Source organism: Colletes latitarsis, chromosome 9 (genome assembly GCF_051014445.1).
Source record: "Colletes latitarsis isolate SP2378_abdomen chromosome 9, iyColLati1, whole genome shotgun sequence".
NCBI classification, from domain to species: Eukaryota; Metazoa; Arthropoda; class Insecta; order Hymenoptera; family Colletidae; genus Colletes; species Colletes latitarsis.
The window spans coordinates 4357133-4429221 of NC_135142.1; the positions used below are offsets into that span (position 1 = coordinate 4357133).

The following is a 72089-nucleotide window of genomic DNA, read 5'->3' on the forward strand; positions in this document are numbered from 1 at the left end:
ATATTTTAGAGGATAACGCATGTTAGGTCTGGGTTAGGTCTAGGATTTGCCCTCATCTGGCTCATAATTTCGCATATTTCTCATACTTCATGGCTAGATCCCGGGCTATTTCTGGATTGGGTCACGTTGTAATGTGGTACGACACTGAAACAGTCAATGAAACCTGGTTTCGATCAATATTTTATAGGTTGACGCAAGTTAGGTCTAGGTTAGGCCTGGGATTTGCCCTCATCAGACTCATACTTTCGCATACTTCACATACTTGTTGAACAGATCCTTGGTTTTTTTCTGGTTTCGATCACGTAGTAATGTGGTACCACACTGAAACATACAATTAAACCTGGTCTTGATAAATATTTTAGAGGATAACGCATGTTAGGTCTGGGTTAGGTCAAGGATTTGCCCCCGTGAGGCTCATACTTTCGCATATTTCTCATACTTCATGGCTAGATCCTTGGCTTTTTTTGGATTGGATCACGTAGTAATGTAGTACCACACTGAAACAGTCAATTAAAACTGGTTTCGGTCAATATTTTAGTGGATAACGCAAGTTAGATCTGGGATAGGTCTCGGATATGCCCTCATCAGGCTCGTACTTTCGCGTTTTTCACACACTTGTTGAACAGATCCTAGGTTTTTTCTGGTTTGGATCACGTAGTAATGTGGTACCACACTGAACCAGACCATTAAACCTGGTTTCAATTGTTATTTTAGACGATAACACATGTTAGGTCTAGGTTAGGTCAGGGATTTGCCCTCATCAGGGTCATACATTCGCATTCATCGCATACTTCTTGAAGGGATCCTGGGTTTTTTCTGGTTTCGATAACGTAGTAATGTGGTACCACACTGAAACAGTCCATTAAACCTGGTTTCGATCAATATTTTAGAGGATAATGCATGTTCTGTCTGGGATAGGTCTGGGATTTGCCCTCATCAGGGTCATACTTTCACATTTTTCACATACTTGTTGAACAGATCCTGGTTTTTTTCTGGTATGGATCACGCAGTAATGTGGTACCACACTGAAACAGTCCACTCAACCTTGTTTCGACCAATATTTTATAGGATAACGCATGTTTTGTCTGGGATAGTTCTGGGATTTGCCGTCATCAGGCTCATACTGTCGCGTTTTTCACATACTTGTTGAACAGATCCTGGGTTTTTTCTGGTTTGAATCACGTAGTAATGTGGTACCACACTGAAACAGTCCATTAAACCTGGTTTCGATCAATATTTTAGAGGATAACGTATGTTAGGTCTAGGTTAGGCCTGGGATTTGCCCTCATCAGGGTCATACTTTCGCAGTTTTAACATACATGTTGACCTGATCGAGGGTTTTTTCTGGTTTGGATCACGTAGTAATGTGGTACCACAGTGAAACAGTCCATTAAACCTGGTTTCGATCAATATTTTAGAGGATAACGCACGTACAGTCTGGGATAGGTCTGGGATTTGCCCTCATCAGGGTCATACTTTCGCATTTTTCACATACTTGTTGAACAGATCCTGGGTTTTTTCTGGTTTGGATCACGCAGTAATGTAGTACCACACTGAAACAGTCTACTCAACCTTGTTTCGATCAATATTTTATAGAATAACGCATGTTATGTCTGGGATAGTTCTGGGATTTGCCCTCATCAGGCTCATACTGTCGCGTTTTTCACATACTTGTTGAACAGATCCTGGGTTTTTTCTGGTTTGGATCACGTAGTAATGTGGTACCACACTGAAACAGTCCATTAAACCTGGTTTCGATCTATATTTTAGAGGATAACGCATGTTTGGTCAAGATTAGGCCTGGGATTTGCCCCCATTAGGGTCATACTTTCGCAGTTTTAACATACATGTTGACCTGATCGATGGTTTTTTCTGGATTGGATCACGTAGTAATGTGGTACCATACCGAAACAGTCCATTAAACTGGTTTCGATCAATATTTTAGAGGATAACGCAAGTTATGTCTGGGATAGATCCGGGATTTTCCCTCATCGGACTAATACCTTCGCATTCTTCACATACTTGTTAAACAGATCCTGGGTTATTTCTGGTTTAGATCAGGTAGTAATGTGGTACCACACTGAAACATTCAATTAAACCCGGTCTTGATAAATATTTTAGAGTATAACGCATGTTAGGTCTGGGTAATGTCTAGGGTTTGCCCTCATCGGGCTCATATTTTCGCATATTTCTAATACTTCATGGCTAGATCGTGGATTATTTCTGGATTCGATCACGTTGTAATGTGGTACCACACTGAAACAGTCAATTAAACCTGGTTTCGATCAATATTTTAGAGGATAACGCATGTTCTGTCTGGGATAGGTCTGGGATTTGCCCTCATCGGGCACATGCTTACGCGTTTTTCACATACTTGTTGAACACATCCTGGGTTTTTTCTGGTTTAGATCACGCAGTAATGTGGTACCAGACTGAAGCAGTCCATTAAACCTGGTTTCGATCAATATTTTAGAGGATAAGGCCTGTTATGTCTAGGTTAGGTCTAGGATTTGCCCTCATCAGTCTCATACATTCGCATTCATCGCATACTTCTTGAAGAGATCCTGGGTTTTTTCTGGTTTCGATAACGTAGTAATGTGGTACCACACTGAAACAGTCCATTAAACCTGGTTTCGATCAATATTTTAGAGGATAATGCATGTTCCGTCTGGGATAGGTCTGGGATTTGCCCTCATCAGGGTCATACTTTCACATTTTTCACATACTTGTTGAACAGATCCTCGTTTTTTTCTGGTTTGGATCACGCAGTAATGTGGTACCACACTGAAACAGTCCACTCAACCTTGTTTCGACCAATATTTTATAGGATAACGCATGTTTTGTCTGGGATAGTTCTGGGATTTGCCCTCATCAGGCTCATACTGTCGCGTTTTTCACATACTTGTTGAACAGATCCTGGGTTTTTTCTGGTTTGAAGCACGTAGTAATGTGGTACCACACTGAAACAGTCCATTAAACCTGGTTTCGATCAATATTTTAGAGGATAACGTATGTTAGGTCTAGGTTAGGCCTGGGATTTGCCCTCATCAGGGTCATACTTTCGCAGTTTTAACATACATGTTGACCTGATCGAGGGTTTTTTCTGGTTTGGATCACGTAGTAATGTGGTACCACAGTGAAACAGTCCATTAAACCTGGTTTCGATCAATATTTTAGAGGATAACGCACGTTCAGTCTGGGATAGGTCAGGGATTTGCCCTCATCAGGGTCATACTTTCGCATTTTTCACATACTTGTTGAACAGATCCTGGGTTTTTTCTGGTTTGGATCACGCAGTAATGTGGTACCACACTGAAACAGTCTACTCAACCTTGTTTCGATCAATATTTTATAGGATAACGCATGTTATGTCTGGGATAGTTCTGGGATTTGCCCTCATCAGGCTCATACTGTCGCGTTTTTCACATACTTGTTGAACAGATCCTGGGTTTTTTCTGGTTTGAAGCACGTAGTAATGTGGTACCACAGTGAAACAGTCAATTAAACCTGGTTACGATCAATATTTTAGAGGATAGCGCAAGATAGGTCTGGGATAGGTCTGGGATTTGCCCTCATCAGGCTCATAGTTTCGCGTTTTTCACATACTTGTTGAACAGATCCTGGGTTTTTTCTGGTTTGGATCACGTAGTAATGTGGTACCACACTGAAACAGTCCATTAAACCTGGTTTCGATCTATATTTTAGAGGATAACGCTGTTTGGTCAAGATTAGGCCTGGGATTTGCCCGCATTAGGGCCATACTTTCGCAGTTTTAACATACATGTTGACCTGATCGATGGTTTTTTCTGGATTGCATCACGTAGTAATGTGGTACCATACCGAAACAGTCTATTAAACTGGTTTCGATCAATATTTTAGAGGATAACGCAAGTAATGTCTGGGATAGATCCGGGATTTTCCCTCATCGGACTAATACCTTCGCATTCTTCACATACTTGTTAAACAGATCCTGGGTTATTTCTGTTTTAGATCAGGTAGTAATGTGGTACCACACTGAAACATTCAATTAAACCTGGTCTTGATAAATATTTTAGAGGATAACGCATGTTAGGTCTGGGTAAGGTCTAGGGTTTGCCCTCATCAGGCTCATACTTTCGCATATTTCTAATACTTCATGGCTAGATCCTGGGTTATTTCTGGATTCGATCACGTTGTAATGTGGTACCACACTGAAACAGTCCATTAAACCTGGTTTCGATCAATATTTTAGAGGATAACGCAAGTTATGTCTGGGATAGATCCGGGATTTTCCCTCATCGGACTAATACTTTCGCATTCTTCACATACTTGTTAAACAGATCCAGGGTTTTTTCTGGTTTGGATCACGTAGTAATGTGGTACCACACTGAAACATTCAATTAAACCTGGTCTTGATAAATATTTTAGAGGATAACGCATGTTAGGTCTGGGTTAGGCCTAGGATTTGCCCTCATCAGTCTCATACATTCGCGTTTTTCACATACTTGTTGAACAGATCCTGGGTTTCTTCTGGTTAGGATCACGTAGTAATGTGGTACCACAGTGAGACAGTCAATTAAACCTGGTTACGATCAATATTTTAGAGGATAGCGCAAGATAGGTCTGGGATAGGTCTGGGATTTGCCCTCATCAGGCTCATAGTTTCGCGTTTTTCACATACTTGTTGAACAGATCCTGGGTTTTTTCTGGTTTGGATCACGTAGTAATGTGGTACCACACTGAAACAGTCCATTAAACCTGGTTTCGATCTATATTTTAGAGGATAACGCTGTTTGGTCAAGATTAGGCCTGGGATTTGCCCCCATTAGGGCCATACTTTCGCAGTTTTAACATACATGTTGACCTGATCGATGGTTTTTTCTGGATTGCATCACGTAGTAATGTGGTACCATACCGAAACAGTCTATTAAACTGGTTTCGATCAATATTTTAGAGGATAACGCAAGTTATGTCAGGGATAGATCCGGGATTTTCCCTCATCGGACTAATACCTTCGCATTCTTCACATACTTGTTAAACAGATCCTGGGTTATTTCTGGTTTAGATCAGGTAGTAATGTGGTACCACTCTGAAACATTCAATTAAACCCGGTCTTGATAAATATTTTAGAGGATAACGCATGTTAGGTCTGGGTATTGTCTAGGGTTTGCCCTCATCGGGCTCATATTTTCGCATATTTCTAATACTTCATGGCTAGATCGTGGATTATTTCTGGATTCGATCACGTTGTAATGTGGTACCACACTGAAACAGTCCATTAAACCTGGTTTCGATCAATATTTTTGAGGATAACGCACGTTAGGCCTGGGAGTTTCACTCATCAGTCTCATACTTTCGCATACTTCACATACTAGTTGAACAGTTCCTGGGTTATTTCTGGTTTGGATCACGTAGTAATGTGCTACCACACTGAAACAGTCAATTAAACCTGGTTTCCTTCAATATTTTAGAGGACAACGGAAGTTAAGTCTGGGATAGGTCTGGGATTTGCCCTCATCAGGGTCATACTTTCGCATTTTTCACATACTTGATGGACAGATCCTGGGTTTTTTCTGGTTTGGATCACGCAGTAATGTGGTACCACACTGAAACAGGCCACTAAACCTGGTTTCGATCAATATTTTAGAGGATAACGCATGTTATGTCTAGTTTAGGCCTGGGATTTTCACTGATCAGACTCATACTTTAGCATTCTTCACATTCTTGTTGAACGGTTCCTGGGTTTTTTCGGGTTTCGATCACGTAGTAATGTGGTACCACACTGAAGCAGACCATTAAACCTGGTTTCAATTATTATTTTAGAGGATAACACATGTTAGGTCTAGGTTAGGTCTGGGATTTGCCCCCATCAGGTTCATACTTTCGCAGCTTTAACATACATGTTGACCTGATCGAGGGTTGTTTCTGCTTTGGATCACGTAATAAAGTGGTACCACACTGAAACAGTCAATTAAACCTGGTTTCGATCAATATTTTAGAGGATAACGCATGTTCTGTCTGGGATAGGTCTGGGATTTGCCCTCATCGGGCACATGCTTACGCGTTTTTCACATACTTGTTGAACACATCCTGGGTTTTTTCTGGTTTGGATCACGCAGTAATGTGGTACCAGACTGAAGCAGTCCATTAAACCTGGTTTCGATCAATATTTTAGAGGATAAGGCCTGTTATGTCTAGGTTAGGTCTAGGATTTGCCCTCATCAGTCTCATACATTCGCATTCATCGCATACTTCTTGAAGAGATCCTGGGTTTTTTCTGGTTTCGATAACGTAGTAATGTGGTACCACACTGAAACAGTCCATTAAACCTGGTTTCGATCAATATTTTAGAGGATAATGCATGTTCCGTCTGGGATAGGTCTGGGATTTGCCCTCATCAGGGTCATACTTTCACATTTTTCACATACTTGTTGAACAGATCCTCGTTTTTTTCTGGTTTGGATCACGCAGTAATGTGGTACCACACTGAAACAGTCCACTCAACCTTGTTTCGACCAATATTTTATAGGATAACGCATGTTTTGTCTGGGATAGTTCTGGGATTTGCCCTCATCAGGCTCATACTGTCGCGTTTTTCACATACTTGTTGAACAGATCCTGGGTTTTTTCTGGTTTGAAGCACGTAGTAATGTGGTACCACACTGAAACAGTCCATTAAACCTGGTTTCGATCAATATTTTAGAGGATAACGTATGTTAGGTCTAGGTTAGGCCTGGGATTTGCCCTCATCAGGGTCATACTTTCGCAGTTTTAACATACATGTTGACCTGATCGAGGGTTTTTTCTGGTTTGGATCACGTAGTAATGTGGTACCACAGTGAAACAGTCCATTAAACCTGGTTTCGATCAATATTTTAGAGGATAACGCACGTTCAGTCTGGGATAGGTCAGGGATTTGCCCTCATCAGGGTCATACTTTCGCATTTTTCACATACTTGTTGAACAGATCCTGGGTTTTTTCTGGTTTGGATCACGCAGTAATGTGGTACCACACTGAAACAGTCTACTCAACCTTGTTTCGATCAATATTTTATAGGATAACGCATGTTATGTCTGGGATAGTTCTGGGATTTGCCCTCATCAGGCTCATACTGTCGCGTTTTTCACATACTTGTTGAACAGATCCTGGGTTTTTTCTGGTTTGAAACACGTAGTAAAGTGGTACCACAGTGAAACAGTCAATTAAACCTGGTTACGATCAATATTTTAGAGGATAGCGCAAGATAGGTCTGGGATAGGTCTGGGATTTGCCCTCATCAGGCTCATAGTTTCGCGTTTTTCACATACTTGTTGAACAGATCCTGGGTTTTTTCTGGTTTGGATCACGTAGTAATGTGGTACCACACTGAAACAGTCCATTAAACCTGGTTTCGATCTATATTTTAGAGGATAACGCTGTTTGGTCAAGATTAGGCCTGGGATTTGCCCCCATTAGGGCCATACTTTCGCAGTTTTAACATACATGTTGACCTGATCGATGGTTTTTTCTGGATTGCATCACGTAGTAATGTGGTACCATACCGAAACAGTCTATTAAACTGGTTTCGATCAATATTTTAGAGGATAACGCAAGTTATGTCTGGGATAGATCCGGGATTTTCCCTCATCGGACTAATACCTTCGCATTCTTCACATACTTGTTAAACAGATCCTGGGTTATTTCTGGTTTAGATCAGGTAGTAATGTGGTACCACACTGAAACATACAATTAAACCTGGTCTTGATAAATATTTTAGAGGATAACGCATGTTAGGTCTGGGTAAGGTCTAGGGTTTGCCCTCATCAGGCTCATACTTTCGCATATTTCTAATACTTCATGGCTAGATCCTGGGTTATTTCTGGATTCGATCACGTTGTAATGTGGTACCACACTGAAACAGTCCATTAAACCTGGTTTCGATCAATATTTTTGAGGATAACGCACGTTAGGCCTGGGAGTTTCACTCATCAGTCTCATACTTTCGCATACTTCACATACTAGTTGAACAGTTCCTGGGTTATTTCTGGTTTGGATCACGTAGTAATGTGCTACCACACTGAAACAGTCAATTAAACCTGGTTTCCTTCAATATTTTAGAGGACAACGCAAGTTAAGTCTGGGATAGGTCTGGGATTTGCCCTCATCAGGGTCATACTTTCGCATTTTTCACATACTTGATGGACAGATCCTGGGTTTTTTCTGGTTTGGATCACGCAGTAATGTGGTACCACACTGAAACAGGCCACTAAACCTGGTTTCGATCAATATTTTAGAGGATAACGCATGTTATGTCTAGTTTAGGCCTGGGATTTTCACTGATCAGACTCATACTTTAGCATTCTTCACATTCTTGTTGAACGGTTCCTGGGTTTTTTCGGGTTTCGATCACGTAGTAATGTGGTACCACACTGAAGCAGACCATTAAACCTGGTTTCAATTATTATTTTAGAGGATAACACATGTTAGGTCTAGGTTAGGTCTGGGATTTGCCCCCATCAGGTTCATACTTTCGCAGCTTTAACATACATGTTGACCTGATCGAGGGTTGTTTCTGCTTTGGATCACGTAATAAAGTGGTACCACACTGAAACAGTCAATTAAACCTGGTTTCGATCAATATTTTGGAGGATAACGCATGTTCTGTCTGGGATAGGTCTGGGATTTGCCCTCATCGGGCACATGCTTACGCGTTTTTCACATACTTGTTGAACACATCCTGGGTTTTTTCTGGTTTGGATCACGCAGTAATGTGGTACCAGACTGAAGCAGCCCATTAAACCTGGTTTCGATCAATATTTTAGAGGATAAGGCCTGTTATGTCTAGGTTAGGTCTAGGATTTGCCCTCATCAGTCTCATACATTCGCATTCATCGCATACTTCTTGAAGAGATCCTGGGTTTTTTCTGGTTTCGATAACGTAGTAATGTGGTACCACACTGAAACAGTCCATTAAACCTGGTTTCGATCAATATTTTAGAGGATAATGCATGTTCCGTCTGGGATAGGTCTGGGATTTGCCCTCATCAGGGTCATACTTTCACATTTTTCACATACTAGTTGAACAGATCCTCGTTTTTTTCTGGTTTGGATCACGCAGTAATGTGGTACCACACTGAAACAGTCCACTCAACCTTGTTTCGACCAATATTTTATAGGATAACGCATGTTTTGTCTGGGATAGTTCTGGGATTTGCCCTCATCAGGCTCATACTGTCGCGTTTTTCACATACTTGTTGAACAGATCCTGGGTTTTTTCTGGTTTGAAGCACGTAGTAATGTGGTACCACACTGAAACAGTCCAATAAACCTGGTTTCGATCAATATTTTAGAGGATAACGTATGTTAGGTCTAGGTTAGGCCTGGGATTTGCCCTCATCAGGGTCATACTTTCGCAGTTTTAACATACATGTTGACCTGATCGAGGGTTTTTTCTGGTTTGGATCACGTAGTAATGTGGTACCACAGTGAAACAGTCCATTAAACCTGGTTTCGATCAATATTTTAGAGGATAACGCACGTTCAGTCTGGGATAGGTCAGGGATTTGCCCTCATCAGGGTCATACTTTCGCATTTTTCACATACTTGTTGAACAGATCCTGGGTTTTTTCTGGTTTGGATCACGCAGTAATGTGGTACCACACTGAAACAGTCTACTCAACCTTGTTTCGATCAATATTTTATAGGATAACGCATGTTATGTCTGGGATAGTTCTGGGATTTGCCCTCATCAGGCTCATACTGTCGCGTTTTTCACATACTTGTTGAACAGATCCTGGGTTTTTTCTGGTTTGAAGCACGTAGTAATGTGGTACCACAGTGAAACAGTCAATTAAACCTGGTTACGATCAATATTTTAGAGGATAGCGCAAGATAGGTCTGGGATAGGTCTGGGATTTGCCCTCATCAGGCTCATAGTTTCGCGTTTTTCACATACTTGTTGAACAGATCCTGGGTTTTTTCTGGTTTGGATCACGTAGTAATGTGGTACCACACTGAAACAGTCCATTAAACCTGGTTTCGATCTATATTTTAGAGGATAACGCTGTTTGGTCAAGATTAGGCCTGGGATTTGCCCCCATTAGGGCCATACTTTCGCAGTTTTAACATACATGTTGACCTGATCGATGGTTTTTTCTGGATTGCATCACGTAGTAATGTGGTACCATACCGAAACAGTCTATTAAACTGGTTTCGATCAATATTTTAGAGGATAACGCAAGTTATGTCTGGGATAGATCCGGGATTTTCCCTCATCGGACTAATACCTTCGCATTCTTCACATACTTGTTAAACAGATCCTGGGTTATTTCTGGTTTAGATCAGGTAGTATTGTGGTACCACACTGAAACATTCAATTAAACCTGGTCTTGATAAATATTTTAGAGGATAACGCATGTTAGGTCTGGGTAAGGTCTAGGGTTTGCCCTCATCAGGCTCATACTTTCGCATATTTCTAATACTTCATGGCTAGATCCTGGGTTATTTCTGGATTCGATCACGTTGTAATGTGGTACCACACTGAAACAGTCCATTAAACCTGGTTTCGATCAATATTTTAGAGGATAACGCAAGTTATGTCTGGGATAGATCCGGGATTTTCCCTCATCGGACTAATACCTTCGCATACTTCACATACTAGTTGAACAGTTCCTGGGTTATTTCTGGTTTGGATCACGTAGTAATGTGCTACCACACTGAAACAGTCAATTAAACCTGGTCTTGATAAATATTTTAGAGGATAACGCATGTTAGGTCTGGGTAAGGTCTAGGATTTGCCCTCATCAGGCTCATACTTTCGCATATTTCTAATACTTCATTGCTAGATCCTGGGTTATTTCTGGTTTGGATCACGTACTAATGTGCTACCACACTGAAACAGTCAATTAAACCTGGTTTCCATCAATATTTTAGAGGACAACGCAAGTTAGGTCTGGGATTGGTCTGGGATTTGCCCTCATCAGGGTCTTACTTTCGCATTTTTCGCATACTTGTTGAACAGATCCTGGGTTTTTTCTGGTTGGGATCACGCAGTAATGTGGTTCCACACTGAAACAGACCACTAAACCTGGTTTCGATCAATATTTTAGAGGATAATGCATGTTATGTCTAGTTTAGGCCTGGGATTTTCACTCATCAGACTCATAGCTTCGCATTCTTCACATTCTTGTTGAACGGTTCCTGGGTTTTTTCGGGATTCGATCACGTAGTAATGTGGTACCACACTGAAACAGTCCATTAAACCTGGTTTCGACCAATATTTTTGAGGATAACGCATGTTAGGTCTAGGTTAGGCCTGGGATTTTCACTCATCAGACCCATACTTTCGCATTCATCACATATTTGTTAAACAGATCCCGGGTTATTTCTGCTTTGGATCAGGTAGTAATGTGGTACCACACTGAAACAGTCGATTAAACCTGGTCACGATCAATATTTCAGAGAATAACGCATGTTAGGTCTAGGTTAGGTCTGGGATTTGCTCTCATCAGGCTCGTACTTTCGCATATTTATCATACTTGATGGCCAGATTCTGGGTTTTTTTCGGGATTCGATCACGTAGTAATGTGGTACCACACTGAAGCAGACTATTAAACCTGGTTTCAATTATTATTTTAGAGGATAACATATGTTACGTCTAGGTTAGGTCAGGGATTTGCTCTCATCAGGCTCGTACTTTCGCATATTTCTCATACTTGATGGCCAGATTCTGGGCTTTTTCTGGTTTGGATCAAGTAGTAATGTGGGTCCACACTGAAACAGTCGATTAAACCCGGTTTCGATCAATATTTTAGAGGATAACGCAAGTTAGGTCTGGGATAGGTCTGGGATTTGCCCTCATCAGGGTCATATTTTCGTATTTTTCGCATGCTTCTTGAACGGTTCCTGGGTTCTTTCGGGATTGGATCACGTAGTAATGTGGTACCACACTGAAACAGTCCATTAAACCTGGTTTCGATCAATATTTTAGGGAATAACGCATGTTAGGTCTAGGTTAGGTCTGGGATTTGCTCTCATCAGGCTCATACTTTCGCATTCTTCACATTCTTGTTGAACGGTTCCTGGGTTTTTTCGGGTTTCGATCACGTATTAATGTGGTACCACACTGAAGCAGACCATTAAACCTGGTTTCAATTATTATTTTAGAGGATAACACATGTTAGGTCTAGGTTCGGTCTGGGATTTGCCCTCATCAGGTTCATACTTTCGCAGTTTCAACATACATGTTGATCTGATCGAGGGTCTTTTTTACTTTGGATCACGTAGTTATGTGGTACCACACTGAAACAGTCGATTAATCCTGGTCACGATCAATATTTTATTGGATAACGCAAGTTAGGTCTGGGATTTGTCTGGGATCTGCCCTCATCAGACTCATACTTTCGCATTCTTCACATACTTGTTGAACAGATCCTGGGTTTTTTCTGGTTTGGATCAGGTAGTAATGTGGTTCCACACTGAAACAGTCGATTAAACCTGGTCACGATCAATATTTCAGAGAATAACGCATGTTAGGTCTAGGTTAGGTCTGGGATTTGCTCTCATCCGGCTCGTACTTTCGCATATTTATTATACTTGATGGCCAGATTCTGGGTTTTTTTCGGGATTCGATCACGTTGTAATGTGGTACCACACTGAAGCAGACCATTAAACCTGGTTTCAATTATTATTTTGGAGGATAACACATGGTACGTCTAGGTTAGGTCAGGGATTTGCTCTCATCAGGCTCGTACTTTCGCATATTTCTCATACTTGATGGCCAGATTCTGGGCTTTTTCTGGTTTGGATCAAGTAGTAATGTGGTACCACACTGAAACAGTCGATTAAACCCGGTATCGATCAATATTTTAGAGGATAACGCATGTTCTGTCTGGGATAGGTCTGGGATTTGCCCTCATCAGGGTCATACTTTCGCATTTTTCACATACTTTTTGGACAGATCCTGAGTTTTTTCTGGTTTGGATCAGGTAGTAATGTGGTACCACACTGAAACGGTCGATTAAACCTGGTCACGATCAATATTTTGGAGAATAACGCATGTTAGGTCTAGGTTAGGTCAGGGATTTGCTCTCATCAGGTTCATACTTTCGCAGTTTCAACATACATGTTGATCTGATCGAGGGTTTTTTTTACTTTGGATCACGTAGTTATGTGGTACCACACTGAAACAGTCGATTAATCCTGGTCACGATCAATATTTTATTGGATAACGCAAGTTAGGTCTGGGATTTGTCTGGGATCTGCCCTCATCAGACTCATACTTTCGCATTCTTCACATACTTGTTGAACAGATCCTGGGTTTTTTCTGGTTTGGATCAGGTAGTAATGTGGTTCCACACTGAAACAGTCGATTAAACCTGGTCACGATCAATATTTTAGAGAATAACGCATGTTAGGTCTAGGTTAGGTCTGGGATTTGCTCTCATCCGGCTCGTACTTTCGCATATTTATTATACTTGATGGCCAGATTCTGGGTTTTTTTCGGGTTTCGATCACGTAGTAATGTGGTACCACACTGAAGCAGACCATTAAACCTGGTTTCAATTATTATTTTGGAGGATAACACATGGTACGTCTAGGTTAGGTCAGGGTTTGCTCTCATCAGGCTCGTACTTTCGCATATTTCTCATACTTGATGGCCAGATTCTGGGCTTTTTGTGGTTTGGATCAAGTAGTAATGTGGTACCACACTGAAACAGTCGATTAAACCCGGTTTCGATCAATATTTTAGAGGATAACGCATGTTCTGTCTGGGATAGGTCTGGGATTTGCCCTCATCAGGGTCATACTTTCGCATTTTTCACATACTTTTTAGACAGATCCTGAGTTTTTTCTGGTTTGGATCAGGTAGTAATGTGGTACCACACTGAAACAGTCGATTAAACCTGGTCACGATCAATATTTTAGAGAATAACGCATGTTAGGTCTAGGTTAGGTCAGGGATTTGCTCTCATCAGGCTCGTAGTTTCGCATATTTATTATACTTGATGGCCAGATTCTGGGTATTTTCTGGTTTGGATCAGGTAGTAATGTGGTACCACACTGAAACAGTCCAATAAACCTGGTCTCGATCAATATTTTAGGGAATAATGCATGTTAGGTCTAGGTTAGGTCTGGGATCATCAGGCTCGTACTTTAACATTCTCCACATACTTGTTGAACAGATCCTGGGCTTCTTCTGGTTTGGATCACGTAGTAATGTGCTACCACACTGAAACAGTCAATTAAACCTGGTTTCCTTCAATATTTTAGAGGACAACGCAAATTAAGTCTGTGATAGGTCTGGGATTTGCCCTCATCAGGGTCATACTTTCGCATTTTTCACATACTTTTTGGACAGATCCTGGGTTTTTTCTGGTTTGGATCACGCAGTAATGTGGTACCACACTGAAACAGACCATTAAACCTGGTTTCAATTATTATTTTGGAGGATAACCCATGTTATGTCTAGTTTAGGCCTGGGATTTTCACTCATCAGACTCATACTTTCGCAGTTTTAACATACATGTTGACCTGATCGAGGGTTTTTTCTGCTTTGGATCACGTAGTAAAGTGGTACCACATTGAAACAGTCAATTAAACCTGGTTTCGATCAATATTTTAGAGGATAACGCATGTTCTGTCTGGGATAGGTCTGGGATTTGCCCTCATCAGGCACATGCTTACGCGTTTTTCACATACTTGTTGAACAGATCATGGGTTGTTTCTGGTTTGGATCACGTAGTAATGTGGTACCACTCTGAAACAGTCCATTAAACCTGGTTTCGATCAATATTTTAGAGGACAACGCAAGTTAAGTCTGGGTTAGGTCAGGGATTTGCCCTCATCAGGGTCATACATTCGCATTCATCGCATACTTCTTGAAGAGATCCTGGGTTTTTTCTGGTTTCGATAACGTAGTAATGTGGTACCACACTGAAACAGTCCATTAAACCTGGTTTCGATCAATATTTTAGAGGATAATGCATGTTCTGTCTGGGATAGGTCTGGGATTTTCCCTCATCGGACTAATACTTTCGCATTCTTCACATACTTGTTAAACAGATCCTCGGTTTTTTCTGGTTTGGATCACGTAGTAATGTGGTACCACACTGAAACATTCAATTAAACCTGGTCTTGATAAATATTTTAGAGGATAACGCATGTTAGGTCTGGGTTAGGCCTAGGATTTGCCCTCATCAGGCTCATACAATCGCGTTTTTCACATACTTGTTGAACAGATCCTGGGTTTTTTCTGGTTTGGATCACGTAGTAATGTGGCACCAGACTGAAAAAGTCCATTAAACCTGGTTTCGATCAATATCTTAGAGGATAACGCATGATTGATCAAGGTTAGGCGTGGGATTTGCCCCCATTAGTGTCATACATTCGCAGTTTTATCATGCATGTTGATCTGATGGAGGGTTTTTTCTACTTTGGTTCTCGGAGTAATGTGGTACCACACTAGCACAGTCCACTAAACCTGGTTTCGATCAATATTTTAGAGGATAACGCGTGTCATGTCTAGGTTTGGCCTGGGACTTGCCCTCATCAGAGTCATACTTTCGCATACCTCACATACTTGTTGAACAGTTCCTGGGTTTTTTTCTGGTTTGGATCACGTAGTAATGTGGTACCACACTGAAACAGTCGATTAAACCTGGTTTCGATCAATATTTTTGAGGATAACGCATGTTAGGTCTAGGTTAGGCCTGGGAGTTTCACTCATCAGTCTCATACTTTCGCATACTTCACATACTAGTTGAACAGTTCCTGGGTTATTTCTTGTTTGGATCACGTAGTAATGTGCTACCACACTGAAACAGTCAATTAAACCTGGTCTTGATAAATATTTTAGAGGATAACGCATGTTAGGTCTGCGTAAGGTCTAGGATTTGCCCTCATCAGGCTCATACTTTCGCATATTTCTAATACTTCATGGCTAGATCCTGGGCTATTTCTGGATTGGATCACGTTGTAATGTGGTACCACACTGAAACAGTCGATTAAACCTGGTTTCGATGAATATTTTTGAGGATAACGCATGTTAGGTCTAGGTTAGGCCTGGGAGTTTCACTCATCAGTCTCATACTTTCGCATACTTCACATACTAGTTGAACAGTTCCTGGGTTATTTCTTGTTTGGATCACGTAGTAATGTGCTACCACACTGAAACAGTCAATTAAACCTGGTCTTGATAAATATTTTAGAGGATAACGCATGTTAGGTCTGCGTAAGGTCTAGGATTTGCCCTCATCAGGCTCATACTTTCGCATATTTCTAATACTTCATGGCTAGATCCTGGGCTATTTCTGGATTGGATCACGTTGTAATGTGGTACCACACTGAAACAGTCCATTAAACCAGGTTTCGATGAATATTTTTGAGGATAACGCATGTTAGGTCTAGGTTAGGCCTGGGAGTTTCACTCATCAGTCTCATACTTTCGCATACTTCACATACTTGGTGAACGGTTCCTGGGTTTTTTCGGGATTCGATCACGTTGTAATGTGGTACCACACTGAAACAGTCCATTAAACCTGGTTTCGATCAATATTTTAGGGAATAACGCATGTTAGGTCTAGGTTAGGTCTGGGATTTGCTCTCATCAGGCTCGTACTTTCGCATTCTTCACATTCTTGTTGAACGGTTCCTGGGTTTTTTCGGGTTTCGATCACGTATTAATGTGGTACCACACTGAAGCAGTAAATTAAACCTGGTTTCGATCAATATTTTAGATGATAACGCAAGTTAGGTCTGGGATTGGTCTGGGATTTGGCCCCATCAGGGTCATTTTTTCGCAATTTTCACATATTTGTTGAACAGATCCCTGGCTTTTTCTGGTTTGGATCACGTAGTAATGTGGTACCACACTGAAACAGTCAACTCAACCTGGTTTCGATTAATATCTTTGAGGATAACGCACGTTAGGTCTATGTTAGGCCAGGGATTTGCCCTAATCAGGGTCATACTTTCGCAGTTTTAACATACATGAGTAGGTGAGTAAGGGGAGTTCTGGACAGGGGGCTCCGAGGGGGGTGCGGGGAGGGGGATGGTGGGGTGGGAGGGGGGGCCTGTGCGCCGGAGTGGGGGGGCCCGTGGTGGGTCCGTCGGGGGGGGGCAGTCGGAGTGGGAGGTCGGTAACTATTACCGACAGCCGATAATTGGTATCTACGGTCGGTAATTAGTATCTATGGTTGGTAATTAGTATTTATGGTCGGTAATTAGCTTCAGCGATCGATAATTGACATTAACGGCTGGTAATTTGCAGAGGTTAGAAAATGAAAGAGGGTAATTGCCTGGTATCGATAAAAAGGGAAGGGGGGATTAAAGAGATGCATTTGGTAAGAAGAAGTGGTAATTATCAAAGGTAATTATCAGAAGTCGATAGAGAGGGGGTGGGGAAAGAAATTAGACGTGTTTTGTCTATTTCGAAATTTTATTCCACAAAAATTAGATACAGTTTTTATTTTTAATTATTAATAGCATCATATAAAATGTTATCCAGCGCATATGCCAACAGCAAGCAATCTACAGGCGAATTTTTATCGTAATATTCACGAAGGATTTTGTCTGCATCACGTTTACGCATAATACTATTGCGTTTTAAAATATTTGTAAATTCTTGGTATTTCTCACCAACATAGTGCGCATTTTGGCATAGCCACGAATATGCATGCTCGATGCACTGTTCCAGTTCGAATAAAAACAATAGAGTTGTCGGTTTCATATACATGCAAGCATCATGCAATTTCACTTGTACAATGTTCGTATCCTGATAGCACATGTTGTTTGATGTCCTCGCGTTTCTGAATAAACACCATCCATGTTGAGTAAGACAGCAACAATTTATTTCCTCGAGTATCGCCAAGTATAATTTCCACGGCGGATACAGGTCCTACACCGATTGCAATATCCAAATACTTGTATGCTGTGGATGTGAGGGCAAACCTCCTTCCCAGTATATGAGGCGTTGGATGCTGTTTCTTGCTACTGTTACATGTAGAAAAGTAAATAAAGAATAAAAGGTAAGTAATGACAATAAGTAATAACAATAAGAAAAAATGGATAAGAAAAAAATTGTGGTAATAATACTTACTCATTACTTGTGCATGCTGTATCGCAAGGAATGCAATAATTCATTTTTTCAGAAAAAATTTGAACGTAGAATTCAATAGATAATGTTTCACGACGATACTATCAAACGAGTGTGAATATTGTGCAGCACTTAAATGCAACGTTGCATCATATGTATCAGGGAAGCGGGTGGCGCGTAGTGGGGGGACGAATTTCAGGGAAGCGAGTGGCGCCTAGTGGGGGAAGGAATTTTTTATATCACATGTTCTTCTTCTGCGAAAAGTGCAACTTTTGCAGAAATGTCTTTTAGATTACCTTGAACACGTCTAAACATGCAACTTCTGCAAAGCGTATAACATTACATTCGCAGGATGATGCAAACAAATAATATTCTTCGCGACATAGATCATTTGTGGGGAAGGAGGAATTTTTTATATCACGTGTTCTTCTTCTGTGAAAAGTGCAACTTTTTGCAAAAATTGTTTTTTAGATTACCTTGAACATGTCTAAACATGCAACTTCTGCAAAGCGTATAACATTACACACGAATTGTGCGAGCTATTGGGGTCCTAATCATTTTACGTACACGCTATTCATATTCTTATTTTATGTCGCATGTTCTTCTTTTGCGAAGAGCGCAACGTTTTTTTTTGCAAGACGTTTTAGATTACACTGAACACGTGCAAAAACGCAACTTCTGCAAACGTATACATTGCATTCACAGGCAAAGAATTCTGTAACATATATGTTAGAAACTAAGGGTTCTAACCGGGGTCCGGACGAGGGAAATACTAGGGAGAGTGATTGATAAGTTTTTATTTTGTAATTTTCACTTGTCGCGAAGCGACAAGCCGTTTATTTAAATTTAACAAAAAAAAAGTGAAAAAAAAATAAAAAAAATATAAATTACAAAAAAAAGAATTATTTTTTAATCCAGCCAGGGGTGTGGCTTCACCGGCGTTGCCCCGGTTGGGATGGACCTTGGTTGCTGTAACAAAGGTTTGTTCAGATTAAATACGTGCGTACACGTATCGTAAACACGCTCGTCAGCTGCTCGCCTCGCTCTCCTAGCGACCAGCGGTGCGCAGGGAGGGGGGAATCAGCTGTCGTTTAACGTGAATCAGTGGACTGTAAATTTGTACTTGTACGCTGATAATTATTTATTGAAATTATCAGCGATACTTTTGCCCTGAACAGAAGAGAATTCACTCGTATCTGTCGGGGGCGACTTAGCCACGGACGGGTCACCAAATGGAGGTCGTAAAGCTCCAAATGGGTGGATCCCGTGAGCACGCTCTCCGTGCGGGTGACGTAGGAACGTCGTGCGAGGTGATTTCCTGCGACACTGTAAAATTACTGCACGGCGACCGTTTCTACCGGGGACCGTGACAGTAAAGTGTCCTTTGCAAAAAATCCCTCGCGGGTCCAACCGCACTATAAAGCCTACCCGGCGACCGTGTTGCACGGGGACCGTATTTGGTAGGCGGCGTGACGGAAGGTGAGGCGACCTTGAACCCGAACTCCTCCGTAGGGTGTACGGTCGACTCGTACACCGACGGGTTTTTGGAGAGGGTTTTTTGGCGACCTTTGCACGAAGAGCACTCCACGAGGCGGTACCGATTCAACGGTATGACCTTTGGGAGGCTCCAAAGCCGTATAGCTTTAAAGGGATTCTGGGTGAGTGCACCCTGAGTCCCTTACGTCGCGGTCGCGGCAACGACTGCAACGTACAATCCTTCCTAGCGAAGGCGGTCGCGCCACGCGCAGCGTGTATGACGACCTCCCTTTTCTCGCAGGTAGATTGTTCTAGGAAACTCTAACCGCAGCAACGGAGAGAATTCTTTGTTAAACAAGTCCAAATGTTATATGCGAGTCCGTACTTGAGGAGCGAGATCTTCTGGGATCCGCTCTCGTTGGCAGTCGGCTCGTGAATAATTACGAATATCGTCGCGGATCGACAGACGAAGACTCGGTCGCACCTTGTCGTCGCGACGCGGCGCTGCCGAATTCAGCTGTCGATCTCTTTTCAATATATCATACGGTTCTCTCTCTCGACGCTGACGTCACGATACCGTTTAAACCGGTGTGAAGCGAATCTTCGCGTGAGGTCGGCGTACAAAAACACGTAAACGGCCGCGGTTTTAAATCGTCCGAACGTTCAACGAACCTGACGAACGCTTAACCTTCCGCAGTGTCACGTACACAAACGGATACGGGAATCGCAGCCGAGAATTTAATATTTTCAGACTAACGCGATTTTAAATAATTTTTTAACATATTTAAACAATATATATATGGAGACCGTTACCATGGGAAAGAAATTAGATACCATGTTTTGATGATTTAAAAATATGATATATTTATTGAAGCAATGAATAATTATGTTACAAAACATTACTTTTGTGGATCCACGAGTTGTGCGAGTTATTGAGCCCCAACCATTTTACGTACACGTTGTTCCCCTTCTTACGCAATACTTTTTCAACTAGATACACGTCGGAATTTGCAACTCGTTGCAACTCGTGTTCGTAGAATCCTCCAGCAATTGGTTTTTCATAAATATCTTTCAGCAGATACGTTGCAGGATTAGTTTTCTGTACCTCGGCGATTGTAAATATTTCAGTGCTCCAATTCGGTGTGTAACTTTTTTCAAAAATTGTCTTGAATTTGCTCACGCGTACTGCATCTCCCACTTTGAATCGTGCAGGAGCGGCAATTTTTATATGATTATACGCCATTGTTAAGAGCTTAGCAGCGTTTGTTGGTGTAACATCAATTGGTCGCATAGCGATAGTTCGATACTTTCGCGCGTTGTAATTTGATATGAGATGCTGCAGCGAATCAATCCATTTATAATTTCCATTAAGTGTAAACAGTTTCCACATATCGTTTTTGTGTGTACGATTGAACCGCTCGACGACTGACGCCTTCATCACCGAATACGTTGAATAATGATTTATGGTGTATTTTGACAAAAGTTTTTGCATATTTGCGTTGTAAAATTCCTTTCCTTTGTCGGTCTGCAAATTTTTCGGATACCTCCCACTGTCTCGGATTATCTTCCCGATCGCTGTAGAAACTTCATTTCCATTCTTGGTTTTGAGGGGTATAGCCCACGCATGCTTACTCAGCACATCGATAACAGTGAGTATGTAATGGAAGCCTCTGTTATATCGCGTGTAAGGTCGCATCTCGACCACGTCCGCTTGCCATAGGTCGTCGTATCCATGTACTATGACGCGTCTTCGAGGAAAATGTCTTCTCGCTGGAGCATGCAATTCTTCCACAAGACATCGTTTCTCGATACTGGAGGTTTTCTTCTCGGCCATGTATGACTCGCCACTAACGCGAAGACCTAACGCACACGTCTTATCAATCAATGTTCAACGTCTCAACACCCCAACGTCCTCAACACCCCAACACCTCAACGCTCCAACATCTCAATGTCCCAACATCCCAACGCCCCAACGTCCCAACGTCTCAACACCCCAACGTCCCCAACACCCCAACACCTCAACGCTCCAACATCTCAATGTCCCAACATCCCAACGCCCCAACGTCCCAACATCCAGCTATTGATGCATTTGATTTCGGAATTCGATAATATCCCTCTCCAAGTGATTCAGTTGATCTTTCAAATTCTGAACGTAATCTTGAAACATGATCATCTTCTTGTCGAATTCATCTTGTCGATTTTTTATAAATGTCATGTTTTCTTGCAAGTATAGTTTGTTGATAGCGTCACCATCCTCTACAGGTGGTGCTACTCGACGAATCTTGCGCGCCTTTGCATCATAATCGGCACCGACAATACATAGAGCGTTGTTGCGCACATAATTTCTCACTACTCCATTCCAGCGATAGTATGATTCCATTGTTCCAAACGATGACCCAAACTTGTTGATTGGCATTTTGATAATGGTTGATTCTATCGTCAAAGTGCAGCTTAATTTATAATGAGCTCTGCCTCGCGAAGTTCCTCGATAATCGATAACATCTCATTATCGTGAGCATTGTGACCAGCTTGACGCGAAGCCTCGAGCAATCGAAGCCGATCTACGAGTTCGTTAGGATCATTCCAATGAACGTATTCAATCTTGATGCTGGTTAATCTCATCGAGCTTGGTACACCCTTTCCAACTTTTCTATCTTTCAATAAGGGCTTGATTACATAGTTATACTTGTATCCTTTGTTGCCTAATGTTTTACCATACGAATCATGCTTGTACTTATGTGCACTCGTTGTCAGTAGTATGTCCCTATATTTGCATTCATCAGCCTCAGTATAAATGTCGTTATCTGGAATTTTCTTAAATATCAATTCATAAAGACCGGGTGTACCAGAATATCGTATGCCATCGATAATTATGTTATCAGCATTGTCCACATCAACATGTTTATTACCGAGCATCGGTCCATCATTACCGAGATAAACACCATACACATGATCCATACCAACCTCTATGTCTCCACGTAATACAGGCGCGATGTATTTTTGACTCAGCGGACCTAGGTGATTCCGCAACGTTTTTTCACCTTCCGACGTTTGCAACCGACTTCGAACAGATGTTGAGAAACTGCTTTTTGGGCTTTCAAAAACATCTTCGTTTGCTAAGCTTTTTGGACTTTCAAAAGTATCTTCGTTTCCTAAGCTTTTTGTTGCGGGTGTTGTTTTAATCGGTATAGAGGTCATCGTATTCATACCAGGTAAACTGCTTAATCTTGCTGAGGTTTTTATTGTTGGTACTATCTTAATCGGTGTAGAGGCCATCAGATTCGTATCGGGTAGACTTGCTGAGCTTTTTATTGTTGGCATCGTCTTAATCGATGTAGAGGCCGGTGTAGAAATCATGGGATTCATATCGAGTAAACTGCTTAATCTTGGTTTTTTTATTTTTAGTGGTTTCGAAAGATTTAGCCAGTAATTTGATTGTGTTTAATCCAATTCTTTGATATTCGGAGTGGCTAATGGTTCGCTTCCGATATCTGTATTATTGTATAGATCATAATTTTTTGTCGCGTTATCAACAATTGCTTTCAACGGTTCAGTAACAGGCTTAAAGTGTTTTTCCAGCGCAATCTCTTCCTCAATTTTACCAGTTTTCAATTCACGATACTTTTTGCGAATCAAATCACTCGTTCTCGCAATCTGTTTCGTTATCCTCTCACAATCTTCAATATTGTTGCTCATGTTGGAACACTGCTTTGTCAACGTATCGGAAATAACTGAACATGTTATGATATTGCAAAGTCATTAAATCCCTTTCTATAGCGACCATTCCATAATGCGCTGTCTTTATCAATCACTACAAATCCATATTTTTCTTGCCAACAAGCGGTACACAATTTGCAGAAATTCTCAAATGACATGTCAGTGTTAACATGATCGTTGTATACATGTTTTAGATTTGTACCATCTTGTTTGAACATGATCAGCAGGTTCGCGTTGTCGCGTATCAGATGCTTCGGTATCTTTGCATATGTCTGACAAAGATAGAAACAGTCAACGTCCGAGTGCCTACCCATTGCAAAGTATTCTCTTACCACGTTTTGCTTATCACATGCCACATCATCAAAGATAAAAATGGAATTCGGAAGTGCATCGCTCGGCGGAACGACATCGCTGTTATTCGAAAATGTAAAATAACCAATTTCGTCTATCGATGAGAATATATTTTCTAGATATCGATATTTCGGTTGGTGCAACGATTTCGAGTACACGTATACGTTTTCGAAACGAACACCGTGCGGACTTTCTAACAAACTAATCAACACGTTCGTTTTGCCGCAATTCGATGGACCGCAGATGATACCACGTATAGAGGCCGGCAGCATATTTCCATGTTTGCGTAAGTCTTTCTCAGACTGCATCTTTTTGTCTAAATTAGACACTTTGATCATAGGTGATTGGCGTATAAACTGCATATTTTATCAGCATTATACAAATGAAGATACTTTCGAAAGAATGCTGGTCTATTTATAGCGATGCATAGAGCCGAAACAATCAGTATTCAAATATAACCTGTCGAGTCAGCAGAACACACATTGACTGTCTACCACCACCATCGATAAACAACTGTGACGAATGTCAGCAAAAATTGGGAAAGGCCTATTAAATCGCGTTATAAACACACTTCCGATTGAATTACATATTCCAGGTTATCAGTTTTGTGGCCCCGGAACACATTTAGAGAAACGTTTGGCGCGAGGCAATCAAGGTATCAATCCGCTGGATGCTGCATGTCGCGAGCATGATATAGCGTATTCACAAAATAACGATCTCGTAAAACGACACGCAGCTGACAACATCCTAGCAGCAAAAGCACGAGAACGCATTACTGCGAGAGATTCCAGTCTCGGGGAAAAGGCTGCTGCTACAACCGTTTGGGCGGCTATGAAGGCCAAAACAAAATTCGGCATGGGTTTGAAAAAGAAAAAAAAGAGTGCTGTGAAGAAGCGAATACTTCCAACGGCGAAACGTGGCGGTATCCTACCGATTTTACCATTATTGGGGGTTCTTGGCTCATTGGTTGGAGGGGCGGCAGGAGTCGCAAAGGCTGTGAACGATAAGAAGGCAATGCATCGCCAGCTAGAAGAAATGAAACGTCATAATCTCGCCATGGAAGGTCGCGGACTTTATCTCGCGCCATACAAACGCGGGCGAGGAGTCTCAAAGAGGAAAAAAAAAAAGTCAAAATTAAAATGCCTGAAGGCGTAACCACAAACATACAACTGCAGCAACTGGCAAAACGTATGCGTATTCCATATTTCAGAGGTATTTTTATGCGCAATACTTTACCAACAGATGGGGTACGCAGGAATGAGAACGGGATCGTAAATTTGGATACTGTTGAGGGACCAGGTACTCATTGGGTGGCATACGCAAAACGGGGAACATGCGCCATATATTTTGATAGTTTTGGCAATCTTCAACCACCGAGGGAACTGATACAATATTTGAAGAATAGTGTAATTGAGTATAATCACATGCCTTATCAGCGCTATAATCAAAGCAATTGTGGACAGCTGTGTTTGCAGTTTCTGCTGACAGTTGACAATCAATTTAAGGATAATCATTGTACGCTTTAACTCCAGTATCCGTTGGAACATGTCGCTGACGCTAACGCTCACCGGGCAAAGTAGTATTCTCGCAGTAAGCTATTTTCCAGCCATCGATTTGAGCAATGGTGATTACGAACTCGGTCTTATGGACTTTGAAACATATTACACAATACCGAATGTAAATTTGTCAAATAATAAATTTTACTATGATAATGATGATAAGGAAATCATTATTCCCGAGGGATCTTATGAGCTGAACGACATTCACATGTATTTGCAACGATCGCTTTCATGGGATAATGAAGGGAACCCGCCCTTGATGCTTAGAGCTAACAACAATACGATGAAGAGCGAAATTAGGTGTAATTATAGCATAAATTTTACCAAACCCAATACTATTGGCTCGTTACTGGGGTTTTCAACGAATCGGGTGCTACAACCACGAAAATGGCACGAATCGGATACATCAATCAATATAATGAATGTAAATATCATTCGCATTGAATGCAACGTGACAGCTGGCGCTTACAGCAATAACAAGTGTGCGCACACGATACATGAGTTTTCGCCTACCGTTCCACCAGGATATAAGATATCGGAAAGACCAACACAGATCATTTACCTTCCGATTACTGCACGAAGCATTTCGGATTTGACGATTCGCGTTGTGAATCAAGACGATCAATTGCTCGATTTTCGAGGGGAACAGATCACCGTTCGATTGCATGTGCGGAGACAGCGACTGTAGTAGGAGGTGCTTGTGCTGAACGAAGGGGAGCAAGTGAAACAGACGACGCATGAAAATAAAGAGAAGACAATTCAATCGCTTGCACACCACACTGTATCGAATATTGACTGTCTAAAACCATCAGGCGAGAGGACAATTCGATTACCCACAAAACTTACTGCATCGAATGTTGAATTTCTGAAATCGTTGGGTTTTGTTGTACGAAATGACTAATATCTTAAACATTGGAAGCGAACCGATCTTTGATGATCGCATTGTCAAGATTGAGACTCACACATACAACCCATACGCCAACACAACGTTTGGACACAACGATGAGATACGAATACCTATACAACAGCAGGATTTACACACGCTACCATGTGAGAGCTTTCTATACGTTGAAGGAAGATTCATAGTAAAGAAGCCAAACAATGAGTTGGATGCATTCCTCGGAAATAATTGTGTTGCGTTTATGTTTGATGAAATTCGATATGTACTCAATGGTGTGGAGATCGATCGTAACAGAAACGTTGGGATAACAAGTACCATCAAAACATTTGTGTCCTCAACATATGACAAATCGTTAATTTTACGGAATGCTGGATGGGCCGCATAATCAAACATACCGACAGGTTATTTTAACTTTTGTGTACCGCTCAATATGCTGTTGGGGTTTTGCGAAGATTACAGGCGTATAGTAGTCAACGCTCAACATGAACTCATTCTTATACGCGCTCGCAATGATAACAACTGCATCATTGCAAATTCCGCGCTGGAGCCGGAGATCGAATTACTAAAGATACAGTGGCGAATGCCGCGCATTATACTGAATGATACGAATAAACTATCGATGTTGCGGATTTTGGAAAGCGGACAATACCTAAGCATGAGTTTTCGTTCGTGGGACCTGTATGAGTACCCATTATTGCAAAGTACAACAAAACATTCGTGGGCTGTTAAAACTGCAACTCAGCTGGAGAAGCCGCGATACGTCATTTTTGCGCTGCAGACTGGTCGGAAGAACAACATGTCTAAAGATGCAAGCAATTTCGATGAATGTAACTTGACCAATGTGAAACTGTATCTAAACTCTGACTTTTATCCATATGATGACTTGAATCTTGATTTTGATAAAAACAGATATGCTATTCTTTTTGATATGTATGCACGTTTTCGTAAAGCTTATTATGGATACGACTGTTACGAAACGCTTTGCAACAGGGAGAACTTTTCGTTGTATGGACCGTTTGTAGTCATCGATTGTTCGAGACAGAACGAATCAATCAAGAGCGCTACCATAGATGTGCGAATAGAATTTGATTGTAAAGAAAACGTGCCAGCAAATACTACCGCCTATTGTCTTATTTTACATGATCGTGTTGTCGAATACTGTCCCCTGTCCAACGTTGTGCGCAAGATTACATAAACTGTAACATCAGCAATGTTTGTAATATATATAACAGGCGGACACGCCGCATTGCAGCATAGTTTCAAAGATATTTTCATGATGGTACCAACATTTGTCGACATACAAGAATTCGTTAGCGACACAGAGTTTGTTGTAAAGGAAGTGGCAGTGTTGAAAAAAGGAAGCACTCTAGCGCATTATATCTTCCAAAGTCCATATCCATGGTGTTTATTATCTGCGCCCGATAAATGACGAGCTACTTGGGTGACGAAGAATCATCACGGACTGTCGTGGGACGACGGTTTTATACCCTACAGCATGAGCAAAATGCTTATTACATCGGCAATAATAGATGAGTCAAACCCAATCGTCTATGTTAAAGGGCTTCAAAAACGTGATTGGTTAACAAACACGGTGGCTGAACATATTAATGCAGAGAACATCGATGCTGATTATGGTGATATTGAATGCTTAAAAAATCTTGATTGTGCAAACACATGGCGATGTGGTAACCATAAAAAGACATGCGCTATGCAAAATGTATTTAAATTATACAATTGGTGGTTAAAATATCAAAAATAAATGTACCTTTTTTGATTTGTAAAATGTATTTAAATTATGCAATTGGTGGTTAAAATATTGGAAATAAATGTATCTTTTTGAATCAATTTATGTCATTTAAAAAATACATCTAATTTCCCCATCCTCCTCCTTCCTAGCAATTTTTATAAAATTATGAACTTTCAGAATATGTCTAAAAATCTTTTAATGTTTTTGCAAGCTTCTGAAAAACATGTACTTATTAGTGATGGTTGAAATATTGGATATAAATGTATCTTTTTATAAAATTATGAACTTTAGAATAAATCTAAAACCATTGATGCCGATTATGAAGATATCAAGTGTTTGAAAAATCTCGATCGTGCTAATACATTGTAATCCAACAACCATGAAAAGACTTGTGTTTTACAAAAATGTATTTAAATTATACAGCGAGTGGTTGAAATATCAGAAATAATAATTTTTTTTTTTTTTACTGTGAACTTTTCCTAATGTAAAATTAATAACAAATTGGGGTGAGGGAGATGTGTAGAGATACCATGTATATATAAATTGTTTTATTACATACTATAATTACATACATAAAAAATATATACAGGGTGTCCCGTAAATAGTGTAAGAGCCGGAAATGTGGGGTAGCTGAGACGATTCTGAACAACAATTTCCTTTGCAAAAATGTCGGATGGAGCTTCGTTTTTGAATTATTAACGAAAAACACTGACGAATCACGGCGCGCGCCTGCCGCGCGCTCAGGGCCGTCCGAACTAAGAGAGCCACCGTGTCGGGTAGGTAGCAAGATGTGCATCGGAGATACGTCGAGGAACGAATACAAATAATTAAAAATACTACCACTGCAACTGTTACCTCTGCGGATTGGATAAATCAGCCAGCTAAATCGAATTTATTCATTATTTGTATTCGCTGTTTCCAAGGAAGAAGGAATAAAATGTGGGAAGATGCTCTCGGAATTTTTAGGAAATTAATTCTTCGCACCTGAATGACGCTTCTCGCCAGTGTGTGTTAAAATTAAAATAAGAATTATTTTCAGAAAATTAAAATAAATACGGTAAGAACCATTTGTAATCGTTTGTTATTAAAAACTGTACTGGAAAAGCAGGCTGGATTTGTGCGTACCGAAACATTCTTCGCATGCAAGGGGTTAATAGAGAATTAATTGAAATTCGCCTTACCCATTTACTTGCAAGTTGCAATAGGGCCGGTTAGTGCACCCCTGTCAATCATGGAAAGGTCGAAGACCCCAATAAAAATCAGCTGATGGGACAGCCCGGTCACTGTACTCGCTTCTTACCCCGAAAACACTTCACAGCACGGTCACTAGCACTTTTCACTTTTACATTTTCGGGGTAAGAAGCGGGTGCAGTGACCGGGCCGTCCCATCAGCTGATTTTTATTGGGGTCTTCGACCTTTCCGTGATCGACAGGAGTGCACTAACCAGGCCTTATTGTCAGCGCAGCAGAGCAACTTGCTAGTAAATGGGTAAGTCGAATTTCAATTATTTCTCTATTAAAGCCTTTGCATTCGAGGAATGTTTCGGCATGCACAAATTCAGTCTGCTTTTCCAGTCAGTTTTTAATAACAAACGATTACAAATGGTTCTTACCGTATTTATTTTAATTTTCTGAAAATAATTCTTATTTTAATTTTAACACACACTGGCGAGAAGCGTCATTCAGGTGTGAAGAATTAATTTCCTAAAAATTCCGAGAGCATCTTCCCACATTTTATTCCTTCTTGCTTGGAAACAGCGAATACAAATAATTAATAAATTCGATTTAGCTGGCTGATTTATCCAATCCGCAGAGGTAACAGTTGCAGTGGTAGTATTTTTAATTATTTGTATTCGTTTCTCGACGTATCTTCGATGCACATCTTGCTACCTACCCGACACGGTGGCTCTCTTAGTTCGGACGGCCCTGAGCGCGCGGCAGGCAAGCGCCGTGATTCGTCAGTGTTTTTCGTTAATAATTCAAAAACGAAGCTCCATCCGACATTTTTGCAAAGGAAATTGTTGTTCAGAATCGTCTCAGCTACCCCACATTTCCGGCTCTTACACTATTTACGGGACACCCTGTATATAACGAAATGAATAAAAAATATAAAAATTACATGAAAATATAAATAAAAAATATATATATTGAAAAATGAATAAGAAATATAATTGGTATGTCTAAAGCGGTATTTTATAATGCCCCCACGGCAGCGTCTTGGTTGAATATGGTACAATATATCGTTTGTCATCGTATGGACTCAAAGCAATTTTTGTTTCTGATACCGTGTACACTTCATGCAACATGGATCTTATACACGATTAGTGACAAATCTTTTCAACCTCACCCATCAAACATTGCACATAATCATCAAATGTTATAGTTCGCGCTACAACATTACTCTTGACACCTTTCACCTTTTTCGTATCTTTCTTACCATCGACTTGTATGGCATACATTTTCGCTCTCAATCCAACAAGTTCCGTCATAATCGCACCATTATTTTCATCTTTCATTAAACCTGGTACCTTCTTATTAGCAAGCGGAATACCATATCGATTATCTGTGGGATAATCGCTCGTGTCAAAGCGGGTAATATCGCGTATCATAAGTTCATAAATATCGTCACACTCGATGTGGTAGATTAGACTGTCTGTATCGGTGTACATAATTTTACATTTATTCCTATGTGTGGGTAACATGTAATCGTAATGGAATTCATACAAACAAATCTTAGATATATCTAGTATACACATGCCCACATAGATTGGTTTGTTAAATTTTACGAACAATTTATGCAGTCCGATCGCAACTAGGTTTTCCGAAAATATGCTGCGACTGTGGAAATTTGGTTTAGCGATTAGTGCCTCTGCACCGTATCTCCCTCCCCATTTCGTTACTAATTTGACATCTACATGATTGCGCACATACTCCATGGTTTTACCAAACACTGCATTATTCATTAACTTATATAAATTTTTCTCAAAATCGTTTGTAGTAAGAGTTCTGAACTTTGTATTTAGTTCGATGTAATCGCGAAGCCATGGGGATTGGGAAAACTGTAATACGCGGTGAACTTCAGTTACGCGAAGGCCGTGACGAATACATTGTTGCAGATTGCGATAGTGTATTACGTAACGCTTCTTATCGTATAGAGTTGCGAGGAGCTTCTCCTGGCGCTTGCCAGGTGGTTTATCATGTGTTGGGCAGAGCGGTAGGTCAGTGTGCGAATCATGCAGATGTTGCGGATACTCTAGATCGACTTCCAAAATATACCCCGTCGATGAGTCTAACGCTGCGGTCATTACATCTACATCTTTGTTGTTGACCCACTGAAAATTGGCATATGGTAATGGTTGACACATTGCCCAGCCGTACAAATTATTTACATCGAAATACATTAAATATGACGACGGTTGCGATGGATCGTGCGATTGCGTGTATTTGTTGTTGGCTCGTGCGCGTCTGTTGGAACATTGACTCAAACCACCACGTATACCACGTTCGATAAATAGGACCATGTCGATATCGGTAAGAAGTTCGAAATTGATACGTGTATGCTTCAGCATGGCATCCCACGTAAAACCAGGCAAAGTATAATAGTGCGCGGGGTCGAGTCCATAACTTGCGATGCAACTATTGCGAAAATTTTCAAAAATATCAGCCAACAGCAAGACATCCGTCTTCAGATACAAATCGCTATACTCGCCGAGCGTTTCAATGGAGAACCGCTTCCACACGTTGACAGCGTGTGCGTAGTCGTTTTCGGGTACTGTATCGCCAGTTAAGGAACTGTAAAATGAATTGCGTGATGGTAAACATGATTGGTCCAACTTTTCAATACAGTCAATGTACTCGTATGGAAACACCCCTTTTCGCGTCAATAAATCAAAATCTTCCGCAGATAATTTCTGAAACTCGGCCCGTGTAATTTCAAGTTTATCTTTTCTAAGAAAAGATACCAATTTCTCGAGACTTGTATTTAAAAATTTAAATGAATCGATGAATTGCAATTTTATGCGCTTGCGCGAGTTTGATTCTTCATTCGCGTTTTCAACGTATTTTGTAAATGAAATGTACTTCTCTTTTGTTATCGGCAATACAGTGACATCACCCTCAAATGCTGTGGCTATCTCCTTGATAATAAAATGTGAATCATAACCGGATAAATTGTGAAAGACTATAGGGATGGCAAATGCGTCTTTATAATTTAGATTGTGATTTGAATGTGCAGGACCTCTGTACCGACCGGTTAAGTGGCAATGATCGCGTACTCGCATATCATCTCGCGTAAACGGTGTTTTGCATATATGGCAGTGTGTTGCCGTATTAAAATTTCGTAATTGTTCAGCTGATAAATTTTCCATGGGTACATTGATCGATAAGATGGACTTTACACGATGTGATAAATCTTGAAGTTGTATCACAAACCATGATACGCACTCAGGATCGCGACGACATTGAAACGTAGATAACGAGTCGTCGTACGAGCACCACACATAATATCCCACGCTAAATACTCGATGATGCTGGTACGTGTATCTTGACGCTTCTCGATCAGTATCCGTTTTCTCCAGGATGCATTCCAGATCGGCATACACGATAAACGGAACACGCTCTTTCCTGTTGTAGTTGCTGAAGCTGAGCCACTTACTGCAATCATCATTTGGCAATATGATTGCGCAATCGTTCATCTTCTCACAATCCATGGTGTGAGCTTCCAGCTTCTCATTCGAACTAAAGTAGTGTAAGCATCTGCAATAAGAGGCATAATTTTTATCTAACATAAAATATTTAAAAGATTTATTATATACATACCTATCACAAAAGTATTTCCTGCCATTGTGTTTACTCAATTGTGTGCATACGAGGCGAGATAAGTTCTTAATCCATGTGAAATGTCCCACGTCGTTTGCTCCTTCTAAATACAACAAATTGACATGTCTTTCCATCTTCTTATCGGTGACTCGTATTGGTAACACCTTCTTATTCTCAATGGTATAGACATTGATGGAGATGTTGTTGATATGTTCAAACTTTTTAATTTGGTTCAATGTCATTGGAAATTCAATATCCTGGATATTCAACACTGTTGTATAATGAGGATATGACGATGCGAGAGATACGTGACTTTCGGCTGGATACAGAGCGGCCACCACCGACCACGCAAAACATGCATTGTCCGTCGAGCATACATTGATTACTGCTTTCTTTAGTCGTACCTCTCGCGGTAATTGTATGGCACATCCTGCATGCATTGGCATATATTTATTTACATTAACAATTAAATTCAGTATCCGCGACAGCGCCCACCCACTATCACGTTCCTGAAATTCGTCTAAGGATGCTAGAATGGGTTCGATGACACGTAAATCATACCATTCGCGTAGGTCAGACAAGCGAAAAAGTTCACAATTTTTCGTGTTAACACTTTTGTTTGCACATTTGTTACCAACAACAAATTCACCATTAAGTATAGTATTTATTTTTACAGTATCATGTTTCAGCAGAATGTTTCGCACATGATCGACTACAATATCCCTCGCATCTTCCAGAAAATTGCGAGGTTCTATGTGGTTAGAATTTATCACTGCACCGGTCAATATACGGTTAACGAAAGCCGTATCAATTTCACGCCATCTGAGTCTTGCACTATGTCCAGCACCCGCATGTACAAATCGATTGCGTGTCGAATCTTTTAGACTTTCTAATCTAGCGATACGAGCAATCAATGATTGTTTTTCACCGATTGAGAGTCGCAGTGTTGATTCGGCTTCGTTCCTCCAACGAATCGAGATAATCGCCAAATCGATGTTCCCATAAATTGTATTCTTCCATCGACCTTAATTGAGCGGCTTGCTCGTACAGCTCCTGCTCTTGATGATCCATACTGTCGTCTTTTGTGTTAATGTGTATAGTGATGCATACGATATATTACAAAAAATCACTGTTCCTGATGATGCTTTCGGTGATGCTCGCGATATATTACAGAAATCTGTGTCCGCGAATGCGCTGTTATAGGTTTTGCAGAGGTTGTGTTTTTTGCGCGTGTTCATCCACAAATGTATTGTATACGTTTTTTGCACATGTTCAGTGTAATCTAAAACACCTTGCAAAAAAGTTGCGCTTTTCGCAGAAGAACATGTAACATAAAATAGTAAGAAGGGGGAACAACGTGTACGTAAATATGGTTGGGGTTCAATAACTCGCACAATTCATGGACCGAACACGAGTTGCAACGCGTTGAAAATTCCGACGTGTATCTAGTTGAAAAAGTATTGCATAAGAAGAGGAACAACGTGTACGTAAAATGGTTGGGGCTCAATAACTCGCACAATTCGTGGATCCACAAAAGTAATGTTTTGTAACATAATTATTCATTGCTTTAATAAATATATCATATTTTTAAATCATCAAAACATGGTATCTAATTTCTTTCCCATGGTAAGGGTCTCCATATATATATATTACAGAATTCTTTGCCTGTGAATGCAATGTATACGTTTGCAGAAGTTGCGTTTTTGCACGTGTTCAGTGTAATCTAAAACGTCTTGCAAAAAAAAAAAACGTTGCGCTCTTCGCAGAAGAAGAACATGCGACATAAAATAAGAATATGAATAGCGTGTACGTAAAATGATTAGGACCCCAATAGCTCGCACAATTCGTGTGTAATGTTATACGCTTTGCAGAAGTTGCATGTTTAGACATGTTCAAGGTAATCTAAAAAACAATTTTTGCAAAAAGTTGCACTTTTCACAGAAGAAGAACACGTGATATAAAAAATTCCTCCTTCCCCACAAATGATCTATGTCGCGAAGAATATTATTTGTTTGCATCATCCTGCGAATGTAATGTTATACGCTTTGCAGAAGTTGCATGTTTAGACGTGTTCAAGGTAATCTAAAAGACATTTCTGCAAAAGTTGCACTTTTCGCAGAAGAAGAACATGTGATATAAAAAATTCCTTCCCCCACTAGGCGCCACTCGCTTCCCTGAAATTCGTCCCCCCACTACGCGCCACCCGCTTCCCTGATACATATGATGCAACGTTGCATTTAAGTGCTGCACAATATTCACACTCGTTTGATAGTATCGTCGTGAAACATTATCTATTGAATTCTACGTTCAAATTTTTTCTGAAAAAATGAATTATTGCATTCCTTGCGATACAGCATGCACAAGTAATGAGTAAGTATTATTACCACAATTTTTTTCTTATCCATTTTTTCTTATTGTTATTACTTATTGTCATTACTTACCTTTTATTCTTTATTTACTTTTCTACATGTAACAGTAGCAAGAAACAGCATCCAACGCCTCATATACTGGGAAGGAGGTTTGCCCTCACATCCACAGCATACAAGTATTTGGATATTGCAATCGGTGTAGGACCTGTATCCGCCGTGGAAATTATACTTGGCGATACTCGAGGAAATAAATTGTTGCTGTCTTACTCAACATGGATGGTGTTTATTCAGAAACGCGAGGACATCAAACAACATGTGCTATCAGGATACGAACATTGTACAAGTGAAATTGCATGATGCTTGCATGTATATGAAACCGACAACTCTATTGTTTTTATTCGAACTGGAACAGTGCATCGAGCATGCATATTCGTGGCTATGCCAAAATGCGCACTATGTTGGTGAGAAATACCAAGAATTCACAAATACTTTGAAACGCAATAGAATTATGCGTAAACGTGATGCAGACAAAATCCTTCGTGAATATTACGATAAAAATTCGCCTGTAGATTGCGAGCTGCTGGCATATGCGCTGGATAACATTTTATATGATGCTATTAATAATTAAAAATAAAAACTGTATCTAATTTTTGTGGAATAAAATTTCGAAATAGTCAAAACACGTCTAATTTCTTTCCCCACCCCCTCTTTATCGACCTCTGATAATTACCTTTGATAATTACCACTTCTTCTTACCAAATGCATCTCTTTAATCCCACCTTCCCTTTTTATCGATACCAGGCAATTACCCTCTATCATTTTCTAACCTCTGCTAAGTACCAGCTGTTAATGTCAATTATCGATCTTTGATACTAATTACCGACCATAAATACTAATTACCAACCATAGATACAAATTACCGACCGTAGATACCAATTATCGGCTGTCGGTAATAGTTACCGACCTCTCACTCCGACTGCCCCCCCCCCCACGGACCCACCACGGGCCCCCCCACTCCGGCGCACAGGCCCCCACCCCCCTCATCACCATCCCCCTCCCCGCACCCCCCTCGGAGCCCCCTGTCCAGAACTCCCCTTACTCACCTACTTACATGTTTACCTGATCGAGGGTCTTTTCTGCTTTGGATCACGTAGTAAAGTGGTACCACACTGAAACAGTCAATTAAACCTGGTTTCGATCAATATTTTTGAGGGTAACGCATGTTAGGTCTGGGATAGTTCTGGGATTTGCCCTCATCAGGCTCATATTTTCGCGATTTTCACATACATGTTGAACAGATCGTGGGTTTTTTCTGGTTTGGATCACGTAGTAATGTGGTACCACACTGAATCATTCAATTAAACCTGGTTTCGATCAATAATCTAGAGAATAACGCATGTTAGGTCTTGGTTAGGTCTGGGATATGCTCTCATCAGGGTCATACTTTCGCATTTTTCACATACTTGTTGAACAGATCCTGGGTTTTTTCTGGTTTGGGTCACGCAGTAATGTGGTACCACACTGAAACAGTCCACTAATCCTGGTTTCGATCAATATTTTAGAGGATAACGCATGTTAGGTCTAGGGCAGGCCTGCGATTTGCCATCATCAGACTCATACTTTCGCATACTTCACATACTTGTTGAACAGATCCTGGGTTTTTTTCCGGTTTGGATCACGTAGTAATGTGGTACCACACTGCAACATTCAATTAAACCTGGTCTTGATAAATATTTTAGAGGATAACGCATGTTAGGTCTGGGTTAGGTCTAGGATTTGCCCTCGTGAGGCTCATACTTTCGCATATTTCTCATACTTCATGGCTAGATCCTGGGCTTTTTCTGGATTGGATCCCCTAGTGACGTAGTACCACACTGGAACAGTCAATTAAACCTGGTTTCGATCAATATTTTAGAGCATAACGCAAGTTAGGTCTGGGATAGGTCTGGGATTTGCCCTCATCAGGCTCGTACTTTCGCGTTTTTCACACACTTGTTGAACATGTCCTGGGTTTTTTCTGGTTTGGATCACGTAGTAATGTGGTACCACACTGAAGCCGGCCACTAAACCTGGTTTCAATTATTATTTTAGAGGATAACACATGTTAGGTCTAGGTTAGTTCTGGGATTTGCCCTCATCAGGGTCATACTTTTTTTTTTTTTTTTTTTTTTTTTTTTTTGTCGTGGGGAAAATCTTCGAAAGACTCCCTCCCAACTCCTTGGGGAGAGGTGGGAGGCGTGTGTGGGATTCCCCGCGCCCGTACAACGACAGGCGCGGGACCTACCCACTAAAAACCCCACGGTGACCCTTCCGCACGCTTTGGGAGGATACCGGGAATCGCTCGAAGCATTCTTCCGGTATCCTCCCCGTGCCCGCGCTTTCGCGCCCATCCCCCGGGGGGACAATCGGTCCCCCCAGTAGACACACTGCCTCATAGCGGCGGGACGGGGCCACTCCATCCCGCCGCTATCCGTCCCGGGGCCGCGTTTAATGGCGGCTGCGAGCCCGAACTCGCAACCGCCCGCGACCCCGTTTCCACCCCTCGGCGGCCGGGCGTTCATGGCCGCACCAGACCGCCGAGGGTGCCTCCCCTTGCGTCGGACCGGTAGGGGAAGGCACTCCTACCCCCAACCGGTCCGACCCGGCGCCGCCTGGCGGGAGGAGGGCCCCTCAGGACCCCCCTCCCAGCCTAGGTCATCCGCCACGCCGAGGCGGCCGCCCGCGACGCCTCGCGACCGGGCGACGACCTCGGGCCACCGCACGAGCGCGCGCTTCAGCACGCCGCTGAAGCTCGCGCTCCCTCCCCGCGGCCTCCTTCTGCAACATTACGTTCTCGCAGAAGGAGGCCACGGCCCTCCACTTCTCCTCGCTGCCGAGCATGGCGCGCACCACGCCCGGCAGCGAGACATCCCGCCCGACGACGCCGACCAGGACACGGCGCTCCCCCTCCCACGCGGGGCATACCTCCAGGGTATGATCCGCCGTGTCCTGCTCAGCGTCGCAGTGGCAGCAACGCGCCGTCGGCTCCTTCCCTATCCGGCACAGGTATCTTCCGAAGCTGCCATGCCCGGAAAATACCTGTGCCAGCCGGTAGGTGAGGCTGCCATGGGCTCTGTCCAGCCACTCCTTCAGGAGTGGCCGAACAGCCCCGACAGTCCGGTGCCCCGCGGTTGGCAGAGTCAGCCGCTCCTGCCACGCGAGCAACACGGACTGCCGGGCCTGGCGCTTCAAATCGCCCCAAGCAGGTTCCTGCCCGCCCGGGACCGCCCCCACCCCCGCGCGACGGTCGACGCGGTGCCGGTACATCACCGCGTGCGACCGCGCGAGCAGGTCCATGGGCGGCATCCCCGCTAGAACCGTCGCCGCCTCATGTGACATGGTCCGATACCCGCGGACGACCCTGAGCGCCATGCGCCTCTGCACCCGACGCAGCACAGTCATGCTGCGCCGGGAGGCAGCCAGGTCGTCCGCCCAGACGGGGGCCCCGTATAGGGCCACCGACTGGACCATTGCCACATAGAGGCGACGAACTCGGCCCGCCGGGCCCCCCAGGTTGGGCAGGATCCGGCCCAGAGCCGCAACCATCCTTTCCAACCGGGGGACCAGGCAGCGGAAATGCTTCTCGAAACGCCAGTGGCTATCGAGGATCAGCCCTAGATACCTGATCTGGGGCTTCACCTCGATGTCAGCCCCACCCACCCGAATCAGAGGGGGTGGCGGATCCTGTCGAGGTGGATGACACGCAATCACCTCGGTCTTATGGACCGCCACCGTCATCCCCATCCCCCTGATCCGGTCGACGACGCGTTGCGACCCCTCCTCCGCGCGACGCATGGCCCTCCCCCAGTGCGCCCCGACGGCCAGCACCAGTGTGTCATCTGCATAACACACCGTGCTGACGCCGTCGGGGTGGCCGGCCCGCAACACCGAGTCGTACGCGATGTTCCACAGGAGTGGCCCGAGGACCGACCCCTGCGGAACACCGCAGTACACCTCCCTCCGCATATCACCAGCCCGGCCCGGATACTCGATCCACCTGCCGCGGAGATAATCCCCGACGACCGCCCTGAGACAAGGGGGGACTCGATGATATTCGAGTCCCCTCCTTATCTCTTCCCAGGGGAGGGTGTTAAAGGCATTGGCAATATCCAAGGATATTGCCAATGCCACCCCTCCCCGGGAGACGGCCGCCTCCGAGAGGGCCCTCACACGACCTATCGCGTCGATAGTCGATCGGCCCCCCCGGAAACCGAACTGGCAGTCGGCCAGACCGGGATCACCCCGCGACAGGTGCTCGACGAGGCGGGCAGCAATCACACGCTCGAAGAGCTTGCCCACCTCGTCGAGGAGACAAATGGGCCGGTATGCGGAGGGAGACTCCGCGGGCCGACCCTCCTTCCGGAGAAGGACCATCCTCGCCACCTTCCAACTGGGGGGGAATCGCCCGTCCCTCAGGCAGCGGTCGAACAACCGCCTGAGGTCGGCCCCAAGGACGCCCTGGGTCAAGACCCAAACCCGGCCGGGCACACCATCCGGACCCGGGGCCGTGTTACGAACCCCGAGCCGTCTGATGGCCGCTGCCAGCTCCTCCTGCGTGACCCCCAGCTCGGCCGTCCACTCCACTGGGACAGCCGCCGCCGCCGGAGGACGCGGTCCCCTCTCCCCAATTGGGAAGAGTGTATTGACCACGTCCTCCAGCAGCCGGGGGTCAAGACCCACGGTGACGGGGGGCGCCCACGGGCGGAGCTTATTCAGCACCACCTTATATGGGCGCCCCCATGGATCGTCATCAAGGGTCTGGAGGAGCTCCTTCCATGCCTGGGTCTTGGCCCGTTTGATGGCGACCTGCAGAGCAACCCGCGCCACGCGGTATGCTCCATACAGGTCATCAGCTGCCCTCGCTCGCGCCACGCCGTCGCCTGTACGTTGACGACGGCGCGCGCGGGTGTACTGGCGTCGGGCGCGGACAGTCGCGACTCGCAACTCCGCGATCGCGTCCGACCACCAGTACACCGCCCGGCGAGGAGAAGCCCGCCCGACCCGAGGCATCGCCGCGTCGCAAATACCCGCGACCAATGCTCCGAGCCGGGCGACCTCCTCCTCTATGCTCGGCAACTCGGCCGCTCCCTGCGGCCAAGTTGCAGCGAGGGCAGCTGCCATCAGGGCGTCCTTGTCCAGGCGCCGAAGCGCCCAGCGGCGTGGTGGGGTGCCACGCAGGCGGCCGTGTCGGGATGCACTCGCGGCGGCAGAGACCTCCATCCGGATGTACCGGTGATCGGAGAGTGTCTCTGCCCCCGCGACCACGTGCCAACCCGACACCATGCGCACGGCGTTGGGGGTCGCGAATCCAACATCCACGATGGACCCCCCATATCGCCGCACGCATGTGTGCTCCGACCCCCGGTTCAATACCCGGAGGTCGAGCCCCGCCGCCCAATCGCCCAGGATCCCGCCGCGAACGGAGGACCTGGGGGATCCCCAAGCCACAGACTTGGCATTAAAATCCCCCAGGACCAGCACCGGCCGGGCCGCGTAGCGCTGCACGCATGCCGCGACCTCGGCCAAGTACAGCTCGAACGCAGCGTGACCGCTACGGGGCGAAATGTAGCACCCCACCACAGCGACTCCCCCCCAGTCCACGGCGACGAATCCCCGACCGCGCTCCAACAAGGAGAACGGTGGGGACCCGTCGCCCCCTCCCCTTACCGTCGCCACCAAGCCGTCCGCGTCGCCCACCCAATGAGGGTGATCAGGGACGCGGTACGGCTCGGCGGCAACCGCCAGGCCAACCCCCCACTCCGCGACGACTTGGGACATCAAGTCCTGTGCCGCGCGGCAGTGGTTGAGGTTGGCCTGGAGGAGGAGGCGGGGCGGCATTAATTAATGGCCGCGCCAGCCTCCTCCCGGCCGTCCGTCCCCGTAGCACCGTCCACCTCCATGGAGGACGATGCCACCGCCCTCGGCACCGGAGCCGGTGCAGCCCGCCTCTTCCTCTCCTTCCGGGAGGGGGGGGGGTGCACTTCTTGCTCCCCACCCTGTGATCGGCTGGCCTCCCCATGTCCGCACACAGCGGGCAGTGGGGGGCCGCCGAGCACTGGCTCGCACGGTGCTCTTTGGCACCGCAGCGGTAACACTGACCGCTGCGGTCCACCGGCGAGGTACACCACTGCCTCACGTGCCCCAATTCGAGGCAGCGGTGACACCGGAGCGGGCGCGGCGCGAGGATTTCCACTCGCGCCGAAACCCACCCCACCAACACCCTCCCGGATTCCGCCACCTTACGGGCGGCGGAGAGGGGGCACCGGGCCCACACCGACCCGAGGCCGGAGGGCGACCTGCGGATCTCTCCGATCCGCAGGTCCTCCACAGGACAGTCCCCCGCCCTCGCAAGGGCACGGGACACATCCTGTGCGCTGACCGAGTCGTCCAGCCCACAAACGCGCATCTCCGTGCGCTTCGTGGGCCGGGCGACCCGGACACCTCGCTCGCCCAGCTGCTCCCGGAGCCTCTGGGCGAGACGATCCGCCTTCGCGCCGCCTTCTGCACCGGGGATCTCCAGCAAGAGACCCCCGGTCACGGCCCTCTTCGCCCTCACGGAGGCGATGCCCAGCTCTTCCAGGGAGATATTCTCCCTGGCGAGCCGCATCGCCTCCGCGAGGGTCAGGTCGCCCCCCTGCGCAACGGTCAGCATCACCGCTGCCGTTTTTGGGGGACGACCTGGTCGTGCCTTCCCGACCTTCGCGGCCTTTACCTTGGCCGCCGGCGGCGGAGGCGGAGGCTGCGGTTGCGAGGCCTTCCTCGCCGCCCGCTTCGCTTTCCGGCCCACCACCTCACTCCACGCCACCCCCCCTTGGGAGGGTGCTGTGGAGGACGCGACCACCGCGATCACGGGTACACCACCCCCCTTGGGGGTCGCGACCCGGGGCCCTGGTGCCGCAACGCTGGGCGGAGCCTTCACTCCGCCCTTCTTTGCTTTCCCCGACTGTACCGGAACAGGTCGGGGAGGCACCGCCTTCCTGCTGACCGCTCTTCCGGCGAGGAGCTCCTCCCGGAAGGCGGCCAGCTTGCCATCAATCATGTCCCCAATCCTCCTCAGAAGATCGTCTTCTGAGGAGGACGGGGACTTCTTCACGGGCGGAGTGCGGTTGGAGGGGCCCGCGGTGCCCCGCACCACTGCCGCCGCACCCCGCTTATTTACCTCCGCCGAGGGACGCGGCGGTGGAGGAGGAGGGAGGATGGGAGGGAGGGCCGCGCTGTTCCACAGCGCCTCTGCCCTCCTCCACCCCTGTCGCTCCTCCTCCAACAGGAGCTGCAGACGGGCGTTCCGCCCTCTGAGCTCCCGCGCCGCCTCCCTCATTTCCTCCGCCGCGGCCTTCATGGCCTCCGCGCCACCGCTTTTCTGCCCCTTAAAGGCGCAGGCAGCGGCGACTTTCTCCACCCGCCTCAGGGACGAGGAGATCCTCTCCGATATCTCCTCGGTCACCTCGTCCCTGAGGCAACTCAGCCTCACCGACGGGCTCATCGCCCCGCCCACCTCGACGACGGCCTGCCCCGTCCTCTTCCTCTTAGAGCCTATGTGGCTCGTGCTGGAGGAGAAGGACGAGACCGACGCCGTCTCGTCGTCCTCCTCCACCCTCCACGAAGCCGGACCTGGCGCTGAGTGGGGCGCGAGCGCCGCCACCCTAACTCCAACCCCGTCTCCGTCCTCCCCAACCGACAAAACCCGCCCCATCCCCATTTTATTTTCTGTGTCCATAATAGTCCCACGCGATGGTCGGAAATAAAGGTCCACCCGGGCAGAGCCGCCTTACCCGGGTAAGCCTAATACTCCGGGGGTTCGGCAGGTTCCCCGGAGGTGGTCGCTTGGGATTGGGCCTTCTCCCCCAACCATGCATCCCATCGCCGCGCACCATAGCTTAGGATTGGAGGGCGATTTTATAGAGTCGCCATACTCGTGGCCCAGGCGGTTAAGCCAAGACCCCCGTTCCTCCTGCCGTCACGTACCATTCACAAAACCAATAGGGAATTGTGAATGGGTCGTTGTGACGACCAACAGGAGGCTTACGGTGTGTCTATGACTCGGGTACCCCGGGTTCGTTAAGCCCGTACTGCAGCTGAAAGGCTGGCAGTCCCTGAGGGAATCAGGGTCATACTTTCGCAGTTTTAACATACATGTTGTCCTGATCCATGGTTTTTTCTGCTTTGGATAACGTAGTAATGTGGTACCACACTAAAACATTCAATTAAACCTGGTCTTGATAAATATTTTAGAGGATAACGCATGTTATGTCTAGGTTAGGCCTGGGATTTGCCCACATCAGTGTCATAGTTTCGCAGTTTTAACATACATGTTGATCTGATCGATGGTTTTCTCTGGATTGGATCACGTAGTAATGTGGTACCACACTGAAACAGTCAATTAAACCTGGTTTCGATCAATATTTTAGAGGATAACGCAAGTTATGTTTGGGATAGGTCTGGGGATTTGCGCTCATCCGGCTCATACTTTCGCGTTTTTCACATACTTGTTGAATAGATCCTGGGATTTTTCTGGTTTGAATCACGTAGTAATGTGGTACCACACTGAAACAGTCCATTAAACCTGGTTTCGATCAATATTTTAGAGAATAATTCATGTTAGGTCTAGGTTAGGTCTGGGATTTGCTCTCATCAGGCTCATACTTTCGCGTTTTTCACATTCTTGTTGAACAGATCCTGGGTTTTTTCTGGTTTGGATCACGTAGTAATGTGGCACCAGACTGAAACAATTCATTAAACCTGGTTTCGATCAATATATTAGAGGATAACGCATGTTAGGTCTAGGTTAGGCCTGGGATTTGCCCCCATTAGGGTCATACTTTCGCAGTTTTAACATACATGTTGACCTGATCGGGGGTTTTTTCTACTTTGTATCACGTAGCAATGTGGTACCACACGGAAACAGTCCACTAAACCTGGTTTCGATCATTATTTTAGAGGATAACGCATGTTATGTCTAGGTTAGGCCTGGGACTTGCCCCCATTAGGGTCATACTTTCGCAGTTTTAACATACATGTTGACCTGATCGGGGGTTTTTTCTACTTTGTATCACGTAGCAATGTGGTACCACACGGAAACAGTCCACTAAACCTGGTTTCGATCATTATTTTAGAGGATAACGCATGTTATGTCTAGGTTAGGCCTGGGACTTGCCCTCCTCAGTCTCATACTTTCGAATACCTCACATACTTGTTGAACAGATCCTGGGTTTTTTCTGGTTTGGATCACGTAGTAATGTGGTACCAGACTGAAACAGTCGATTAAACGCGGTTTCGATCAATATTTTAGAGAATAATTCATGTTAGGTCTAGGTTAGGTCTGTGATTTGCTCTCATCAGGCTCGTACATTCGCATACTTCACATACTTGTTGAACAGACCCTGGGTTTTTTCTGGTTTGGGTCACGCAGTAATGTGATACCACACTGAAACAGTCCACTAATCCTGGTTTCGATCAATATTTTAGAGAATAATTCATGTTAGGTCTAGGTTAGGTCTGGGATTTGCTCTCATCAGGCTCGTACATTCGCATACTTCACATACTTGTTGAACAGATCCTGGGTTTTTTCTGGTTTGGGTCACGCAGTAATGTGGTACCACACTGAAACAGTCCACTAATCCTGGTTTCGATCAATATTTTAGTGGATAACGCATGTTAGGTCTAGGTTAGGTCTGGGATTTGCTCCCATCAGGCTCGTACATTCGCATACTTCACATACTTGTTGAACGGATCCAGGGTTTTTTCCGGTTTGGATCACGTAGTAATGTGGTACCACACTGAAACATTCAATTAAACCTGGTCTTGATAAATATTTTAGAGGATAACGCATGTTAGGTCTGGGTTAGGCCTGGGATTTGCCCTCATCGGGCTCATACTTTCGCGTTTTTCACATACTCGTTGAACAGATCCTGGGGTTTTTCTGGTTTGGATCACGTAGTAATGTGGTACCACAGTGAAACATTCAATTAAACCTGGTCTTGATAAATATTTTAGAGGATAACGCATGTTAGGTCTGGGTTAGGTCTAGGATTTGCCCTCGTGAGGCTCATACTTTCGCATATTTCTCATACTTCATGGCTAGATCCTGGGCTTTTTCTGGATTGGATCCCGTAGTAACGTAGTACCACACTGGAACTGTCAATTAAACCTGGTTTCGATCAATATTTTAGAGAATAATTCATGTTAGGTCTAGGTTAGGTCTGGGATTTGCTCTCATCAGGCTCGTACATTCGCATACTTCACATACTTGTTGAACAGATCCTGGGTTTTTTTCCGGTTTGGATCACGTAGTAATGTGGTACCACACTGAAACATTCAATTAAACCTGGTCTTGATAAATATTTTAGAGGATAACGCATGTTAGGTCTGGGTTAGGTCTAGGATTTGCCCTCGTGAGGCTCATACTTTCGCATATTTCTCATACTTCATGGCTAGATCCTGGGCTTTTTCTGGAATGGATCCCGTAGTAACGTAGTACCACACTGGAACTGTCAATTAAACCTGGTTTCGATCAATATTTTAGAGGATAACCCAAGTTAGGTCTGGGATAGGTCTGGGATTTGCCCTCATCAGGCTCGTACTTTCGCGTTTTTCACACACTTGTTGAACAGATCCTGGGTTTTTTCTGGTTTGGATCACGTAGTAATGTGGTACCGCACTGACGCCGGCCACTAAACCTGGTTTGAATTATTATTTTAGAGGATAACACATGTTAGGTCTAGGTTAGTTCTGGGATTTGCCCTCATCAGGGTCATACTTTCGCAGTTTTAACATACATGTCCTGATCGATGGTTTTTTCTGCTTTGGATAACGTGGCAAACTGGTACCACACTAAAACAGTCAATTACACCTGGTTTTGATCAATATTTTAGAGGATAACGCAAGTTATGTCTGGGGTAGGTCTGGGGATTTGCCCTCATCAGCCTCATACTTTCCCGTTTTTCACATACTTGTTGAACAGGTCCTGGGTTTTTTCTGGTTTGGATCACGTAGTAGTGTGGTACCACATTGAAACAGTCCATTAAATCAGGTTTCGATCAATATTTTAGAGAATAACGCATGTTAGGTCTAGGTTAGGTCTGAGATTTGCTCTCATCAGGCTCGTACTTTCGCATATTTCTCATACTTGATGGCCAGATTCTGGGATTTTTCTGGTTTGGCTCAAGTAGTAATGTGGTACCACACTGAAATAGTCGATTAAACCCGGTTTCGATCAATATTTTAGAGGATAACGCAAGTTAGGTCTGGGATAGGTCTGGGATTTGCCCTCAGTAGGGTCATATTTTCGTATTTTTCACATATTTGTTGAACAGATCCTGGGTTTTTTCTGGTTTGCAACACGTAGTAATGTGGTACCACACAAAAACATTCAATTAAACCTGGTCTTGATAAATATTTTAGAGGATAACGCATGTTAGGTCTGGGTTAGGCCTGGGATTTGCCCTTATCAGGCTCATACTTTCGCGTTTTTCACATACTCGTTGAACAGATCCTGGGTTTTTTCTGGTTTGGATCACGCAGTAATGTGGCACCAGACAGAAACAGTCCATTAAACCTGGTTTCGATCAATATTTTAGAGAATAACGCATGTTAGGTCTAGGTTAGGTCTGAGATTTGCTCTCATCAGGCTCGTACTTTCGCATATTTCTCATACTTGATGGCCAGATTCTGGGATTTTTCTGGTTTGGCTCAAGTAGTAATGTGGTACCACACTGAAATAGTCGATTAAACCCGGGTTCGATCAATATTTTAGAGGATAACGCAAGTTAGGTCTGGGATAGGTCTGGGATTTGCCCTCAGCAGGGTCATAGTTTCGCAGTTTTAACATACATGTTGACCTGATCGATGGTTTTCTCTGGATTGGGTCACGTAGTAATGTGGTACCACACAAAAACATTCAATTAAACCTGGTCTTGATAAATATTTTAGAGGATAACGCATGTTAGGTCTGGGTTAGGCCTGGGATTTGCCCCCATCAGGCTCATACTTTCGCGTTTTTCACATACTCGTTGAACAGATCCTGGGTTTTTTCTGGTTTGGATCACGCAGTAATGTGGTACCACACAGAAACAGTCCACTAAACCTGGTTTCGATCAATATTTTTGAGGATAACGCATGTTATGTCTAGGTTAGGCCTGGGATTTGCCCTCATCAGTGTCATAGTTTCGCAGTTTTAACATACATGTTGACCTGATCGATGGTTTTCTCTGGATTGGGTCACGTAGTAATGTGGTACCACACTGAAACAGTCAATTTAACTTGGTTTCGATCAATATTTTAGAGGATAACGCAAGTTAGGTCTGTGATAGGTCTGGGATTTGCCCTTATCAGGCTCATACTTTCGCGTTTTTCACATACTTGTTGAACAGATCCTGGGTTTTTTCTGGTTTGGATCACGTAGTAATGTGGCACCAGACAGAAACAGTCCATTAAACCTGGTTTCGATCAATATTTTAGAGAATAATTCATGTTAGGTCTAGGTTAGGTCTGGGATTTGCTCTCATCAGGCTCGTACTTTCGCATTTTTCTCATACTTGATGGCCAGGTTCTGGGCTTTATCTGGTTTGGATCACGTAGTAAAGTGGTACCAGACTGAAACAATTCATTAAACCTGGTTACGATCAATATTTTAGAGAATAATTCATGTTAGGTCTAGGTTAGGCCGGGGATTTGCCCCCATTAGGGTCATACTTTCGCAGTTTTAACATACATGTTGACCTGATCGGAGGTTTTCTCTACTTTGTATCACGTAGCAATGTGGTACCACACGGAAACAGTCCACTAAAGCTGGTTTCGTTCAATATTTTAGAGGATAACGCATGTTATGTCTAGGTTAGGCCTGAGACTTGCCCTCCTTAGACTCATACTTTCGAATACCTCACATACTTGTTGAACAGATCCTGGGTTTTTTCTGGTTTGGATCACGTAGTAATGTGGTACCAGACTGAAACAGTCGATTAGACGTGGTTTTGATCAATATTTTTGAGGATAACGCATGTTAGGTCTAGGTTAGGCCTGGGATTTGCCCGCATCAGGATCATACTTTCGTGTTTTTCACTTACTTGTTGAACAGATCCTGGGTTTTTTCTGGTTTGGATCACGCCGTAATGTGGTACCACACTGAAACAGTCCATTAAACCTGGTTTCGATCAATATTTTAGAGAATAATTCATGTTAGGTCTAGGTTAGGTCTGGGATTTGCTCTCATCAGGCTCGTACATTCGCATACTTCACATACTTGTTGAACAGATCCTGGGTTTTTTCTGGTTTGGATCACGTAGTAATGTGGTACCACACTGAAGCCGGCCACTAAACCTGGTTTCAATTATTATTTTAGAGGATAACACATGTTAGGTCTAGGTTAGTTCTGGGATTTGCCCTCATCAGGGTCATACTTTCGCAGTTTTAAAATACATGTTGTCCTGATCGATGGTTTTTTCTGCTTTGGATAACGTAGCAAAATGGTACCACACTAAAACAGTCAATTACACCTGGTTTTGATCAATATTTTAGAGGATAACACAAGTTATGTCTGGGGTAGGTCTGGGGATTTGACCTCATCAGCCTCATACTTTCTCGTTTTTCACATACTTGTTGAACAGATCCTGGGTTTTCTCTGGTTTGGATCACGTAGTAGTGTGGTACCACATTGAAACAGTCCATTAAATCAGGTTTCGATCAATATTTTAGAGAATAACGCAAGTTAGGTCTGGGATAGGTCTGGGATTTGCCCTTATCAGGCTCATACTTTCGCGTTTTTCACATACTCGTTGAACAGATCCTGGGGTTTTTCTGGTTTGGATCACGTAGTAATGTGGTACCACACTGAAACATTCAATTAAACCTGGTCTTGATAAATATTTTAGAGGATAACGCATGTTAGGTCTGGGTTAGGTCTAGGATTTGCCCTCGTGAGGCTCATACTTTCGCATATTTCTCATACTTCATGGCTAGATCCTGGGCTTTTTCTGGATTGGATCCCGTAGTAACGTAGTACCACACTGGAACTGTCAATTAAACCTGGTTTCGATCAATATTTTAGAGAATAATTCATGTTAGGTCTAGGTTAGGTCTGGGATTTGCTCTCATCAGGCTCGTACATTCGCATACTTCACATACTTGTTGAACAGATCCTGGGTTTTTTTCTGCTTTGGATAACGTGGCAAACTGGTACCACACTAAAACAGTCAATTACACCTGGTTTTGATCAATATTTTAGAGGATAACGCAAGTTATGTCTGGGGTAAGTCTGGGGATTTGCCCTCATCAGCCTCATACTTTCCCGTTTTTCACATACTTGTTGAACAGGTCCTGGGTTTTTTCTGGTTTGGATCACGTAGTAGTGTGGTACCACATTGAAACAGTCCATTAAATCAGGTTTCGATCAATATTTTAGAGAATAACGCATGTTAGGTCTAGGTTAGGTCTGAGATTTGCTCTCATCAGGCTCGTACTTTCGCATATTTCTCATACTTGAAGGCCAGATTCTGGGATTTTTCTGGTTTGGCTCAAGTAGTAATGTGGTACCACACTGAAATAGTCGATTAAACCCGGTTTCGATCAATATTTTAGAGGATAACGCAAGTTAGGTCTGGGATAGGTCTGGGATTTGCCCTCAGCAGGGTCATATTTTCGTATTTTTCACATATTTGTTGAACAGATCCTGGGTTTTTTCTGGTTTGGATCACGTAGTAATGTGGTACCACACAAAAACATTCAATTAAACCTGGTCTTGATAAATATTTTAGAGGATAACGCATGTTAGGTCTGGGTTAGGCCTGGGATTTGCCCCCATCAGGCTCATACTTTCGCGTTTTTCACATACTCGTTGAACAGATCCTGGGTTTTTTCTGGTTTGGATCACGCAGTAATGTGGTACCACACTGAAACAGTCCACTAAACCTGGTTTCGATCAATATTTTTGAGGATAACGCATGTTAAGTCTAGGTTAGGCCTGGGATTTGCCCTCATCGGTGTCATAGTTTCGCAGTTTTAACATACATGTTGACCTGATCGATGGTTTTCTCTGGATTGGGTCACGTAGTAATGTGGTACCACACTGAAACAGTCAATTTAACCTGGTTTCGATCAATATTTTAGAGGATAACGCAAGTTAGGTCTGGGATAGGTCTGGGATTTGCCCCAATCAGGCTCATACTTTCGCGTTTTTCACATACTTGTTGAACAGATCCTGGGTTTTTTCTGGTTTGGATCGCGTAGTAATGTGGCAACAGACTGAAACAATTGATTAAACCTGGTTTCGATCAATATATTAGAGGATAACGCATGTTAGGTCTAGGTTAGGCCTGGGATTTGCCCCCATTAGGGTCATACTTTCGCAGTTTTAACATACACGTTAACCAGATCGAGGGTTCTTTCTACTTTGGATCACGTAGTAAAGTGGTACCACGCTAAAGCAGTCAACTAAACCTGGTATCGATCAATACTTTAGAGGATAACGCAAGTTATGTTTGGGATAGGTCTGGGGATTTTCCCTCATCGGACTCATACTTTCGCATTCTTCACATTCTTGTTGAACAGATCCTGGGTTTTTTGTAGTTTGGATCACGTAGTAATGTGGTACCACACTGAAACATTCAATTAAACCTGGTCTTGATAAATATTTTAGAGGATAACGCATGTTAGGTCTGGGTTAGGCCTGGGATTTGCCCTCATCACCCTCATACTTTCGCGTTTTTCACATACTTGTTGAACAGATCCTGGGTTTTTTCTGGTTTGGATCACGTAGTAATGTGGCACCAGACTGAAACAATTCATTAAACCTGGTAACGATCAATATTTTAGAGAATAATTCATGTTAGGTCTAGGTTTGGCCTGGGATTTGCCCCCATTAGGGTCATACTTTCGCAGTTTTAACATACATGTTGTCCTGATCGATGGTTTTTTCTGCTTTGGATAACGTAGCAAGATGGTACCACACTAAAACAGTCAATTACACCTGGTTATGATCAATATTTTAGAGGATAACACAAGTTATGTCTGGGGTAGGTCTGGGGATTTGCACTGATCAGCCTCATACTTTCCCGTTTTTCACATACTTGTTGAACAGATCCTGGGTTTTTTCTGGTTTGGATCACGTAGTAATGTGGTACCACACTGAAGCCGGCCACTAAACCTGGTTTCAATTATTATTTTAGAGGATAACACATGTTAGGTCTAGGTTAGTTCTGGGATTTGCCCTCATCAGGGTCATACTTTCGCAGTTTTAACATACATGTTGTCCTGATCGATGGTTTTTTCTGCTTTGGATAACGTAGCAAAATGGTACCACACTAAAACAGTCAATTACACCTGGTTTTGATCAATATTTTAGAGGATAACACAAGTTATGTCTGGGGTAGGTCTGGGGATTTGACCTCATCAGCCTCATACTTTCCCGTTTTTCACATACTTGTTGAACAGATCCTGGGTCTTCTCTGGTTTGGATCACGTAGTAGTGTGGTACCACATTGAAACAGTCCATTAAATCAGGTTTCGATCAATATTTTAGAGAATAACGCAAGTTATGTTTGGGATAGGTCTGGGGATTTTCGCTCACCGGACTAATACTTTCGCATTCTTCACATACTTGTTCAACAGATCCTGGGTTTTTTCTGGTATGGAACACGTAGTAATGTGGTACCACACTGAAACATTTAATTAAACCTGGTATTGATAAATATTTTTGAGGATAACGCATGTTAGGTCTAGGTTAGGCCTGGGATTTGCCCGCATCAGGCTCATACTTTCGTGTTTTTCACATACTTGTTGAACAGATCCTGGGTTTTTTCTGCTTTGGATCACGCAGTAATGTGGTACCACACTGAAACAGTCCATTAAACCTGGTTTCGATCAATATTTTAGAGAATAATTCATGTTAGGTCTAGGTTAGGTCTGGGATTTGCTCTCATCAGGCTCGTACATTCGCATACTTCACATACTTGTTGAACAGATCCTGGGTTTTTATCCGGTTTGGATCACGTAATAATGTGGTACCACACTGAAACATTCAATTAAACCTGGTCTTGATAATTATTTGAGAGGATAACGCATGTTAGGTCTGGGATAGGTCTGGGATTTGCCCTCATCAGGGTCATATTTTCGTATTTTTCACATACTTGTTGAACTGATCCTGGGTTTTTTCTGGTTTGGATCACGTAGTAATGTGGTATCACACTAAAACATTCAATTAAACCTGGTCTTGATAAATATTTTAGAGGATAACGCATGTTAGGTCTGGGTTAGGCCTGGGATTTGCCCTCATCAGGCTCATACTTTCGCGTTTTTCACATACTCGTTGAACAGATCCTGGGTTTTTTTCTGGTTTGGATCACGCAGTAATGTGGTACCACACTGAACCAGTCCACTAAACATGGTTTCGATCAATATTTTAGAGGATAACGCATGTTATGTCTAGGTTAGGCCTGGGATTTGCCCACATCAGTGTCATAGTTTCGCAGGTTTTACATACATGTTGACCTGATCGATGGTTTTCTCTGGATTGGATCACGTAGTAATGTGGTACCACACTGAAACAGTCAATTAAACCTGGTTTCGATCAATATTTTAGAGGATAACGCCAGTTAGGTCTGCGATAGGTCTGGGATTTGCCCTTATCAGGCTCATACTTTCGCGTTTCTCACATACTCGTTGAACAGATCCTGGGGTTTTTCTGGTTTGGATCACGTAGTAATGTGGTACCACACTGAAACATTCAATTAAACCTGGTCTTGATAAATATTTTAGAGGATAACGCATGTTAGGTCTGGGTTATGTCTAGGATTTGCCCTCGTGAGGCTCATACTTTCGCATATTTCTCATACTTCATGGCTAGATCCTGGGGTTTTTCTGGATTGGATCCCGTAGTAACGTAGTACCACACTGGAACTGTCAATTAAACCTGGTTTCGATCAATATTTTAGAGAATAATTCATGTTAGGTCTAGGTTAGGTCTGGGATTTGCTCTCATCAGGCTCGTACATTCGCATACTTCACATACTTGTTGAACAGATCCTGGGTTTTTTCTGGTTTGGATCACGTAGTAATGTGGTACCGCACTGAAGCCGGCCACCAAACCTGGTTTGAATTATTATTTTAGAGGATAACACATGTTAGGTCTGGGTTAGTTCTGGGATTTGCCCTCATCAGGGTCATACTTTCGCAGTTTTAACATACATGTTGTCCTGATCGATGGTTTTTTCTGCTTTGGATAACGTGGCAAACTGGTACCACACTAAAACAGTCAATTACACCTGGTTTTGATCAATATTTTAGAGGATAACGCAAGTTATGTCTGGGGTAGGTCTGGGGATTTGCCCTCATCAGCCTCATACTTTCCCGTTTTTCACATACTTGTTGAACAGGTCCTGGGTTTTTTCTGGTTTGGATCACGTAGTAGCGTGGTACCACATTGAAACAGTCCATTAAATCAGGTTTCGATCAATATTTTAGAGAATAACGCATGTTAGGTCTAGGTTAGGTCTGAGATTTGCTCTCATCAGGCTCGTACTTTCGCATATTTCTCATACTTGATGGCCAGATTCTGGGATTTTTCTGGTTTGGCTCAAGTAGTAATGTGGTACCACACTGAAATAGTCGATTAAACCCGGTTTCGATCAATATTTTAGAGGATAACGCAAGTTAGGTCTGGGATAGGTCTGGGATTTGCCCTCAGCAGGGTCATATTTTCGTGTTTTTCACATATTTGTTGAACAGATCCTGGGTTTTTTCTGGTTTGGATCAGGTAGTAATGTGGTACCACACAAAAACATTCAATTAAACCTGGTCTTGATAAATATTTTAGAGGATAACGCATGTTAGGTCTGGGTTAGGCCTGGGATTTGCCCCCATCAGGCTCATACTTTCGCGTTTTTCACATACTCGTTGAACAGATCCTGGGTTTTTTTCTGGTTTGGATCACGCAGTAATGTGGTACCACACTGAAACAGTCCACTAAACCTGGTTTCGATCAATATTTTTGAGGATAACGCATGTTATGTCTAAGTTAGGCCTGGGATTTGCCCTCATCAGTGTCATAGTTTCGCAGTTTTAACATACATGTTGACCTGATCGATGGTTTTCTCTGGATTGGGTCACGTAGTAATGTGGTACCACACTGAAACAGTCAATTTAACCTGGTTTCGATCAATATTTTAGAGGATAACGCAAGTTAGGTCTGGGATAGGTCTGGGATTTGCCCTTATCAGGCCCATACTTTCGCGTTTTTCACATACTTGTTGAACAGATCCTGGGATTTTTCTGGTTTGGATCACGTAGTAATGTGGCAACAGACTGAAACAATTCATTAAACCTGGTTTCGATCAATATTTTAGAGGATAACGCAAGCTTTGTTTGGGATAGTTCTGGGGATTTGCGCTCATCCGGCTCATACTTTCGCGTTTTTCACATTCTTGTTGAATAGATCCTGGGTTTTCTCTGGTTTGAATCACGTAGTAATGTGGTACCACACTGAAACATTCAATTAAACCTGGTCTTGATAAATATGTTAGAGGATAAGGCATGTTAGGTCTGGGTTAGGCCTGGGATTTGCCCCAATCAGGCTCATACTTTCGCGTTTTTCACATACTTGTTGAACAGATCCTGGGTTTTTTCTGGTTTGGATCGCGTAGTAATGTGGCAACAGACTGAAACAATTCATTAAACCTGGTTTCGATCAATATATTAGAGGATAACGCATGTTAGGTCTAGGTTAGGCCTGGGATTTGCCCCCATTAGGGTCATACTTTCGCAGTTTTAACATACACGTTAACCAGATCGAGGGTTCTTTCTACTTTGGATCACGTAGTAATGTGGTACCACACTAAAACAGTCAATTAAACCTGGTTTCGATCAATATTTTAGAGGATAACGCAAGTTATGTTTGGGATAGGTCTGGGGATTTTCGCTCGCCGGACTAATACTTTCGCATTCTTCACATACTTGTTCAACAGATCCTGGGTTTTTTCTGGTTTGGAACACGTAGTAATGTGGTACCACACTGAAACATTTAATTAAACCTGGTATTGATAAATATTTTTGAGGATAACGCATGTTAGGTCTAGGTTAGGCCTGGGATTTGCCCGCGTCAGGCTCATACTTTCGTGTTTTTCACATACTTGTTGAACAGATACTGGGTATTTTCTGCTTTGGATCACGCAGTAATGTGGTACCACACTGAAACAGTCCATTAAACCTAGTTTCGATCAATATTTTAGAGAATAATTCATGTTAGGTCTAGGTTAGGTCTGGGATTTGCTCTCATCAGGCTCGTACATTCGCATACTTCACATACTTGTTGAACAGATCCTGGGTTTTTTCTGGTTTGGGTCACGCAGTAATGTGGTACCACACTGAAACAGTCCACTAATCCTGGTTTCGATCAATATTTTAGAGGATAACGCATGTTAGGTCTAGGGCAGGCCTGCGATTTGCCATCATCAGACTCATACTTTCGCATTCTTCACACTTTTGTTGAACAGATCCTGGGTTTTTTTCCGGTTTGGATCACGTAATAATGTGGTACCACACTGAAACATTCAATTAAACCTGGTCTTGATAAATATTTTAGAGGATAACGCATGTTAGGTCTGGGTTAGGTCTAGGATTTGCCCTCGTGAGGCTCATACTTTCGCATATTTCTCATACTTCATGGCTAGATCCTGGGCTTTTTCTGGATTGGATCCCGTAGTATCGTAGTACCACACTGGAACTGTCAATTAAACCTGGTTTCGATCAATATTTTAGAGGATAACGCAAGTTAGGTCTGGGATAGGTCTGGGATTTGCCCTCAGCAGGGTCATACTTTCGCGTTTTTCACATACTCGTTGAACAGATCCTGGGTTTTTTCTGGTTTGAATCACGCAGTAATGTGGTACCACACTGAAACAGTCCACTAAACCTGGTTTCGATCAATATTTTTGAGGATAACGCATGTTATGTCTAGGTTAGGCCTGGGATTTGCCCTCATCAGTGTCATAGTTTCGCAGTTTTAACATACATGTTGACCTGATCGATGGTTTTCTCTGGATTGGGTCACGTAGTAATGTGGTACCACACTGAAACAGTCAATTTAACCTGGTTTCGATCAATATTTTAGAGGATAACGCAAGTTAGGTCTGGGATAGGTCTGGGATTTGCCCTTATCAGGCTCATACTTTCGCGTTTTTCACATACTTGTTGAACAGATCCTGGGTTTTTTCTGGTTTGGATCACGTAGTAATGTGGCACCAGACAGAAACAGTCCATTAAACCTGGTTTCGATCAATATTTTAGAGAATAATTCATGTTAGGTCTAGGTTAGGTCTGGGATTTGCTCTCATCAGGCTCGTACTTTCGCATTTTTCTCATACTTGATGGCCAGGTTCTGGGCTTTATCTGGTTTGGATCACGTAGTAAAGTGGTACCACGCTAAAACAGTCAATTAAACCTGGTATCGATCAATACTTTAGAGGATAACGCAAGTTATGTTTGGGATAGGTCTGGGGATTTTCCCTCATCGGACTCATACTTTCGCATTCTTCACATTCTTGTTGAACAGATCCTGGGTTTTTTCTAGTTTGGATCACGTAGTAATGTGGTACCACACTGAAACATTCAATTAAACCTGGTCTTGATAAATATTTTAGAGGATAACGCATGTTAGGTCTGGGTTAGGCCTGGGATTTGCCCTCATCACCCTCATACTTTCGCGTTTTTCACATACTTGTTGAACAGATCCTGGGTTTTTTCTGGTTTGGATCACGTAGTAATGTGGCACCAGACTGAAACAATTCATTAAACCTGGTTACGATCAATATTTTAGAGAATAATTCATGTTAGGTCTAGGTTAGGCCTGGGATTTGCCCCCATTAGGGTCATACTTTCGCAGTTTTAACATACATGTTGTCCTGATCGATGGTTTTTTCTGCTTTGGATAACGTAGCAAAATGGTACCACACTAAAACAGTCAATTACACCTGGTTTTGATCAATATTTTAGAGGATAACACAAGTTATGTCTGGGGTAGGTCTGGGGATTTGCACTCATCAGCCTCATACTTTCCCGTTTTTCACATACTTGTTGAACAGATCCTGGGTTTTTTCTGGTTTGGATCACGTAGTAATGTGGTACCACACTGAAACAGTCCATTAAATAAGGTTTCGATCAATATTTTAGAGAATAACGCAAGTTAGGTCTGGGATAGGTCTGGGATTTGCCCTCATCACCCTCATATTTTCGTATTTTTCACATACTTGTTGAACAGATCCTGGGTTTTTTCTACTTTGGATCACGTAGTAAAGTGGTACCACACTAAAACAGTCAATTAATCCTGGTTTCGATCAATATTTTAGAGGATAACGCAAGTTATGTTTGGGATAGGTCTGGGGATTTGCGCTCATCCGGCTCATACTTTCGCGTTTTTCACATTCTTGTTGAATAGATCCTGGGTTTTTTCTGGTTTGAATCACGTAGTAATGTGGTACCACACTGAAACAGACCATTACACCTGGTTTCGATCAATATTTTAGAGAATAATTCATGTTAGGTCTGGGATTTGCTCTCATCAGGCTCGTACTTTCGCATTTTTCTCATACTTGATGGCCAGGTTCTGGGCTTTATCTGGTTTGGATCACGTAGTAATGTGGCACCAGACTGAAACAGTCCATTAAACCCGGCTTCGATCAATATTTTAGAGGATAAGGCATGTTAGGTCTGGGTTAGGCCTGGGATTTGCCCTCATCACCCTCATACTTTCGCGTTTTTCACATACTTGTTGAACAGATCCTGGGTTTTTTCTGGTTTGGATCACGTAGTAATGTGGCACCAGACTGAAACAATTCATTAAACCTGGTTACGATCAATATTTTAGAGAATAATTCATGTTAGGTCTAGGTTAGGCCTGGGATTTGCCCCCATTAGGGTCATACTTTCGCAGTTTTAACATACATGTTGTCCTGATCGATGGTTTTTTCTGCTTTGGATAACGTAGCAAAATGGTACCACACTAAAACAGTCAATTACACCTGGTTTTGATCAATATTTTAGAGGATAACACAAGTTATGTCTGGGGTAGGTCTGGGGATTTGCACTCATCAGCCTCATACTTTCCCGTTTTTCACATACTTGTTGAACAGATCCTGGGTTTTTTCTGGTTTGGATCACGTAGTAATGTGGTACCACACTGAAGAGTCCATTAAATAAGGTTTCGATCAATATTTTAGAGAATAACGCAAGTTAGGTCTGGGATAGGTCTGGGATTTGCCCTCATCAGGGTCATATTTTCGTATTTTTCACATACTTGTTGAACAGATCCTGGGTTTTTTCTGGTTTGGATCACCTAGTAATGTGGTACCACACTAAAACAGTCAATTAATCCTGGTTTCGATCAATATTTTAGAGGATAACGCAAGTTTTGTTTGGGATAGTTCTGGGGATTTGCGCTCATCCGGCTCATACTTTCGCGTTTTTCACATTCTTGTTGAATAGATCCTGGGTTTTTTCTGGTTTGAATCACGTAGTAATGTGGTACCACACTGAAACAGTCCATTAAACCTGGTTGCGATCAATATTTTAGAGAATAATTCATGTTAGGTCTAGGTTAGGTCTGGGATTTGCTCTCATCAGGCTCGTACTTTCGCATTTTTCTCATACTTGATGGCCAGGTTCTGGGCTTTATCTGGTTTGGATCACGTAGTAATGTGGCACCAGACTGAAACAGTCCATTAAACCCGGTTTCGATCAATATTTTAGAGGATAAGGCATGTTAGGTCTGGGTTAGGCCTGGGATTTGCCCTCATCACCCTCATACTTTCGCGTTTTTCACATACTTGTTGAACAGATCCTGGGTTTTTTCTGGTTTGGATCACGTAGTAATGTGGCACCAGACTGAAACAATTCATTAAACCTGGTTACGATCAATATTTTAGAGAATAATTCATGTTAGGTCTAGGTTTGGCCTGGGATTTGCCCCCATTAGGGTCATACTTTCGCAGTTTTAACATACATGTTGTCCTGATCGATGGTTTTTTCTGCTTTGGATTACGTAGCAAAATGGTACCACACTAAAACAGTCAATTACACCTGGTTTTGATCAATATTTTAGAGGATAACACAAGTTATGTCTGCGGTAGGTCTGGGGATTTGCACTCATCAGCCTCATACTTTCCCGTTTTTCACATACTTGTTGAACAGATCCTGGGTTTTTTCTGGTTTGGATCACGTAGTAATGTGGTACCACACTGAAACAGTCCATTAAATAAGGTTTCGATCAATATTTTAGAGAATAACGCAAGTTAGGTCTGGGATAGGTCTGGGATTTGCCCTCATCAGGGTCATATTTTCGTATTTTTCACATACTTGTTGAACAGATCCTGGGTTTTTTCTGGTTTGGATCACCTAGTAATGTGGTACCACACTAAAACAGTCAATTAATCCTGGTTTCGATCAATATTTTAGAGGATAACGCAAGTTTTGTTTGGGATAGTTCTGGGGATTTGCGCTCATCCGGCTCATACTTTCGCGTTTTTCACATTCTTGTTGAATAGATCCTGGGTTTTTTCTGGTTTGAATCACGTAGTAATGTGGTACCACACTGAAACAGTCCATTAAACCTGGTTTCGATCAATATTTTAGAGAATAATTCATGTTAGGTCTAGGTTAGGTCTGGGATTTGCTCTCATCAGGCTCGTACTTTCGCATTTTTCTCATACTTGATGGCCAGGTTCTGGGCTTTATCTGGTTTGGATCACGTAGTAATGTGGCACCAGACTGAAACAGTCCATTAAACCCGGTTTCGATCAATATTTTAGAGGATAAGGCATGTTAGGTCTGGGTTAGGCCTGGGATTTGCCCCAATCAGGCTCATACTTTCGCGTTTTTCACATACTTGTTGAACAGATCCTGGGTTTTTTCTGGTTTGGACCGCGTAGTAATGTGGCAACAGCCTGAAACAATTCATTAAACCTGGTTTCGATCAATATATTAGAGGATAACGCATGTTAGGTCTAGGTTAGGCCTGGGATTTGCCCCCATTAGGGTCATACTTTCGCAGTTTTAACATACATGTTGACCTGATCGGGGGTTTTTCTACTTTGTATCACGTAGCAATGTGGTACCACACTGAAACAGTCCACTAAACCTGGTTTCGATCAATATTTTAGAGTATAACGCTTGTTATGTCTACGTTAGGCCTGGGACTTGCCCTCGTGAGGCTCATACTTTCGCATATTTCTCATACTTCATGGCTAGATCCTGGGCTTTTTCTGGATTGGATCCCGTAGTAACGTAGTACCACACTGGAACTGTCAATTAAACCTGGTTTCGATCAGTATTTTAGAGGATAACGCAAGTTAGGTCTGGGATAGGTCTGGGATTTGCCCTCCTCAGACCCATACTTTCGAATACCTCACATACTTGTTGAACAGATCCTGGGTTTTTTCTGGTTTGGATCACGTAGTAATGTGGTACCACACCGAAACAGTCCATTAAACCTGGTTTCGATCAATATTTTAGAGAATAATTCATGTTAGGTCTAGGTTAGGTCTGGGATTTGCTCTCATCAGGCTCGTACTTTCGCATTTTTCTCATACTTGATGGCCAGGTCCTGGGCTTTATCTGGTTTGGATCACGTAGTAATGTGGTACCACACCGAAACAGTCCATTAAACCTGGTTACGATCAATATTTTAGAGGATAACGCAAGTTATGTCAGGGATAGATCCGGGATTTTCCCTCATCGGACTCATACTTTCGCATTCTTCACATACTTGTTGAACAGATCCTGGGTTTTTTCTGGTTTGGATCACGTAGTAATGTGGTACCACACTGAAACGTTCAATTAAACCTTGTCTTGATAAATATTTTAGAGGATAACGCATGTTAGGTCTGGGTTAGTTCTGGGATTTGCCCTCATCAGGGTCATACTTTCGCAGTTTTAACATACATGTTGTCCTAATCCATGGTTTTTTCTGCTTTGGATAACGTAGCAAAATGGTACCACACTAAAACAGTCAATTAGACCTGGTTTTGATCAATATTTTAGAGAATAATTCATGTTAGGTCTAGGTTAGGCCTGGGATTTGCCCCCATTAGGGTCATACTTTCGCAGTTTTAACATACATGTTAACCTGATCGAGGGTTTTTTCTACTTTGGATCACGTAGTAATGTGGTACCACACTGAAACAGTCCATTAAACCTGGTTACGATCAATATTTTAGAGAATAATTCATGTTAGGTCTAGATTAGGGCTGGGATTTGCCCCCATTAGGGTCATACTTTCGCAGTTTTAACATACATGTTGACCTGATCGGGGGTTTTTTCTACTTTGTATCACGTAGCAATGTGGTACCACACTGAAACAGTCCACTAAACCTGGTTCCGATCAATATTTTAGAGGATAACGCATGTTAGGTCTAGGTTAGGCCTGGGATTTGCCCGCATCAGGCTCATACTTTCGTGTTTTTCACATACTTGTTGAACAGATCCTGGGTTTTTTCTGGTTTGGATCACGCAGTAATGTGGTACCACACTGAAACAGTCCATTAAACCTGGTTTCGATCAATATTTTAGAGAATAATTCATGTTAGGTCTAGGTTAGGTCTGGGATTTGCTCTCATCAGGCTCGTACATTCGCATACTTCACATACTTGTTGAACAGATCCTGGGTTTTTTTCCGGTTTGGATCACGTAGTAATGTGGTACCGCACTGAAACATTCAATTAAACCTGGTCTTGATAAATATTTTAGAGGATAACGCATGTTAGGTCTGGGTTAGGTCTAGGGTTTGCCCTCGTGAGGCTCATACTTTCGCATATTTCTCATACTTCATGGCTAGATCCTGGGCTTTTTCTGGATTGGATCCCGTAGTAACGTAGTACCACACTGGAACTGTCAATTAAACCTGGTTTCGATCAATATTTTAGAGGATAACCCAAGTTAGGTCTGGGATAGGTCCGGGATTTGCCCTCATCAGGCTCCTACTTTCGCGTTTTTCACACACTTGTTGAACAGATCCTGGGTTTTTTCTGGTTTGGATCACGTAGTAATGTGGCACCGCACTGAAGCCGGCCACTAAACCTGGTTTCAATTATTATTTTAGAGGATAACACATGTTAGGTCTAGGTTAGGTCTGGGATTTGCTCTCATCAGGCTCGTACATTCGCATACTTCACATACTTGTTGAACAGATCCTGGGTTTTTTTCCGGTTTGGATCACGTAGTAATGTGGTACCGCACTGAAACATTCAATTAAACCTGGTCTTGATAAATATTTTAGAGGATAACGCATGTTAGGTCTGGGTTAGGTCTAGGGTTTGCCCTCGTGAGGCTCATACTTTCGCATATTTCTCATACTTCATGGCTAGATCCTGGGCTTTTTCTGGATTGGATCCCGTAGTAACGTAGTACCACACTGGAACTGTCAATTAAACCTGGTTTCGATCAATATTTTAGAGGATAACACAAGTTATGTCTGGGGTAGGTCTGGGGATTTGACCTCATCAGCGTCATACTTTCCCGTTTTTCACATACTTGTTGAACAGATCCTGGGTTTTTTTCTGGTTTGGATCACGTAGTAGTGTGGTACCACATTGAAACAGTCCATTAAATCAGGTTTCGATCAATATTTTAGAGAATAACGCAAGTTAGGTCTGGGATAGGTCTGGGATTTGCCCTCATCAGAGTCATATTTTCGTATTTTTCACATACTTGTTGAACAGATCCTGGGTTTTTTCTGGTTTGGATCACGGAGTAATGTGGTACCACACTAAAACATTCAATTAAACCTGGTCTTGATAAATATTTTAGAGGATAACGCAAGTTAGGTCTGGGATAGGTCCGGGATTTGCCCTTATCAGGCTCATACTTTCGCGTTTTTCACATACTTGTTGAACAGATCCTGGGTTTTTTCTGGTGTGGATCACGTAGTAATGTGGCACCAGACTGAAACAGTCCATTAAACCCGGTTTCGATCAATATTTTAGAGAATAAAACATGTTAGGTCTAGGTTAGGCCTGGGATTTGCCCCCATTAGGGTCATACTTTCGCAGTTTTAACATGCATGTTGACCTGATCAAGGGTTTTTTCTACTTTGGATCACGTAGTAAAGTGGTACCACACTAAAACAGTCAATTAATCCTGGTTTCGATCAATATTTTAGAGGATAACGCAAGTTATGTTTGGGATAGGTCTGGGGATTTGCGCTCATCCGGCTCATACTTTCGCGTTTTTCACATTCTTGTTGAATAGATCCTGGGTTTTTTCTGGTTTGAATCACGTAGTAATGTGGTACCACACTGAAACAGACCATTACACCTGGTTTCGATCAATATTTTAGAGAATAATTCATGTTAGGTCTGGGATTTGCTCTCATCAGGCTCGTACTTTCGCATTTTTCTCATACTTGATGGCCAGGTTCTGGGCTTTATCTGGTTTGGATCACGTAGTAAAGTGGTACCACACTAAAACAGTCAATTAAACCTGGTTTCGATCAATATTTTAGAGGATAACGCAAGTTATGTTTGGGATAGGTCTGGGGATTTTCCCTCATCGGACTCATACTTTCGCATTCTTCACATTCTTGTTGAACAGATCCTGGGTTTTTTCTAGTTTGGATCACGTAGTAATGTGGTACCACACTGAAACATTCAATTAAACCTGGTCTTGATAAATATTTTAGAGGATAACGCATGTTAGGTCTGGGTTAGGCCTGGGATTTGCCCTCATCAGGCTCATACTTTCGCGTTTTTCACATACTTGTTGATCAGATCCAGGGTTTTTTCTGGTTTGGATCACGTCGTACTGTGGTACCACACTGAAACAGTCGATTAAACCTGGTTTCGACCAATATTTTTGAGGATAACGCATGTTAGGTCTAGGTTGGGCCTGGGATTTTCACCCATCAGACTCATACTTTCGCTTTCTTCACATACTTGTTGAACGGATCCTGGGTTTTTTCTGGTTTGGATCACGTAGTAATGTGGTACCACACTGAAACAGTCCATTAAACCTGGTTTCGATCAATATTTCAGAGAATAACGCATGTTATGTCTGGGATAAGTCTGGGATTTTCCCTCATCGGACTCATACTTTCGCATTCTTCACATACTTGTTGAACAGATCCTGGGTTTTTTCTGGTTTGGATCACGTAGTAATGTGGTACCACACTGAAACATTCAATTAAACCTGGTCTTGATAAATATTTTAGAGGATAACGCATGTTAGGTCTGGGTTAGGTCTAGGATTTGCCCTCAGCAGGCTCATACTTTCGCATATTTCTCTTACTTGATGGCTAGATCCTGGGCTTTTTCTGGATTGGATCATGTAGTAATGTGGGTACCACACTGAAACAGTCAATTAAACCTGGTTTCGATCAATATTTTAGAGGATAACGCATGTTATGTCTGGGATAGGTCTGGGATTTGCCCTGATCAGGCTCATACAGTTGCGTTTTTCACATACTTGTTGAACAGAACCTGGGTTTTTTCTGGTTTGGATCACGTAGTAATGTGGTACCAGACTGAGACAGTCCATTGAACATGGTTTCGATCAATATTTTAGAGGATAACGCATGTTAGGTCTAGTTTAGGCCTTGGATTTGCCCTCATCAGGGTCATACATTCGCGTTTTTCACATACTTGTTGAACAGATCCAGGGTTTTTTCTGGTTTGGATCACGTCGTACTGTGGTACCACACTGAACCAGTCGATTAAACCTGGTTTCGATCAATATTTTTGAGGATAACGCATGTTAGGTCGAGGCTAGGCCTGGGTTTTTCACTCGTCAGACTCATACTTTCGCATTCTTCACATACTTGTTGAACGGATCCTGGGTTTTTTCTGGTTTGGATCACGTAGTAATGTGGTACCACACTGAAACATTCAATTAAACCTGGCCTTGATAATTATTTTAGAGGATAACGCATGTTAGGTCTGGGTTAGGTCTGGGATTTGCCCCCATCAGACTCATACTTTCGCATATTTCTCATACTTCATGGCTAGATCCTGAGCTTTGTCTGGATTGGATCGCGTAGTAATATGGTACCACACTGAAACAGTCAACAAAACTTGGTTTCGATCCATATTTTAGAGAATAACGCATGTTAGGTCTTGGTTATTTCAGGGATTTGCTCTCTTCAGGCACGTACTTTCGCATATTTCTCATACTTGATGGCCAGATTCTGGGCTTTTTCTGGTTTCGATAACGTTGTAAAGTGGTACCACACTGAAACAGTAAATTAAACCTGGTTTCGATCAATATTTTAGAGGATAACGCAAGTTAGGTCTGGTATACGTCTTGGATCTGCCCACATCAGGCCCATACCTTCGCATTTTTCTCATACTTGTTGAACAGATCCTGGGTTATTCTGGTTTGGATCACGTAGTAATGTGGTACCACACTGAAACTGTCCATTAAACCTGGTTTCCATCAATATTTTAGAGGATAACGAAAGTTAGCTCTGGTATAGGTCTTGGATCTGCCCACATCAGGCTCATACCTTCGCATTTTTCTCATACTAGTTGAACAGATCCTGGGTTTTTTTCTTGTTTGGATCACGTAGTAATGTGGTACCACACTGATACATTCAATTAAACCTGGTCTTGATAAATATTTTAGAGAATAACTCATTTTAGGTCTAGGTTAGGTCTGGGATTTGCTCTCATCAGGCTCGTACTTTCGCATATTTCTCATACTTGATGGCCAGATTCTGGGTTTTTTCTGGTTTGGATCCCGTAGTAATGTGGTACCAGACTGAAACATTCAATTAAACCTGGTCTTGATAATTATTTTAGAGGATAACGCATGTTAGGTCTGGGTTAAGTCTGGGATTTGCCCTCATCAGACTCATACTTTCGCATATTTCTCATACTTCATGGCTAGATCCTGGGCTATTTCTGGATTGGATCACGTAGTAATGTGGTACCACACTGAAACAGTCAATTAAACCTGGTTTCGATCAATATTTTAGAGGATAACGCAATTAAGGTCTGGGATAGGTCTGGGATTTGCCCACATCAGGCTCATACTTTCGCATATTTCTCATACTTCATGGCTAGATCCTGAGCTTTGTCTGGATTGGATCGCGTAGTAATATGGTACCACACTGAAACAGTCAACAAAACCTGGTTTCGATCCATATTTTAGAGAATAACGCATGTTAGGTCTGGTATAGGTCTTGGATCTGCCCACATCAGGCCCATACCTTCGCATTTTTCTCATACTTGTTGAACAGATCCTGGGTTATTCTGGTTTGGATCACGTAGTAATGTGGTACCACACTGAAAATGTCCATTAAACCTGGTTTCCATCAATATTTTAGAGGATAACGAAAGTTAGCTCTGGTATAGGTCTTGGATCTGCCCAAATCAGGCTCATACCTTCGCATTTCTCTCATACTAGTTGAACAGATCCTGGGTTTTTTTCTTGTTTGGATCACGTAGTAATGTGGTACCACACTGATACATTCAATTAAACCTGGTCTTGATAAATATTTTAGAGAATAACTCATTTTAGGTCTAGGTTAGGTCTGGGATTTGCTCTCATCAGGCTCGTACTTTCGCATATTTCTCATACTTGATGGCCAGATTCTGGGATTTTTCTGGTTTGGATCCCGTAGTAATGGGTTACCACACTGGAACAGTCCATTAAACGTTGTTTCGATCAATATTTTGGTGGATAACGCATGTTAGGTCTTGGTTAGGTCTGGGATTTGCTCTCATCAGGCTCGTACTTTCGCATATTTTTCATAGTTGATGGCCAGATTCTGGGCTTTTTCTGGTTTGGATCACGTAGTAAAGTGGTACCACACTAAAACAGTCAATTAAACCTGGTTTCGATCAATATTTTAGAGGATAACGCAAGTTATGTCTAGGTTAGTCCTAGGATTTGCCCTCATCAGGGTCATATTTTCGCGTTCTTCACATACTTGTTAAACAGATCCTGGGTATTTTTCTGGTTTTGATCAGGTAGTAATGTGTTACCGCACTGAAACAGTCGATTAAACCTGGTTTCGAGCAATATTTTTGAGGATAACGCATGTTAGGCCTAGGTTAGGCCTGGGATTTTCCCACATCAGACCCATACTTTCGCATTCTCCACATACTTGTTGAACAGATCCTGGGTTTTTTCTGGTTTGGATCACGTAGTAATGTGGTACCACACTGGAACAGTCCATTAAACCTGGTTTCGATCCATATTTTAGAGAATAACGCATGTTAGGTCTTGGTTAGGTCTGGGATTTGCTCTCATCAGGCTCGTACTTTCGCATATTTTTCATAGTTGATGGCCAGATTCTGGGCTTTTTCTGGTTTGGATCACGTAGTAGTGTGGTACCACACTGAACCGGTCAATTAAACCTGGTTTCGATCAATATTTTAGAGGATAACGCAAGTTAGGTCTGGGATAGGTCTTAGATCTGCCCACATCAGGCTCATACATTCGCATTTTTCTCATACTTGTTGAACAGATCCTGGGTTATTCTGGTTTGGATCACGTAGTAATGTGGTACCACACTGAAACTGTCCATTAAACCTGGTTTCCATCAATATTTTAGAGGATAACCCAAGTTAGCTCTGGTATAGGTCTTGGATCTGCCCACATCAGGCTCATACCTTCGCATTTTTCTCATACTTGTTGAACAGATCCTGGGTTTTTTCTAGTTTGGATCACGTAGTAATGTGGTACCAAACTGACACATTCAATTAAACCTGGTCTTGATAAATATTTTAGAGAATAACGCAAGTTATGTTTGGGATAGGTCTGGGGATTTGCCCTCATCAGGCTGATACTTTCGCATTTTTCACATACTTGTTGAACAGATCCTAGGTTTTTTCTGGTTTGGATCACGTAGTAATGTGGCACCAGACAGAAACAGTCCATTAAACCTGGTTTCGATCAATATTTTAGAGGATAACGCATGTTAGGTCTAGGTTAGGCCTGGGATTTGCCACCATTAGGGTCATACTTTCGCAGTTTTAACATACATGTTGTCCAGATCGAGGGTTTTTTCTGCCTTGGATCACGTAGTAATGTGGTACCACACTGAAACAGTCAATTAAACCTGGTTTCGATCAATATTTTAGAGGATAACGCAAGTTATGTTTGGGATAGGTCTGGGGATTTGCCCTCATCAGGCTCATACTTTCGCATATTTATCATACTTCATGGCTAGATCCTGAGCTTTGTCTGGATTGGGTCGCGTATTAATATGGTACCACACTGAAACAGTCAACAAAACCTGGTTTCGATCCATATTTTAGAGAATAACGCATGTTAGGTCTGGTATAGGTCTTGGATCGGCCCACATCAGGCCCATACCTTCGCAATTTTCTCATACTTGTTGAACAGATCCTGGGTTATTCTGGTTTGGATCACGTAGTAATGTGGCACCACACTGAAACTGTCCATTGAACCTGGTTTCCATCAATATTTTAGAGGATAGCGCAAGTTAGCTCTGGTATAGGTCTTGGATCTGCCCACATCAGGCTCATACCTTCGCATTTTTCTCATACTAGTTGAACAGATCCTGGGTTTTTTCTTGCTTGGATCACGTAGTAATGTGGTACCACACTGATACATTCAATTAAACCTGGTCTTGATAAATATTTTAGAGAATAACTCATTTTAGGTCTAGGTTAGGTCTGGGATTTGCTCTCATCAGGCTCGTACTTTCGCATATTTCTCATACTTGATGGCCAGATTCTGGGTTTTTTCTGGTTTGGATCCCGTAGTAATGGGGTACCACACTGGAACAGTCCATTAAACGTTGTTTCGATCAATATTTTGGAGGATAACGCATGTTATGTCTAGGTTAGTCCTGGGATTTGCCTTCATCAGGGTCATATTTTCGCGTTCTTCACATACTTGTTAAACAGATCCTGGGTATTTTTCTGGTTTTGATCAGGTAGTAATGTGTTACCGCACTGAAACAGTCGATTAAACCTGGTTTCGAACAATAGTTTTGAGGATAACGCATGTTAGGCCTAGGTTAGGCCTGGGATTTTCCCTCATCAGACACATACTTTCGCATTCTCCACATACTTGTTGAACAGATCCTGGATTTTTTCTGGTTTGGATCACGTAGTAATGTGGTACCACACTGGAACAGTCCATTAAACCTGGTTTCGATCCATATTTTAGAGAATAACGCATGTTAGGTCTTGGTTAGGTCTGGGATTTGCTCTCATCAGGCTCGTACTTTCGCATATTTTTCATAGTTGATGGCCAGATTCTGGGCTTTTTCTGGTTTGGATCACGTAGTAGTGTGGTACCACACTGAAACAGTCAATTAAACCTGGTTTCGATCAATATTTTAGAGGATAACGCAAGTTAGGCCTGGAATAGGTCTTAGATCTGCCCACATCAGGCTCATACCTTCGCATTTTTCTCATACTTGTTGAACAGATCCTGGGTTATTCTGGTTTGGATCACGTAGTAATGTGGTACCACACTGAAACTGTCCATTAAACCTGGTTTCCATCAATATTTTAGAGGATAACCCAAGTTAGCTCTGGTATAGGTCTTGGATCTGCCCACATCAGGCTCATACCTTCGCATTTTTCTCATACTTGTTGAACAGATCCTGGGTTTTTTCTAGTTTGGATCACGTAGTAATGTGGTACCAAACTGACACATTCAATTAAACCTGGTCTTGATAAATATTTTAGAGAATAACGCAAGTTATGTTTGGGATAGGTCTGGGGATTTGCCCTCATCAGGCTCATACTTTCGCGTTTTACATATACTTGTTGAACAGATCCTGGCGTTTTTCAGGTTTGGATCACGTAGTCATGTGGTACCACACTGAAACAGTCTATTAAACATGGTTTCGATCAATATTTTTGAGGATAACGCAAGTTAGGTCTGGGGTAGGTCTGGGATTTGCCCTCATCAGGGTCATACTTTCGCTCTTTTCACATACTTGTTGCACAGATCCCTGGCTTTTTTCTGGTTTGGATCACGTAGTAATGTGGTACCACACTGAAACAGTCCATTAAACATGGTTTGGATCAATATTTTTGAGGATAACGCAAGTTAGGTCTGGGATAGGTCTGGGATTTGCCCTCATCAGGGTCTTACTTTCGCATTTTTCACATACTTGTTGAACAGATCCCTGGTTTTTTCTAGTTTCGATCACGTAGTGATGTGGTACCACACTGAAGCATTCAATTAAACCTGTTTTCGATCAATATTTTTGAGGGTAACGCATGTTAGGTCAAGGTTAGGCCAAGGATTTGCTCCCATCAGGCTCGTACTTACGCATATTTCTCATACTTGATGACCAAATTCTGGGCTTTTTCTGGTTTCGATCCCGTAGTAGTGTGGTACCACACTGAAACAGTCCATTAAACCTGGTTTCGATCAATATTTTAGAGGATAACGCAAGTTAGGTCTGGGATAGGTCTGGGATCTGCCCTCATAAGACTCATACTTTCGCATACCTCACATACTTGTTGAACAGATCCTGGGCTTTTTTCTGGTTTGGATCACGTAGTAAAGTGGTGCCACACTGAAACAGTCGATTAAACCTGGTTTCGATTAATATTTTAGAGGATAACGCATGTTATGTCTACGTTAGGCCTGGGATTTGCCCTCATCAGGGTCATATTTTCGCGTTCTTCACATACTTGTTGAAGAGATCCTGGGAACTTTTCAGGTTTGGATCAGGTAGTAATGTGGTACCACACTGGAACAGTCGATTAAACCTGGTTTCGATCAATATTTTTGAGGATAACGCATGTTAGGTCTAGGTTAGGCCTGGGATTTTCCCTCATCAGACACATACTTTCGCAGTCTCCACATACTTGTTGAACAGATCCTGGGTTTTTTCTGGTTTGGATCACGTAGTAATGTGGTACCACAATGAAACAGTCCATTAAAGCTGGTTTCGATCAATATTTTAGAGAATAACGCATGTTAGGTCTTGGTTAGGCCTGGGATTTGCCCTCAACAGGGTCATATTTTCGCGTTCTTCACAATCTTGTTGAACAGATCCTGGGTATTTCTCTGGTTTGGATCAGGTAGTAATGTGGTACCACACTGAAACAGTCGATTAAACCTGGTTTCGATCAATATTTTAGAGGATAACGCATGTTAGGTCTGGGTTAGGTCTAGGATTTGCCCTAATCAGGTTCATAATTTCGCATATTTCTCATACTTGATGGCCAGATTCTGGGCTTTTTCTTGTTTGGATCCCGTAGTAATGTGGTACCACACTGAAACAGTTCATTAAACCTCGTTTCGATCAATATTTCAGAGGATAACGCAAGCTAGGTCTGGGGTAGGTCTGGGATTTGCCCTCATCAGGGTCATATTTTTGCATTTTTCACATACTTGTTGAACAGATCCCTGGCTTTTTCTGGTTTGGATCACGTTGTAATGTGGTACCACACTGAAACAGTTCATTAAACCTGGTTTCGATCAATATTTTAGAGGATAACGCATGTTAGGTGTGGGATAGATCTGGGATTTGCCCTCATCAGGCTCATACTTTCGCGTTTTTCACGTACTTGTTGAACAGATCCAGGGTTTTTTCTGGTTTGGATCACGTAGTAATGTGGTACCACACTGAAACAGTCCATTAAACCTGGTTTCAATCAATATTTTACAGAATAACGCTTGTTAGGTCTTGGTTAGGTCTGGGATATGCTCTCATCAGGCTCATAATTTCGCATATTTCTCATACTTCATGGCTAGATCCTGGGCCTTTTCTGGATTGGATCACGTAGTAATGTGGTACCACACTGAAACAGTAAATTAAACCTCGTTTCGATCAATATTTTAGAGGATAACGCAAGCTAGGTCTGGGGTAGGTCTGGGATTTGCCCTCATCAGGGTCATATTTTCGCATTTTTCACAAACTTGTTGAACAGATCCCTGGCTTCTTCTGGTTTGGATCACGTTGTAATGTGGTACCACACTGAAACAGTTCATTAAACCTGGCTTCGATCAATATTTTAGAGGATAACGCATGTTAGGTGTGGGATAGATCTGGGATTTGCCCTCATCAGGCTCATACTTCCGCGTTTTTCACATACTTGTTGAACAGATCCTGGGTTTTTTCTGGTTTGGATCACGTAGTAATGTGGT

The 72089-nt window shown here is 43.1% G+C and overlaps 1 protein-coding gene across 1 annotated transcript; it reads right to left on the minus strand.

Moving 5' to 3' along the window:
* Positions 1-30744: 30744 nt before the first annotated feature.
* Positions 30745-35756, minus strand: LOC143345627 (uncharacterized). The gene is made up of 3 exons (XM_076772974.1): positions 35735-35756; positions 32623-33373; positions 30745-30754 (listed from the first exon to the last, which is right to left on the minus strand). Exons 1-3 carry the CDS (start codon positions 35754-35756, stop codon positions 30745-30747), a joined length of 783 nt encoding a protein of 260 aa, XP_076629089.1.
* Between the last annotated feature and the right edge of the window lie 36333 nt (positions 35757-72089).

Excerpts from the sequence above, each read along its gene's own strand:
- LOC143345627 (XM_076772974.1), bottom strand. The coding sequence starts at position 35,756 with ATGCATTTGGTAAGAAGAAGTG. Across the intron at positions 33,374-35,734 it reads GCATTTGGTAAGAAGAAGTG|AACCTCGCAATTTTCTGGAA; the intron begins GTAATTATCAAA and ends CTAACCACATAG.